Below are 72,089 nucleotides of genomic sequence, written 5' to 3'. Positions count from 1 at the left end.
GGATAGTGGGTTGATGTCACAATACATAGTAAAAAAAAAGCAGTGGCTGGGAATGCAGGAGCCACTTTGTGGTGAATCTGGATAATGGGAGGACGTCACAATTCACAGTAAAAAAAAAGCATGGATTGGGAATGCAGCAGCCACTTTGTGGTGAATCTGGATAGTGGGGGGACATCACAATTCACAGTAAAAAAAAAAAGCAAGGATTGGGAATGCAGCAGCCACTTTGTGGTGAATCTGGATAGTGGGGGGACATCACAATTCACAGTAAAAAAAAAAGCAGGGATTGGGAATGCAGCAGCCACTTTGTGGTGAATCTGGATAGTGGGGGGACATCACAATTCACAGTAAAAAGGCATGGGCTGGGAATGCAGCAGGCACTCTGTGGTAAATGTGGTTAGTGGAAGTATGTCACAATTCACAGTAAAAAAAAGCCGAGACTGGGAATGCTTTGGAGCTGTTTTGATTGACAGCGAATCAATTTGAAGTTATTTGAATTTCCTGGGAAAATTTGGAGAATTGGGCGAATTCTAATTTCTGAAGCCTCGCTCCTCTCCAGTGCTCAGACAATTATCCCATAGAATTCCTAAAAAGGTCATAAGTCATGCGGCAGACAAGACGGGATGGGTAAAGAATAGGTATTACGCAGTTGCTCGCCCCGATGTCTGTAAAGAGAGGGATAAATAACACACACCTAGACTAGTAATACTCGCTAATGAGCAACTCAGGGCAATTTGTATGAAGAGCTTCGGAGATCTGGTTACGACGCTGTGATGACACAACAATCCGGTATGTCAGGCCTCGCGCTCGCTGCAAAGACACCGCGCTGCCGCCACTCACTCAATTACAATATGAATCATTCCATTCATGAAGCACTTAGTGTTTATAGAGAACCCAGATGAAGCCGTGTAAATCAGTGCACTGTACGCCCTGCTCCTCCGTCCCAGGACCGCTCCGCTCTGTAAAGATGAGGCATCATCGCCGCCCCAGACCAGAGACCTATATTTTCCATACAGCCTGCAGCCAGACAGCTCAGTAGCCTCTTCCCGGCTTTTATCTAGTCTGTCTGTGCCACATTAATCCATATGTAATTCTATGTATTGTTCCTCCCGGTCTACAATAGGACTTTTATCCCTCCCGAAATTAGTCAACGTCATCCCAGACACATTCTTATTAAAGGGGCTTTTCGGTTTAAGGGAGTTAAAAAAAAATTCCATATACCCTGTGGAATATGGAAATTTTGAGTTAATAGGGGAGTCATCTGTTCAGTATCCTTAACCCTCTGGGGGATCTGTCCTCCTGCATTACCTAGATTAGCCACAGGTGTAGTACTACTTCTCCACTGCGGAGGTGCTGCAAGTAAATTGATCATTTATTGCCAGATTGAAGCTGATTAAAAGGGGTCCCAGCCATTGTCCGCTGGGACCCCTTTTTTTTAAATAACATTTTTTTTTTAAATAACATGATATTCAGATTCTCACCATTATTGAAATCTCTGCGGTCTGGCTGTGAAATATTCCAGTCTGAAAACTTGTGCAAAGCTTATATATTGTAGAGATATATTGTAGAAATAAGTCTCCTACATTGAATTGTCAATCAGAGTCAAATAGTAATTTGGATCGGTCACTAGATTTCACAAAACAAATTGCATACATTATTAAACTTATATCTTAGACCTGATTAGATTGGTGTACTTACTGTGAAAATTAATTTCTGAATGGCTGTATAATATTGATGAGAATTTTATGAGTCCAGCTGGACCTGGACTCATAAAGTGCTCTTTTTGATATCAGGCAGGAAAGCTGGGTGTTCTAGGTTTACAATTTACAACAGCTGAAGAATCACAAGTTGGAGGCCACTGTTATCGAAGGGGGGTTATTATGACAACCCCAGTAGCAGCGGCCTCCAACCTATGGTTCTCCAGCTGTTGTAAAACCACAGCACTCAGCATGTCAGCGTATGGTGGTCGGAGCATGCTGAAAGTTGTAGTTTGCAGCACCTGAAGTACCGCATGTTACAGACCAATATGCTATATGTAAGAACTTCCATAAATCCACTACTTTTACATTTATGATCTATCCTTAGGTTATCCATAGGATAGGTCATCAATGTCTGATCGTCTCGAGTCCAACACCCGGCACCCCCGCCGGTCAGTTGATATCAGTGTCACCGGCGCCGGCCGGAAGTACCCACTTGCTGAGCTGCTCCGTCTACTTGTAGTGGGCAAGGCTTGGTACTGAACATTCACCTACTATACAAGTCAATAGGAGGCGGATGTGTAGTACCCTGCAGAGGTCGCAACAGCAGAGTGTCGGACCCTGGCTGATTAGACATTGATGACCTATCCTAAGGATGGGTCATCAATGTAAAAGTAGTGGACAGCCTTTTTAACTTTAAAATCTCTATTCATGCTAGTAGTGACCCATAATATTTTAACAAATACTTTCTAAATATTAAACTGCTTTTGGTACACAAACCAGTCTAATGTGCCCAGGAACTGGAACTGTCCATATTCTCCTTCTCTCTAATTTGCCATGCACGCTTTCTAAGTGGTTTATATCTCTTTATCTGCATTCTTCCAGCATTATATGTGCTAGAAATTCCTTTCCCTCACTTCCCACCTCCACTTGATGTAGAGAGACAAAACCACACCTCAACTTCCGGTAGAGATAAATATCCATCCTACTTCCGGTAGAGAGATAAAGAACTGCCCCCACTTCCTGTAAAGGCAAAGATCCATCAACACTTCCTGTAGGGACAAAAATGTGTCCCCACTTCCTGTAGGAAAACAAAGATCCACCTCTACTTTCTGTAGAGAGACAACGACCCACCTCCACGTCCTGTAGATAGACAAAGACTCGACCCTGATGGGATGGTGGATGTGCAGTAGGAATTTAAAGGGGTGCCTCACCAATGTCCTTACACAAAAATAACACAGCTATAACATTATAGCAGCACTAGGATAGCAGCACATCACTTGGTCTTGCTTTTTTTTTACTGACTATAATAACCTCTTGTACATTATAAACCCATCGGTAGACATATTATTATGACTCCCTTGTGTCCTCATCGTGTATCCTTCTCAATGACACGTCATCACTGTATACTGCTGTGTAATATTGTCATTAGCTAGGAGCAGACAGCATTTTGTACACTCCACTCTTTGGCATGCCGTGTAAAATAATAATCTCGGGAAAAGCCATTCTGCCTTCATCCCAAGACAAAGACCTCATTATCTGGTGAATGAATGAACATGTAGACACTCATCTCAGGTCTGGGGCGTTAGAATGAGGAAAGTCTCCTCTAATGGTAACACACAATCCTCGTAATTACACGCACTTCTTTTTATGACTTCTTTCTTGTTGTTGTTTAATTAATCCAATAATTAGCATAAAGCGCACGGGTTGCATTTTCATGGCGCTTGTGTAACACCGGAAACTATTCAGACTGGACTGTGATCATCGTCTTGATCATAGGGAAAAGCTACAACAATAGTTGCAAATAGGCCAAGAGCTAAAAAGTTCTTTTAAAAATGTGTAGCCATATAGATTTCTAGTACTGACACCTTAGGCTTCATTCACACATCAGAATTTTTTATCAATATTTCTATGCTAAAACCAGGAGTGTCTCCAAAACACAGAACAGGTATAAATCTTTCAATTTTATTTTTCCTATGTGAATTTCACTCCTGGTTTTGGCTTACAAACACTGATGCAAAATACTGACCAAATACTGATGTGTGAATAAGCCTTAAAGAGGAGAAGCTAAGTACCCAATGTACCCAAAATGTAATTTATCCAAAATAACATTTTCAGCCTGTAAAATCCCTCCAAAGTGCCTTCTGTGTGACTAGGTTTCCACTTCCTGATGTGCAATTTATCCTTAGCAGCCATGACAGCAAGACAGATTACAAGAAGTAGGGGCGAGTCTTTATCTCTGTACAGGAAGTAGGGGCGAGTCTTTATCTCTGTACAGGAAGTAGGGGCGAGTCTTTATCTCTGTACAGGAAGTAGGGGCGAGTCTTTATCTCTGTACAGGAAGTAGGGGCGAGTCTTTATCTCTGTACAGGAAGTAGGGGCGAGTCTTTATCTCTGTACAGGAAGTAGGGGCAAGTCTTTATCTCTGTATGGGAAGTAGGGGCAAGTCTTTATCTCTGTACAGGAAGTAGGGGCGAGTCTTTATCTCTGTACAGGAAGAAGGGGCGAGTCTTTATCTCTGTACAGGAAGTAGGGGCGAGTCTTTATCTCTGTATGGGAAGTAGGGGCGAGTCTTTATCTCTGTACAGGAAGTAGGGGTGAGTCTTTATCTCTGTACAGGAAGTAGGGGCGAGTCTTTATCTCTGTACAGGAAGAAGGGGCGAGTCTTTATCTCTGTACAGGAAGTAGGGTTGAGTCTTTATCTCTGTACAGGAAGAAGGGGCGAGTCTTTATCTCTGTACAGGAAGTAGGGTCGAGTCTTTATCTCTGTATGGGAAGTAGGGGCGAGTCTTTATCTCTGTACAGGAAGAAGGGGCGAGTCTTTATCTCTGTACAGGAAGTAGGGGCGAGTCTTTATCTCTGTATGGGAAGTAGGGGCGAGTCTTTATCTCTGTACAGGAAGAAGGGGCGAGTCTTTATCTCTGTACAGGAAGTAGGGGCGAGTCTTTATCTCTGTATGGGAAGTAGGGGCGAGTCTTTATCTCTGTACAGGAAGTAGGGGCGAGTCTTTATCTCTGTACAGGAAGTAGGGGCGAGTCTTTATCTCTGTACAGGAAGAAGGGGCGAGTCTTTATCTCTGTACAGGAAGTAGGGTTGAGTCGTTATCTCTGTACAGGAAGAAGGGGCGAGTCTTTATCTCTGTACAGGAAGTAGGGTCGAGTCTTTATCTCTGTATGGGAAGTAGGGGCGAGTCTTTATCTCTGTACAGGAAGAAGGGGCGAGTCTTTATCTCTGTACAGGAAGTAGGGGCGAGTCTTTATCTCTGTATGGGAAGTAGGGGCGAGTCTTTATCTCTGTACAGGAAGAAGGGGCGAGTCTTTATCTCTGTACAGGAAGTAGGGGCGAGTCTTTATCTCTGTACAGGAAGTAGGGGCAAGTCTTTATCTCTGTACAGGAAGTAGGGGCAAGTCTTTATCTCTGTACAGGAAGTAGGGGCAAGTCTTTATCTCTGTACAGGAAGTAGGGGCGAGTCTTTATCTCTGTACAGGAAGTAGGGGCGAGTCTTTATCTCTGTATGGGAAGTAGGGGCGAGTCTTTATCTCTGTACAGGAAGTAGGGGCAAGTCTTTATCTCTGTACAGGAAGTAGGGGCGAGTCTTTATCTCTGTACAGGAAGTAGGGGCAAGTCTTTATCTCTGTACGGGAAGTAGGGGCGAGTCTTTATCTCTGTACAGGAAGAAGGGGCGAGTCTTTATCTCTGTACAGGAAGTAGGGGCGAGTCTTTATCTCTGTATGGGAAGTAGGGGCAAGTCTTTATCTCTGTACAGGAAGTAGGGGCGAGTCTTTATCTCTGTACAGGAAGTAGGGGCGAGTCTTTATCTCTGTACAGGAAGAAGGGGCGAGTCTTTATCTCTGTACAGGAAGTAGGGGCAAGTCTTTATCTCTGTACGGGAAGTAGGGGCGAGTCTTTATCTCTGTACAGGAAGAAGGGGAGAGTCTTTATCTCTGTACAGGAAGTAGGGGAGAGTCTTTATCTCTGTACAGGAAGTAGGGGCAAGTCTTTATCTCTGTACAGGAAGTAGGGGCAAGTCTTTATCTCTGTACAGGAAGTAGGGGCAAGTCTTTATCTCTGTACAGGAAGTAGGGGCGAGTCTTTATCTCTGTACAGGAAGTAGGGGCGAGTCTTTATCTCTGTACAGGAAGTAGGGGTGAGTCTTTATCTCTGTATGGGAAGTAGGGGCGAGTCTTTATCTCTGTACAGGAATTAGGGGCGAGTCTTTATCTCTGTACAGGAATTAGGGGCAAGTCTTTATCTCTGTACAGTAAGTAGGGGCGAGTCTTTATCTCTGTACAGGAAGTAGGGGCAAGTCTTTATCTCTGTACAGGAAGTAGGGGCGAGTCTTTATCTCTGTATGGGAAGTAGGGGCGAGTCTTTATCTCTGTACAGGAATTAGGGGCAAGTCTTTATCTCTGTACAGGAAGTAGGGGCGAGTCTTTATCTCTGTACAGGAAGTAGGGGCAAGTCTTTATCTCTGTACAGGAAGTAGGGGCGAGTCTTTATCTCTGTACAGGAAGTAGGGGTGAGTCTTTATCTCTGTATGGGAAGTAGGGGCGAGTCTTTATCTCTGTACAGGAATTAGGGGCAAGTCTTTATCTCTGTACAGGAAGTAGGGGCGAGTCTTTATCTCTGTACAGGAAGTAGGGGCAAGTCTTTATCTCTGTACAGGAAGTAGGGGCGAGTCTTTATCTCTGTACAGGAAGTAGGGGCGAGTCTTTATCTCTGTACAGGAAGTAGGGGCGAGTCTTTATCACTGTACAGGAAGTAGGGGCGAGTCTTTATCTCTGTACAGGAAGTAGGGGCAAGTCTTTATCTCTGTACAGGAAGTAGGGGCGAGTGTTTATCTCTGTACGGGAAGTAGGGGTGAGTCTTTATCTCTGTACAGGAAGTAGGGGTGAGTCTTTATCTCTGTACAGGAAGTAGGGGCGAGTTTTTATCTCTGTACAGGAAGTAGGGGCAAGTCTTTATCTCTGTACAGGAAGTAGGGGTGAGTCTTTATCTCTGTACAGGAAGTAGGGGCAAGTCTTTATCTCTGTACAGGAAATATGGGCAAGCCTTCATCTCTGTACAGGAAATAGGGGCAAGTCTTCATCTCTGTACAGGAAGTAGGGTCAAGTCTTTATCTCTGTACAGGAAGTAGGGGCGAGTCTTTATCTCTGTACGGGAAGTAGGGGCGAGTCTTTATCTCTGTACAGGAAGTAGGGGCAAGTCTTTATCTCTGTACTGGAAGTAGGGGCAAGTCTTTATCTCTATACAGGAAGTAGGGGCGAGTCTTTATCTCTGTACAGGAAGTAGGAATGAGTCTTTATCTCTGTACAGGAAGTAGGAATGAGTCTTTATCTCTGTACAGGAAGTAGGGGCAAGTCTTTATCTCTGTACAGGAAGTAGGGGCGAGTCTTTATCTCTGTACAGGAAGTAGGGGCGAGTCTTTATCTCTGTACGGGAAGTAGGGGCGAGTCTTTATCTCTGTATGGGAAGTAGGGGCAAGTCTTTATCTCTGTACAGGAAGTAGGGGCAAGTCTTTATCTCTGTACAGGAAGTAGGGGCGAGTCTTTATCTCTGTACAGGAAGTAGGGTCGAGTCTTTATCTCTGTACAGGAAGTAGGGTTGAGTCTTTATCCCTATACAGGAAGTAGGGGCGAGTCTTTATCTCTGTACATGAAGTAGGGGCGAGTCTTTATCTCTGTACAGGAATTAGGGGCAAGTCTTTATCTCTGTACAGGAAGTAGGGGCAAGTCTTTATCTCTGTACAGGAAGTAGGGGCGAGTCTTTATCTCTGTACGGGAAGTAGGGGTGAGTCTTTATCTCTGTACAGGAAGTAGGGGCGAGTCTTTATCTCTGTACAGGAAGTAGGGGCGAGTCTTTATCTCTGTACAGGAAGTAGGGTCGAGTCTTTATCCCTGTATAGGAAGTTGGGGCAAGTCTTTATCTCTGTACGGGAAGTAGGGGTGAGTCTTTATCTCTGTACAGGAAATAGGGGCAAGCCTTCATCTCTGTACAGGAAATAGGGGCAAGTCTTCATCTCTGTACAGGAAGTAGGGTCAAGTCTTTATCTCTGTACAGGAAGTAGGGGCGAGTCTTTATCTCTACGGGAAGTAGGGGCGAGTCTTTATCTCTGTATGGGAAGTAGGGGCAAGTCTTTATCTCTGTACAGGAAGTAGGGGCAAGTGTTTATCTCTGTACTGGAAGTAGGGGCAAGTCTTTATCTCTGTACAGGAAGTAGGGGCGAGTCTTTATCTCTGTACAGGAAGTAGGAATTAGTCTTTATCTCTGTACAGGAAGTAGGAATGAGTCTTTATCTCTGTACAGGAAGTAGGGGCAAGTCTTTATCTCTGTACAGGAAGTAGGGGCGAGTCTTTATCTCTGTACAGGAAGTAGGGGCGAGTCTTTATCTCTGTACAGGAAGTAGGGGCGAGTCTTTATCTCTGTACAGGAAGTAGGGGCGAGTCTTTATCTCTGTATGGGAAGTAGGGGCAAGTCTTTATCTCTGTACAGGAAGTAGGGGCGAGTCGTTATCTCTGTACAGGAAGTAGGGTCGAGTCTTTATCTCTGTACAGGAAGTAGGGTTGAGTCTTTATCCCTGTACAGGAAGTAGGGTCAAGTCTTTATCTCTGTACAGGAAGTAGGGGCGAGTCTTTATCTCTGTATGGGAAGTAGGGGCGAGTCTTTATCTCTGTACAGGAAGTAGGGGCGAGTCTTTATCTCTGTACAGGGAGTAGGGGCAAGTCTTTATCTCTGTACAGGAAGTAGGGGCGAGTCTTTATCTCTGTATGGGAAGTAGGGGTGAGTCTTTATCTCTGTACAGGAAGTAGGGGCGAGTCTTTATCTCTGTACAGGAAGTAGGGGCGAGTCTTTATCTCTGTACAGGAAGTAGGGTCGAGTCTTTATCCCTGTATAGGAAGTTGGGGCAAGTCTTTATCTCTGTACGGGAAGTAGGGGTGAGTCTTTATCTCTGTACAGGAAGTAGGGACAAGTCTTTATCTCTGTATGGGAAGTAGGGGCGAGTCTTTATCTCTGTACAGGAAGTAGGGGCGAGTCTTTATCTCTGTACAGGAAGGGCGAGTCTTTATCTCTGTACAGGAAGTAGGGGCAAGTCTTTATCTCTGTACTGGAAGTAGGGGCAAGTCTTTATCTCTGTACAGGAAGTAGGGTAGAGTCTTTATCTTTGTACAGGAAGTAGGGGTGAGTCTTTATCTCTGTACAGGAAGTAGGGGCGAGTCTTTATCTCTGTACAGGAAGTAGGGTCGAGTCTTTATCTCTGTACAGGAAGTAGGGGCAAGACTTTATCTCTGTACGGGAAGTAGGGGCGAGTCTTTATCTCTGTACAGGAAGTAGGGGCGAGTCTTTATCTCTGTACAGGAAGTAGGGGCGAGTCTTTATCTCTGTACAGGAAGTAGGGGCAAGTCTTTATCTCTGTACAGGAAGTTGGGGCATATCTTTATCTCTGCTTAGGAAGTGGGTTGGGTCTTTATCTCTGTACAGGAAGTAGGGGCGAGTCTTTATCTCTGTACAGGAAGTATGGGTGAGTCTTTATCTCTGTACAGGAAGTAGGGGTGAGTATTTATCTCTGTACAGGAAGTAGCGGTGAGTCTTTAACTCAGTACAGGAAGTAGGGGCAAGTCTTTATCTCTGTACAGGACGTAGGGGCAAGTCTTTATCTCTGTACAGGAAGTAGGGACAAGTCTTTATCTCTGTACAGGAAGTAGGGGCGAGTCTTTATCTCTGTATAGGAAGTAGGAATGAGTCTTTATCTCTGTACAGGAAGTAAGGGTGAGTCTTTATCTCTGTACAGGAAGTAGGAGCAAGTCTTTATCTCTGTACAGGAAGTAGGGGCAAGTCTTTATCTCTGTACAGGAAGTAGGGGTGAGTCTTTATCTCTGTATAGGAAGTAGGGGTGAGTCTTTATCTCTGTACAGGAAGTAGGGGCAAGTCTTTATCTCTCATTGCAATATCTAGGCTGCAGCCCAGTGCATCACGTGTCTCTGACTTCACACAGGTCCTGTGCTGACGAGGATAGTGTGAAGTTCAGGCACCTAGTTCAGTGTGTTTTCCCACCCAGCCTACCATTAGTGCGACTGCTACCACCGGCCGGGGTTGCATCGCTAACAGGATTACTGCAGTTCTTAAGCAAGAAGCATTTAATCAGCAACCCACCGGAGGAGTGTTATTATTTACAGATGGACTTTTGGGATCTCCAAACACAGAATCAGCTTTCACTTGTGAGACTGAGCCCGCCCTCCCCCTCTGTGGCTGTTAACCCCTACTGCTTTACAAGGTAATCTTGGTTTCTTGCACTACAATTGGCATTAAGCATCCAAAGGGATATATATATATATGACTTTTTTAGTGTTACTTATTGTTGTTCTCTGTCCAAACCTGGTTCTTTTATTGTGCTCTGGACTTTGATTTTTTTTCTCTTCAAATCCATTTGAGTAAGACAATAGATATCAGTGACTCTAAGCACAGTAGCTATTCATTTATCTATAAAGTCTTTATCTCTGTCCAGGAAGTTGGGGCATATCTTTATCTCTGCACAGGAAGTGTGGTGGGTCTTTATCTCAGTACAGGAAGTAGGGGCAAGTCTTTATTTCTGTACAGGAAGTAGGGGCGAGTCTTTATCTCTGTACAGGAAGTAGGGGCACATCTTTATCTCTGTACAAGAAGTGGGGTGGCTCTTTATCCCTGTACAGTAAGTGGGGTGGGTCTTTATCTGTCTACAGGAAGTGGGGTGGGTCTTTATCTCTGTACAGGAAGTGGGGTTGGTCTTTATCTCTGTACAGGAAGTCGGGTTGGTCTTTATCTCTGTACAGGAAGTGGGGTTGGTCTTTATCTCTGTACAGGAAGTGGGGTTGGTCTTTATCTGGCTACAGGACATTTTGGCAGGTCTTTATCTCTCTACAGGAAATGGGGTGGGTCTTTATATCTGTAAAGGAAGTGGGTGGGTCTTAATCTGTCTACAGGAAGTGGGGCGGGTCTTCATCTTTCTATAGGCACTGAAGTTGGGCCTTCAGATCTCTACAGAAAATATGTGTAGTGTTTTGTCTCTGAACAGGAAGAGTGGGTAAATCTTGGTCTTTGTACAGGAAATATAGGCTGGGTTTGTCTCCATACAAGAAGTCGGGTGGGTTTTTATCTCTCCACAGGAAGTGGGTGTGGATCTTTGCCTTTCCACAGGAAATGTAGGTAGGGTTTTATCTCTCTACTGGAAGTCGAGATGGGTTTTTATCTCTCTACAGGAAGTGAGGGTGGGTTTCTGTCTTTTTACAGGAAGTGAGGGTGAGTTTTTTGTCTTTCTACAGGAAATGGGGTAGTCTTTATGTCTCTACAGGATGTGGGGGTGGATCTTTGTCTCTCTACAGGAAACGTAGGCTGGGTTTTGTCTGTACAGGAAGTTTGGATGGGTCTTTTTCTCTACTGAAAGTAGGGGTGGGTTTTTGTCTCTACAGGAAGTCGTGGATGATCTTAGTATCTACTGGAAATAGGTGCAGGTCTGTCTTTCAACAGGAATTGGGTCAGTCTTTATCTCTCTGCAGGAAGAGGAAACACGTCTTCACCTTTCTACTGGACTTGAAGGTACATTTCTAAGATTGGATGGTAAGTTACAGAATATGAATATCAAAAGCACTTGTTACTTGTTATTGAGTGTGTTTCTAATCTGTCTGGTAGTATCAGCACTGATTGGACGTTGTCAAATTGTTTATGACACCTCCCCGTATTTGATAACGCCCAGTTGTCAATTTATTCATACACTTCTAGGAGGAATCACAGACGAAAGGTATAGATAACACAATGCAGAAGTAATATATTATGGAGAATGCAAGTATTTAGTAAAACAGACATGTCGGGAGATCAGACAGGTCCTCTTTAAAGGAAATGTCTCACTCAAGAAATTACCGTAGCTATTTTCATCAGATGACGCCATAGCTGAAAATTAACTAAATGCATGAACTCTGCAGGTTTGCAGAGCAGCTCTCCGTTCTGTCCAGTAGCAAATGACCCCAAATTGAGGATCCCCCTTCTTGATGTCCATATGCCATCATACTGTATATGGACAGTAGTTGTCGTCCTAACTCAACCCCTGTAACAACTTTTAATAGTATAAACTATACATTGGTGTGGATGCTCTAGATTCTTCTCCCTTATGCACGTGCTTGCTCAGTTTGGCAGAATGTGCATGGATTTTCAATGGGGACAGAGAAGTAAACCACTGATGGCTGCTTATCTTCTCCAATAACAAAAGGGTTGGGCATATTGAAATCCCACATGCCCGATCATGTCGCTGACAGTCAGGACATGCCCATGCACATTTAATGGTCGGCTAACCCTGCCGCAGTTGGCTTCACCCAAAGTGTATTGGGCATTTTAGTACCTACACAATGAGAGGGATAGGAGAGTATACTCACTGTCATAGGCAGCTAAAAATCGGGGCATTAGTGACAAAGAAATTTGTCCCATGAGAACTAATATGGCTGACATTGCTCTCAGCAACTATGGTTTTAATGGTTTTCCAAAATAATTGGATGCATTTAGCTTTCACTAGTTGTAAAAATATAATTTTAAAGGGGCCGCCCTTGATAATGGCCGACCTGCTGACTTGTAAGAACATAATGTATTAGACAAAACAATAATCTGCTGCAGCAGACGTGAGCCGCCGGGATCATTTTTAATTTCTTTGTTTTATTTCTTGGGGATTAAAGATCGTATTTCATCTCAGTATTTTAGCAAACTCTTGTAAACTCTCAGTTCGATGAAGGTCATTATCTCCTGTTTGTTGCTGTTTTCATGGACTGTTTGCTTCAGTGCAGATTTCCACCTGTATTTTTACAGTGATTTTCCAAGAAACCTAATTGCACAGTAATTTATCACGACCATAGAGGTTAATTGCATTTTTTTTTTCATTCACCCAAATTGTTGAATGGGAGTGACCTGAAACAAGTCTGTGTAGCCTAAAGGGGCAGTCTGTTGTATAGCAGATATAACCCTCTTTTGATTAGCTACAAATACAAAAATCGTAGCTATCAAAAATGCTAAGTAAGTCTAAGTGCATACTGTGTTCTTGCGCTTAAATGCTAGCATAGGATGTCATTTGCACAGGGAAGTGCAGAAAAGTTTTCCTATAGAGAAGGCAAAAAAAAAAAGATATGGCGAGTAGTATACATTTTTCTGCAAGGGCGCACTGTGCTAGACGGATACTTAGATTGTGGCCAATGTCAGGGATGTCCATCCTGAGTGTCCAACAGTGGACAAAAGTGCAATGTGCACAGAGCCTTATCTAATCTACAGCTCCCGGCAAAAAAAAAATACTAAGAAGAGGAATAAAGACAGATATTGGATTGGAATACTTATTAAAGGGGTGGTAAAAAAGGTAATATTGATTTTATTCCAAAATAACTATCTATTTATGGTAACAATCTAATCTGCCTGATAAGAAGTGATGAGTCAGTAAGAGAGTGCACTGTCAGTGTATATTATAAGGGAGAATGTGGTGATCAGGGACAAGCCCAACCCATGAAAGTTATGCCTCTTTCGGGGGTGGGGTTGGCCTCTGCACTTGTTGCTCTCCAGGTTCTCTCCTTGCAATGTGCCCTGACAGTGCTCTCTCTTGCCGGCTCGTCACTTCTCATCAGAGCTAGAGAGGGAGCGCACTGTCACTGTGCTCAGAAAAGAATATTGTACAGTGACAAGATCTTACTAAGCATACATCAGAATTGACAACTGATGCATGCCCAGTACAGCAAGGACTGGCCCAGCCCAGGAAACCAGTCATTAGTCTCTAATAATGCTTCATTTCAGGATGGGGCAGTGACTGTGACAATGACTACAGCTTCTGCCCCCTGATGACGACTTGTTTAAGTATCCCATCATGCACTGGGAATTCTCAAATGAAGCATCAAACATGTAGTAGGGAACGAAAAAAATAAAGCAGTTACATTAGAGAGGGAAGGATAGGGACTTTTTAATTAAAGTGTATTACAAAGAGATTAGATTATTACAATGAATAGAGATTTAGTATTAAAATCATTGTTGGTTTTGGACCACCCCTTTAAGCTTTCACTCAGGACCCTCTTCTGTCTATAAAGAGCAACTTAAACTTTGGAGGACCCATCATGTATTGGTTTTAACAGTTATGATGTAATTCCTCATTTCCCCTGTGGAGGTGCTGCAGGGAAATTAAACAACTGTCGCAAAAATCCGCCACTGATTACAGTTGATCACTAGAGGAGGGGGACAGCCTGATATCAACTTTTATCATGGGACCCTTGTACCAAATGAAGGATTTCCAAATTCTGAAACTTTTGTAAGAACTTCAGTATAGTTACAAATGTTTAGTAGGAGTATGTAACGCAGATTATAATCTCATTGTTTCTTTACATTTTATTGGCCTTGTGCCCACAGGAAGAGTTAACTGAATCATACACGATTTTAGAATAAATCCCTTAGGCCATAGATCGCTGCTTGAGTTGAGGTCGTCCTCCTGTGTCTATGGGACAACACCTTCTATGTTTGGGAAAAGTCCAAGTGCTCCAGGCGTCATACTTGTATGTAGATTCCTGGAGACTGATACGGTAACAATACAGCGTGTTCTGTCTATCTGTAAGATCTGCCCTGTGTAATGCATTCATAGAATCATAGAATCGTAGAGTTGGAAGGGACCTCCAGGGCCATCTGGTCCAACCCCCTGCTCAAAGCAGGATTCGCTAAATCATCCCAGACAGATGTCTGTCCAGCCTCTGTTTGAAGACTTCCATTGGAGGAGAACTCACCACCTCTCATGGCAGCCTGTTCCACTCATTGATCACTCTGTCAAAAACTTTTTTCTAATATCTAATCTGTCTCCTCCCATTCAGTTTCATCCATTGCTTAGTCTTTCCTTGTGCAAATGAGAATAAAGATGATCCTTCTGCAATGTGACAGCCCTTGAGATATTTGTAGACAGCTATTAAGTCTCCTCTCAGTCTTCTTTTTTGCAAGCTAAACATTCCCAAATCCTGTAACCATTCCTCATAGGACATGGTTTGCAGACCGGTCACCATTCTGGTTGCTCTTTTCTGAACTTGCTCCAGTTTGTTGATGTCTTTTTTAATATGTGGTGCCCAAAACTGGACATAGTATTCCAGATGAGGTCTGACCAAAGAGGAGTAGAGGGCAATTTTGACTTCACGTGATCTAGACTGTATGCTTCTGTTAATACATCCTAGAATTGCATTTGCCTTTTTTGCTGCTGCATAACACTGTTGACTCATATACAGTCTGTGATCTATTAGTATACCCAAGTCTTTTTCACATGTGCTGTTGCTTAGCCCTATTCCTCCCATTCTGTATATGCTTTTTTTCATTTTTATTGCCCAGATATTCCCAGTTGCTGCCCACTGCTCCAGTTTATTTATATCTTTTTGAATCTTCTCTCTCTCTTCTCTAGTATTAGGTATCCCTCCTAGCTTTGTGTCTTCAGCAAATTTAATCAGTTTACCCTCAATTCCTTCATCTAAATCGTTGATAAAGATGTTGAACAATACAGGGCCCAGGACAGAGCCCTGTGGTACCCCACTTGAGACATTCTTCCAACTGGATGTGCAGCCATTTACGACCACTCTTTGGGTCCAATCACTAAGCCAGTTATGAATCCACCTAACAGTTGCCTTGTCCATTCCATACTTAGTCATTTTTTCAATAAGGATTGTGTAAGATACTTTGTCAAATGCTTTGCTGAAGTCAAGATATACTATATCTACAGCATTTCCCTGATCCACCCAATCAGTGATTCTGTCATAGAAGGAAATTAAGTTAGTCTGACATGACTTATTAGTTACAAACCCATGCTGACTCTGTTTAATCACTTCATTCTTATCCAGGTACTAACATACATGTTTAATAATTTGTTCAAAGATCTTTCCTGGTATAGAAGTCAGACTCACCGGCCTATAGTTGCCTGGGTTCACCTTCTTCCCCTTTTTGAAGATAGGAACAACATTTGCTCTTCTCCTGTCTTCTGGGACTTCTCCTGTTCTCCACAAATTTTCAAAGATTATGGAGAGCGTTTCAAAAATTTCTTCTGCTATCTCCTTCAATACTCTGGGGTGTAATTCATCTGGACCTGGAGACTTGAATTCATTTAGGTTAGCTAAGTGTTTCCTCACTATATTTCTGTTTATTGATATCCTGGCTTCTTCTATTCCCTTAATAGGACAGTGAAGAACAGTTGATGTTACATTTCCTTTCTGAGAGAAAACAGATAGGAATTTAAAAGTTCGGCCTTCTCAAAATCCTGTCTTTCCATTTCATCATTTTCATCCTGTAAAAATCCTATAGCATCTTTGACTTTTCTTTTACTTTTGACATATCCCCCAAATCCTTTATTATTGCTTTTGACGTCTCTTGCAAGCCTCAATTCATTGTCAGCTTTAGAAAATCTGATTTGTGCCCTGCAAGTTCTGCAGACAGCATTATATTCTTCTTTAGATATGCCTCCCTCTTTCCATTTTATAAACATTTTTTTCTTCCTCTTTAGCATGTGCTTAAGTTCTGTGTTCATCCATCCTGGTTTCCTTAAATGCTTCCTATTCTTCCCTCTTTTTGGAATTGTTAACAATTGTGCTTTGATAATTTCATTTTTCAAGATTTCCCATCCTTCCTGGACATTTTTGTTCTTAAGGATATCCAGCCATTGGATCCCTCCAATTCTCTTTCTGAATCCCTTAAAATCTGCCTTTCTGAAATCTAACCTTGACGTCTGAGTCTTCACAGGTCTTCCTCCTCTAGTTATCCAAAATTCTAAAATAGCATGGTCGCTACCTCCTAGGGTCCCAGCCACTTTTACCTCCTCAGCCATTTCCTCCCTGTTTATAAGGATTAGATCCAAGGTAGCAGTTCCCCTTGTTTTCTCCCCTACCTTTTGGAAGATAAAGTTGTCAGCAAGAGAGGATAAGAATTTCCTTGACCTGTTAGTTTTGCCTGAGAGAGATTCCCAACAAATGTCTGGATAGTTGAAATCTCCCATGCAGTGGTCCCAATTCTTATGCTCTGTAACTTGCCATCCACTCTTTCACTCTTTTTCAGTGGGTGGTTTCTCTTCATCAGCATTCTGCCAGCACTATAGGAGCACTACACTAATCAAATTTGCAGATGATGCAAAGGTAGGAGGGATAGTTAACTAGAGAAGACAGAGAAAGGATTCAGAAGGATCTAGATAAGCTTAAACAATGGGCAGCGACTAATAGAATGATATTTAACAGGGAGAAATACAAGATTCTATGTCTGGGCAAGAAAAACGAAAATTCCATCCTCAGAATGGGAAGAATAGAACTAAGCAAGAGCATGTGTGAAAGACTTGGGTATACTAATAAATCACAGACTGCACATGAGTCAACAGTGTGATGCAGCAGCAAAAAAGGCAAACACATTTCTGGGATGTATTAAGAGAAGCATAGAGTCTAGATCACCCGAAGTAATTATCCCCCTCTACTCCTCCTTGGTCAGGCCTCATCAGGAATACTGTGTCCAGTTCTGGGCACTACATTTTAAAAAGGACATTGAAAAATGGGAGCAAGTTCAGAGAAGAGCTACCAGGATGGTGGGTGGACTGCAAAGTATGTTCTATGGGGAACGGTTAAAGGATCTGTTTAGCTTGAAAAAAAAAGAAGGCTAAGAGGAGACTTAATAGCTGTCTACAAATATCTGAAGGGATGTCACAGTGTACAGTCATGGCCAAAAGTTTTGAGAATGACACAAATATTATATTTTCACATGATCTGCTGCCCTCTGGTTTTTATGTGTGTTTGTCAGATGTTTTTATCACATAAAGAAATATAATTGCAATCATATTATGAGTAGCAAAAGGTTATATTGACAGTTAGAATGAGTTAATGCAGCAAGTTAATATTTGCAGTGTTGACACTTCTTCTTCAGGACCTCAGCAATTCTCCCTGGCATGCTCTCAATCAACTTCTGGATCAAATCCTGACTGATAGCAGTCCATTTTTGCAAAATGAATGCTTTTATTTTGTCTGAATTTGAAGGTTTTTGTTTGTCCACCCGTCTCTTGATGATTGACCACAAGTTCTCAATGGGATTAAGATCTGGGGAGTTTTCAGGCCATGGTCCCAAAATCTCTATGTTTTGTTCCCTGAGCCATTTAGTTATCACCTTTGCTTTATGGCAAGGTGCTCCATCATGTTGAAAAAGGCATTGTTGATCGCCAAACTGCTCTTGGACGGTTGGGAGAAGTTGCTCTTGGAGGACATTCTGGTACCATTCTTTATTCATGGCTGTGTTTTTAGGCAAGACTGAGAGAGAGCCCATTCCCTTGGCTGAGAAGCAACCCCACACATGAATGGTTTCAGGATGCTTGACAGTTGGCATGAGACAAGACTGGTGGTAGCGCTCACCTGGTCTTCTCCGAATAAGCCGTTTTCCAGATGTCCCAAACAATCGAAAAGGGGATTCATCAGAGAAAATGACTTTACCCCAGTCCTCAGCAGTCCACTCCCTGTACCTCTTGCAGATTATCAGTCTGTCCATGATGTTTTTCCTGGAGAGAAGTGGCTTCTTTGCTGCCCTCCTTGAGACTAGGCCTTGCTCCAAGAGCCTCCGCCTCACAGTGCGTGCAGATGCACTCACACCTGCCTGCTGCCATTCCTGAGCAAGCTCTGCACTGCTGGTAGCCCGATCCCGCAGCTGAAACACTTTTAAGAGACGGTCCTGGCGCTTGCTGGTCTTTCTTGGGCGCCCTGGAGCCTTTTTGGCAACAAGGGAACCTCTCTCCTTGAAGTTCTTGATGATGCGATAGATTGTTGACTGAGGTGCAATCTTTCTAGCTGCGATACTCTTCCCTGTTAGGCCATTTTTGTGCAGTGCAATGATGACTGCACGTGTTTCTTTAGAGATAACCATGGTTAACAGAAGGGAAACAATGATGTCAAGCACCAGCCTCCTTTTAAAGTGTCCAGTGGTGTCATTCTTACTTAATCATGACAGATTGATCTCCAGCCCTGTCCTCATCAACACCCACACCTGTGTTAATGGAGCAATCACTGAAACCATGTTAGCTGGTCCTTTTAAGGCAGGGCTGCAATGATGTTGAAATGTGTTTTGGGGGATAAAGTTCATTTTCTAGGCAAATATTGACTTTGCAAGTAATTGCTGTTAAGCTGATCACTCTTTATAACATTCTGGAGTATATGCAAATTGCCATTAGAAAAAATGAAGCAGTAGACTTTGTAAAAATTAATATTTGTGTCATTCTCAAAACTTTTGGCCATGACTGTAGAGGGATCAACATTATTCTCATTTGCACATGGAAACACAAGAAGCAATGGGATGAAACTCAAGGGGAGAAGAAGATACAGATTAAATATTAGAAAAAAAACTTTTTGACAATGAGGGTGATCAATGAGTGGAGCAGGCTGCCACGAGAGGTGGTGAGTTCTCCATCAATGGAAGTCTTCATACAGGGGCTGGACAGACATCTGTCTGAGATGGTATAGTGAATCCTGCATTGAGCAGGGGGTTGGACACGATGACCCCGGAGGGGTCTCACTTCCAAGCATGCAATACTCCAACCTTTGTCCGATGGCTTTCGTGACCTGAACTGAACATTCACCTCCAAGTTTAAGATATTGATGACCAATACATAACATCGCCTATTCAGTTCAATAGGAGCTGAGCTGCAGTATCAGCACAGTGTACCGAGATGGACTACCCTGACTCCTTAGGATATGTGCACACGCTGCGGATTCCGCTGGGTTCCGCAGCGGTTTTGGCCGCTGCGGACCTGCAGCAGTTTTAGCTGCGGTGTACAGTACCATTCAAATGAATGGTAAACAAAAACTGCTGTGGATTTCCTGCGGTTTTGAAACCGCAGAAAGAATTGACATGTCAATTCTTTCTGCGGAATCCGCAGCGGGTTCCTATCTCCACCATTGTGGAGATGGTGAATCCGCAGGACCAAACCGCAGGCTAAACCGCAGATAATCTGCGTTTTTTGCAAAATCTGTGCAGATTAATCCGCAGCGGATTCCGCAGCGTCTGCACACACCCTTACATTGTTTTTGTCCAGCCACCTTCAGAGCTGAAAGTAACTGATTATTGAGGGTGCCAGGTGTCGGATCCCCCCAATCTGATATTCTGCAGATCGGTCATCAATATTTTAATTCTAGAAAACCCTTTTATAACAATTATATTCTTTGTGATGCATAAAGGATGTCAAATTTAAAATAAAATGTTTTCCAGGATTAATAATTCCAGAAACTTTTTTTGATGTTACTATTTATTTAACAAAGGAAACATCCTCCTAAAAATGCAAATTCGACCCCAGCCTCAAACCCGCTCCAAATATTTCTCCCTCCTTCATCTCTCGGCACAAATGTTTGTATTTGTTAAACAGTAATGAAAAAAGAAAAGTTTTTGCCGCACATCTCTGTCCTTGCAATAAGATACTTTTGATAAAGTAACACAAGAACTGGATCTGATCCACCTCCCTCCTTTACACTGGCGTATTAAGAAAACTAGCGATAATAATAATAATACGCCGGCCCATTATCCAGCCGAGAAGATGGAAACAAAGACATTGCAAACATTCCAGGTTTAAAGAGTGGAGCAGGAATTTACAGAAAGGTCCTCGGCTCTTGGCTTTACAAGGCGCAGACTGAAGTGACTTGGCTTATTCTTGTGTTGTCTCTACACGCTGTTTGTGTAGCCTAAAGAGCCTCAATTACACTTACGACATAATACTCAGCTACTCTCCCTGGATGTTCTGCCCAAGTCTAAACTTGTTGATGGAGCGCAGTTTACGGTGATGATACAATGACTGTTCCAGCGGTAGATTAATGACTTATTTAGGACACAACGCACACGTCTGCACTAGACACACAAATCTGCTTCCCATCCTTGCTCTCCAAAGCGGAAAGTCCTCACTTCCACCATGACCGGAAAGCCTTGTCTTGATCAGGGTGCAAATATTAAAGTTATTTGGTGTTGGTGTTGTAAGAAGTTTCTGCGAAACTTTTCTAGAGCTGCACCAGTTGTGTAATGGCGCAGTCAGACGGCCGTATAAATCGGCGTGAGATTGGAACGTCGTGCACGGACTGACCGGTGGCCCTACCTTATAAACCCAACTGCTGAATAGGAACCCCCCCATAAAACAGATTAATTTAGATTACATTTTGCCTTAAACTTCATTCAGACATCTGATGTTTCCACGTGCAAAGATTTTTTGATCAAAGTTTGATCCCAGTGTATTCAGTTTTACTTATACGTGGAGAAAAAAACCCCGTTTCTTCACCTTCTCCATTCTGACAGTCCGTGAATGTCATCCAAGTGCGGTACAATTTTTTCAATGACTCACATACCGTATTTGCATTGCCGGTTTTGCATGCTTCTGTGATTTTCCACGGACCGCACGGTCCCCAGAAAATCACGGACATGTGAATGACCCAACAGACTATCACAGGTGCGAGAGCTATCAATGAAAACCACAGATATCCCTTGTACAAGAAAATTGGACATCTGAATGAGCGCTTAATGTTTTTTTTTCCTAGGAGAGAAGGGGATAGGCATCTTTTCTATTTTCTTGAATGTAGGGGCATGGTGGGTTGAAATACAAGGGCAGACACTGAGAGCTTAGGGCCCCTGTGCAAGAATGTGTTTGGGCTGGGCCCTTCACCTTTTATGGCCACCAAACTATATATATATATATATATATATATATATATACACACTATATTACATAGTCTCCTCTCATTTTGAATAACAAAAATAACGAGAATAGGCTATCTAAGGGATGGTGCTATATATAACAAGACATAATACTTTGTGATAATGGGACAGCACTGTACAGAACAATAGAGGATTCTACATAATAAGGGACCGCCCCATACATAACTAGAGAGGATGATATGTAACAAGGGACGCCCCTGCCAATAATAACGTCCTACATACTGTACTCCTTTCTGGGATAATGTCTCCCATCCTGGTCCTCTTCTTGGTATAATGTCCCCAATCCTGGTCCCCTTCCTGGTATAATGTGCTCTAGCTCTATCCTGGGCCCCATCCTGGAATAATGTGCCCCATCCTGGTCCCCTTCCAGGTATATATATGTCCCCGCAACCTAGCATATATGCCCCCCATCCTGGGAAAATGTGCCCCATCCAGGTATATATATCCCCCATCCTGGTATATATGTCCTCCATCCTTGTACACATGTCTCCCATCCAGTTATATATGTGCCCCATCCAGGTATATATGTGCCCCATCCTCGTGTATATAGCTCCCATCCTCGTATATATGCACCCCATCCTGGTATAACTGTGCCCCATTCTTGTATATATGTGCCTCATCCAGGTATATATTCCCCCATCCTCATATATATGTACACCTTCCTACTATATTGTGCCCCATCCTGGAATAATGTGCCACATCCAGGTATATATACAGCTCTGGCAAAAATTAAGAGACCACTGCAACATTTTCAGTTTGTCTGATTTTTCTCTTTATATTTTTGAGTAAATTGCTATTTTATTCTATAAACTTCTGACAACGTCTCCGAATTTCCAAGCAATAAATTTTGTATTTATTTTCAGAAATTGAGTAATGGTCAAAACAACAAAAAAAATGCAGTGCTTGCAGACCTCAAATAATGCTAAGAAAACAAGTTCATAATCATTTAGAAACAACAATACTAATGTTTTACCTCAGGAAGAGTTCAGAAATCAATATTTTGTGGAATAACCATGATTGTTAATCACAGCTTTCATGTGTCTTGGCTGCTTTCCACCAGTCTCTCACACTGCTTCTGGGTGACCTTATGCCACTCCTGGTACAAAAATGTAAGCAGTTCTTTGTTTGATGGTTTATGACTATCCATCTTCCTCTTGATTATATTCCAGAGGTTTTCAATGGGCTTCATGTCTGGAGACTGGGCTGGCCATGACAGGGATTTGATGTGGTGCTCCTTCATCCACACATTGATTGACCTAGCTGTGTGGCATGGCGCATTGTCCTGCTGGAAACACCAGTCCTCAGAGTTGGGGAACATTGCCTGAGCAGAAGGAATCAACTATAATAATAATATAATAAATTTTATTTCTATAGCACCGACATATTCCGCAGCACTTTTTTCCAACTGTTTTTCCAGGATAACCTTGTATGCAGCTTGATTCATACGTCCTTCGCAAAGATCAAATTTCACAGTGGGCGCAAGACAGTGTGGGTTGTACGCCTCTCCAGGTCTCCGTCTAACCACGTGTTGGGCAAAGCTGAAAATTAGACTCATCAGAGAAGTTTACCTTACTCCAGTCCTCTATGGTCCAATCCTTATGGTCTTTGGCAAACTTCAGCCTGGCTCTCCTTTGCTTCTCATTGATGATAGGCTTTTTTCTAGCTTTACATGACTTGAGCCCTGCCTCTAGGAGCCTGTTACAAACTGTTCTTGCCGTGTACTTCACCCCAGCTGCCATTTGCCATTCCTTTTGTAGGTCACTTGATGTCATCCTGCGGTTGCTGAGTGACATTCGAATAAGAGGACGGTCATCCCGGTCAGCGGAGAGTCATTTTTGCCCTCTTCCAGTCTGTAGCTTTGCTGTCCCCAATATCTGCTGCTTGACCTTGTTGTAATGGACTGCTGTCTTAGAAATTTTAAGGATGGTGGCAACATGACATTCACTGTATCCATCAGCTAGTAAAGCCAGAATTGAGCCCTTCTTTTCCTCACTCAAGACTTTTCTTTTCAACTCCTTTGGCATGGTTAAAAGTTATTTTTCAGTCCTATTACTTTTGGGATATTACTAGCACTTGTTTTGCCATCCAGCTTGTCCTATTCCAAGAGGATTGTGAACACCACAGCAGGGTATTTTATACTTTCCTTCGTTAAATAAGATTTGGTTCAGATGATCACCTAATCAGAAGCACATTAAGTAGAATGAGGTGTACTCTGGTTGGAATTCAACTGACACTGGAATGGAATGGCTGTCAGACATGGAGAGAAGCTGATTTTTATAAAACTGTGCAGTGGTCTCTTAATTTTGCCAGAGCTGTATATACCTGGATGGGGTACATTATACCAGGATGGGGAACATATATACGAAGATGGGCACATTATACCATAATGGGGACAAATATACCTGGATGGAGCACATATATATCTGGATGGGGTACATTATACCAGGATTGTTGACATATACAGTATGTGCCCCATCCATTTATATATGTAGCCCATCCAGGTATGTATGTGACTCATCCAGGTATAATGTGCCCCATCCTCATATACAGTGGGGAAAAAAAGTATTTAGTCAGTCAGCAATAGTGCAAGTTCCACCACTTAAAAAGATGAGAGGCGTCTGTAATTTACATCATAGGTAGACCTCAACTATGGGAGACAAACTGAGAAAAAAAAATCCAGAAAATCACATTGTCTGTTTTTTTTTCATTTTATTTGCATATTATGGTGGAAAATAAGTATTTGGTCAGAAACAAGCAATCAAGATTTCTGGCTCTCACAGACCTGTAACTTCTTCTTTAAGAGTCTCCTCTTTCCTCCACTCATTACCTGTAGTAATGGCACCTGTTTAAACTTGTTATCAGTATAAAAAGACACCTGTGCACACCCTCAAACAGTCTGACTCCAAACTCCACTATGGTGAAGACCAAAGAGCTGTCAAAGGACACCAGAAACAAAATTGTAGCCCTGCACCAGGCTGGGAAGACTGAATCTGCAATAGCCAACCAGCTTGGAGTGAAGAAATCAACTGTGGGAGCAATAATTAGAAAATGGAAGACATACAAGACCACTGATAATCTCCCTCGATCTGATGCTCCACGCAAAATCCCACCCCGTGGGGTCAGAATGATCACAAGAACGGTGAGCAAAAATCCCAGAACCACGCGGGGGGACCTAGTGAATGAACTGCAGAGAGCTGGGACCAATGTAACAAGGCCTACCATAAGTAACACACTACGCCACCATGGACTCAGATCCTGCAGTGCCAGACGTGTCCCATTGCTTAAGCCTGTACATGTCCGGGCCCGTCTGAAGTTTGCTAGAGAGCATTTGGATGATCCAGAGGAGTTTTGGGAGAATGTCCTATGGTCTGATGAAACCAAACTGGAACTGTTTGGTAGAAACACAACTTGTCGTGTTTGGAGGAAAAAGAATACTGAGTTGCATCCATCAAACACCATACCTACTGTAAAGCATGGTGGTGGAAACATCATGCTTTGGGGCTGTTTCTCTGCAAAGGGGCCAGGACGACTGATCCGGGTACATGAAAGAATGAATGGGGCCATGTATCGTGAGATTTTGAGTGCAAACCTCCTTCCATCAGCAAGGGCATTGAAGATGAAACGTGGCTGGGTCTTTCAACATGACAATGATCCAAAGCACACCGCCAGGGCAACGAAGGAGTGGCTTCGTAAGAAGCATTTCAAGGTCCTGGAGTGGCCTAGCCAGTCTCCAGATCTCAACCCTATAGAAAACCTTTGGAGGGAGTTGAAAGTCCGTGTTGCCAAGCGAAAAGCCAAAAACATCACTGCTCTAGAGGAGATCTGCATGGAGGAATGGGCCAACATACCAACAACAGTGTGTGGCAACCTTGTGAAGACTTACAGAAAACGTTTGACCTCTGTTATTGCCAACAAAGGATATATCACAAAGTATTGAGATGAAATTTTGTTTCTGACCAAATACTTATTTTCCACCATAATATGCAAATAAAATGAAAAAAAAACAGACAATGTGATTTTCTGAATTTTTTTTTCTCAGTTTGTCTCCCATAGTTGAGGTCTACCTATGATGTAAATTACAGACGCCTCTCATCTTTTTAAGTGGTGGAACTTGCACTATTGCTGACTGACTAAATACTTTTTTTCCCCACTGTATATGTCCCTCATCCTGGTATAATGTCCCCCATCCAGGTATATATGTCGCTCATCCTCATATACAGTATATGTACCCCATCCTGGTATAATGTCCCCAATCCAGGTATATATGTCGCTCATCCTCATATACAGTATATGTCCCCCATCCAGGTATATATGTCCCTCATCCTCATATACAGTATATGTACCCCATCCTGGTATAATGTGCCCCATCCAGGTATATATGATCCTCATATACAGTATATGTCCCCCATCCAGGTATATATGTCCCTCATCCTCAGATACAGTATATGTACCCCATCCTGGTATAATGTCCCCCATCCAGGTATATATGATCCTCATATACAGTATATGTCCCCCATCCAGGTATATATGTCCCTCATCCTCATATACAGTATATGTACCCCATCCAGGTATATATGTCCCTCATCCTCATATACAGTATATGTACCCCATCCTGGTATAATGTGCCCCATCCAGGTATATATGATCCTCATATACAGTATATGTCCCCCATCCAGGTATATATGTCCCTCATCCTCATATACAGTATATGTACCCCATCCTGGTATAATGTGCCCCATCCAGGTATATATGATCCTCATATACAGTATATGTCCCCCATCCAGGTATATATGTCCCTCATCCTCAGATACAGTATATGTACCCCATCCTGGTATAATGTCCCCCATCCAGGTATATATGATCCTCATATACAGTATATGTCCCCCATCCAGGTATATATGTCCCTCATCCTCAGATACAGTATATGTACCCCATCCTGGTATAATGTCCCCATCCAGGTATATATGATCCTCATATACAGTATATGTCCCCCATCCAGGTATATATGTCCCTCATCCTCATATACAGTATATGTACCCCATCCTGGTATAATGTCCCCCATCCAGGTATATATGATCCTCATATACAGTATATCCCCCCATCCTCATATACAGTATATGTACCCCATCCTGGTATAATGTGCCCCATCCAGGTATATATGATCCTCATATACAGTATATGTCCCTCATCCTCATATACAGTATATGTCCCCCATCCTCATATACAGTATATGTACCCCATCCTGGTATAATGTCCCCCATCCAGGTATATATGATCCTCATATACAGTATATGTCCCTCATCCTCATATACAGTATATGTACCCCATCCTGGTATAATGTGCCCCATCCAGGTATATATGATCCTCATATACAGTATATGTCCCCCATCCAGGTATATATGTCCCTCATCCTCATATACAGTATATGTACCCCATCCTGGTATAATGTCCCCCATCCAGGTATATATGATCCTCATATACAGTATATGTCCCTCATCCTCATATACAGTATATGTACCCCATCCTGGTATAATGTGCCCCATCCAGGTATATATGATCCTCATATACAGTATATGTCCCCCATCCAGGTATATATGTCCCTCATCCTCATATGCAGTAGATGTACCCCATCCTGGTACATGTGTCCTATTTTTGTATGTATGTCAGACATTTTGCTTTGCTCTAATACATTTTTTGAAAAATGATACTACTCACCGTACCCCACACTTCCACGCCGCAGGGGCTCCTATTCTATAGCTGGTGCGGGAGGCGGCAGATGACTTCGGCGTCTCTGGATGCACATCCAGCTAAAGTAGTCGCTGTTGGTGGCGAGCCCCCTCCAGCTCAGGGCCATGTCGCAGCTACTTCGGTGATATGTCCGCCCATAAAAATCTATTCACACTATGTTCGCTGCGTACATCAAAGCATGTCCCGATGTAAACCCCAATGTTTCATGAATTGCCTATAGGTTCCTACATTCCTTTTATGCGCAATAGGTCAGCAGACTGCACCACACAAGAAGTTGTACCATTGTATACCAGCCGGGCAGAAGCCAAATGGACACTCTTTTTGCCTTTGTTGGGTGAATAGGGGCAGGGATATCTTTTACATAGGTACTGAGAACTTCCCGGCACATACAATCACATAGGAGAAGATAAGTTGTATAGGAGGCGACCAGCTGATCCCTGTGCTGCTTCATTTTAAAAAGAATCTCCCAAAATGGGAGCATCAGATGGGGCATTTTGGAAATGCTTCTATTTTTTTAAGGGCTCGTACACACGACCGATTATATCAGGCGAGTGCTATCCGTGTTTTCACAGATTGAACTCGTACCCGTGTTATTCTATGGCGATGTGCAAATTTTTTTGTTCACTTGGTTTGGGGAAAAAAAATCGGTAACATGCCCAATTTCTGATGTACAGAAAGCGGTCATATGACTCTACCCTAAGGCTGAGTACACAAAGAGTTTTTCTCGGAGTTTTTGGACCAGAAACTGATCGAAAAGTGTCTAAATCCTCCTTCAAATATCAAAATTTCTCAAAAAGTTTTGGCTTAGCTTCTGCACCAAACCCCCATGTGCACATTACCTAAAGGTGTGTTCATGCGAAGTCTTTCTACTATGATTTTATAGCCGAAAGTGAACATAATCTCCAAGGATTTTAGGAGTTTTGAAGAGGATTTTGGAGTTTTTGTTCCAAAAACTCCTCTAAAAACTTGTGCAGGATACGAGTAGGTGGAGGGTTTGTTTAAGGGGATCAAAAACAGTAGGTTTTCAAGTGGAAACTGATTCGGGAAACACATTTGTTTGAGGAGTTTTTTGTTTCCTCAAACATTTAATAAACCGTTTTGGAATATTTTTTTTTTACTAGACGGTGCTATGTTTGGAGCGGATTTCATCAGAGTCAGACGCAGCTTTTTCTTTCCCACCAGAGGTTTTAAAATGTGGAAAAAAAACCCACAAAATTTGAACAGCAAAGTGGATTAAGAATGAAATAAATAGGAAGAGTCTTTGAAGCATTTTTTGCCAATTTTTGTGGCTTTTTTTGAGCAGATGCGCTAGAAAAAACCTCTAAAAGTTCCTTCTGCACTAATCTAGGGCTGTCAGATAAGCCAGAATATTTCATAATCCAGTTGGGTTCATACTAGATTAAAATAATATTGTTGATACAAATATATATAATGATATGACGTGTCGCCTGCCTCGGTAGGTAATCTCTCTCATTTTTATACTACCTCTCCAGCCCTAAAGAATGAAATTCTTCAAGGATTTTTGAAACCCAATCTTCTTGCCTGAAGTCGTCTTTGATTACCCTTTGGCTAATCCCACCGTCACCCCTGGAACTGCCGCCTATGAAAAGAGGCCACTGTGCTGTAATGGTGTAACCCGCGCCAGCTGCCGCGTCTCTTCTGCTTTGTGCTGGATTCATTTAAGGGCCTGCGGTAAAAAGGAAACCGCTGGAAAGTCAGGAATGCTAGGAAGCATAATCTCATGGTTTAAGGAAGGGTCTCAGGTTTAATATTTAGGTTGGACCCTGACTTCACAGGAAACACCCATCTTATAATGTGTCGCTACTGTATATTGTACTGTTATAACGGGTGAGGAGGCAACAATCATTATAAAGGGGTGTTCTGTTACCATACCTCCTGATCTAGAGGTTGGGAGCTGCCTGGGAGTTCAGGGGTATGCCCCACCTTCAACTGTATAAGTCCTCAGGACACAGATACAGGTAAATACATCGGTGGAGCAGGGAGCCATCAAATCCCTTCTCCACTGCTCAGTTTGAGTAGAGACTCAAGGACCTTTCAGTCATGTGACATTCCCATGGCAGCAGAGACCAGCTCATCGGAGAAGCAGGTCACACAGACAAGTGGGATGCCTGTGTGTGGCAGGAACAACTGTGGGGGCATCATCCTGTGTGTGGCAGGGTCTACTGTGGGGGTATCATACTGTGTGTGGCAGGATCTACTGTGGGGGCATTATACTGTGTGTGGCAGGGTCTACTGTGGGGTATCATATTGTGTGTGGCAGGATCTACTGTGGGGGCAAAATACTGTGTGTGGCAGGATCTACTGTGGGGGCATTATACTGTGTGTGGCAGGAACAACTGTGGGGGCATTATACTGTGTGTGGCAGGATCTACTGTGGGGGCATTATACTGTGTGTGGCAGGGTCTACTGTGGGGTATCATATTGTGTGTGGCAGGATCTACTGTGGGGGCATTATACTGTGTGTGGCAGGAACAACTGTGGGGGGGTATCATACTGTGTGTGGCAGGGTCTACTGTGGGGGCAAAATACTGTGTGTGGCAGGATCTACTGTGGGGGCATTATACTGTGTGTGGCAGGAACAACTGTGGGGGCATCATACTCTGTGTGACAGGGTCTACTGTGGGGTATCATATTGTGTGTGGCAGGATCTACTGTGGGGGTATCATACTGTGTGTGGCAGGATCTACTGTGGGGGCATTATACTGTGTGTGGCAGGAACAACTGTGGGGGGGTATCATACTGTGTGTGGCAGGGTCTACTGTGGGGGCAAAATACTGTGTGTGGCAGGATCTACTGTGGGGGCTTTATACTGTGTGTGGCAGGAACAACTGTGGGGGCATCATACTCTGTGTGTGACAGGGTCTACTGTGGGGTATCATATTGTGTGTGGCAGGATCTACTGTGGGGGCATTATACTGTGTGTGGCAGGATCTACTGTGGGGGCATTATACTGTGTGTGGCAGGAACAACTGTGGGGGCATTATACTGTGTGTGGCAGGAACAACTGTGGGGGCATCATACTCTGTGTGTGACAGGGTCTACTGTGGGGTATCATATTGTGTGTGGCAGGATCTACTGTGGGGGTATCATACTGTGTGTGGCAGGATCTACTTTGGGGGCATTATACTGTGTGTGGCAGGAACAACTGTGGGGGTATCATCTTGTGTGTGGCAGGGTCTACTGTGGGGGCATCATACTGTGTGTGGCAGGATCTACTGTGGGGGCAAAATACTGTGTGTGGCAGGATCTACTGTGGGGGTATCATCTTGTGTGTGGCAGTATCTACTGTGGGGGCATCATACTGTGTGTAGCAGGATCTACTGTGGGGGTATCATCTTGTGTGTGGCAGTATCTACTGTGGGGGCATCATACTGTGTGTAGCAGGATCTACTGTGGGGGTATCATACTGTGTGTGGCAGGATCTACTGTGGGGGCATCATACTCTGTGTGGCAGGATCTACTGTGTGGTATCATGTTGTGTGTGGCAGGATCTACTGTGGGGGCATCATACTGTGTGTGGCAGGATCTATTGGGGGGGACGACAAAAACGAAAGTGCAAAAAAAAAACAAAAAAACCCAAAAACCGGCCAGGAACTAAATGGGTTGAAGTATCACCTTTCCAGTTGCAGTTTTTCCACCTGGTTCAGATACTGGTGTTTTTTATGGTGTCATCCAAGAATCCTACATTCCGGTTTCATTAACTTTTTATCTAATTTTGGCCAAAGATATTATGAAAAGTTTCTTCCCAAGTCTTCTCCTGCCTTGAACTGGTCATTCCAGGTGCCAACCAGCAGAGCTGCCCATAGAGTAAAGCCTAGGTGATGATGACAAACACTTGTCTGAGTAGGGTTAGCGCTAGCCAAGCCCAGAACTACAACACCCATCATGATAGTTGCGTCTGTCGTCAGCCTAAATCTTTCTTTTTTTTTTTAACATCCAAGTATTCAATGTAATATGTTTCCCTCGCTAGACAGCAGCCAGAATCCAGGAGACGTGCCAGCTGGGCCACGTTTAGGATGCAGTGTGTATTTAGGCGGCAGCGGAACATACAGTTTGAGGGTCTCATGGTCGCCGGTCACATTTTTCTGCCATAATTCTTTGCGTCGAGCATTACGCCAACCCTCAAATATTCCGAGGAAAAGAGCATGCCAGCGTAAATATTCCACTCCGCGACCATCTTCTTCTCCGTCCCGCTACGTGTCGCCTGATATATGGAGTGCGGACTGTCATCGTTACAGCGCAAATTATCATCCAACAGTTTTAAAAGAAAAAGAAAGTACATCAGGCGTAGAAGCAAGGTCTGTACGTCTGCAGCGCGGACAAGGCGGAGACTCTGCAGCTAGGAATCGGCAACCTTCTGTATGCAAATGAAAACCAAACTGAAAAGGCTGCCCCCTAGTGGCCTGAAGAAAATGAAAAAAAATGTTTGAAAAATAAGATTTATCTTCAAAGACTAATAAGCATTAGTTAAACCTTTCCGGACACGGCGATTTTTCCTTTTTGTACAGGATTAGAAAAAAATATGGCTGTATTTTTTTTCCAGAAATAGTGCCACCAGAAGATTGATCTGGTATTGCAGCTCCATTAAAGCGAATGTGGTTGCCATTTTTAGAAGAAAGCAACTATATAATTTTTTTTCAAACCCTTAGTAGGGCATAGCAGGTTGCCAAGAGTGGCGTTGCACAGAGAAAAAGCCAAGGAGACCTCAGATCCTTAATTTTCATGATTTGCAGGGGTCCCAGAGGTCAGAACTCCATATTTTACTGATATTAGCTTGGATAAAACAGAAAAAAAGTCGATGCAAGTTCATAGCATACTTTCCCTCTAAGAGACCTTGAGTTTGGAGTTTAAAGGGGTGTAGTAATAATAATATTAGGAAATCTCTCCAATTAGAAATGTATAGTTTTTCTGATTTTCTATATCGCTAACCCCATGTGCAGGGCATTGCATTAGCATAGGTATCCATGGTTCCGACTAGAGTCGAGCGACTTTGGTCGGATCGGGTTTCGTGAAACCCGAATGAAACAAAATAAGTTTCAGATGAAACTCGTCCGACTAGAGCAAAAAAGTCGGAGTTTCGTCCGACTTTTATTTCCCATTGACTTGCATTGGGGTCGGGTTTCGGACGAAACTCCGACTTTGTTTTGCTCTAGTCGGACGAGTTTCATCTGAAACTTATTTTGTTTCATTCGGGTTTCACGAAACCCGATCCGACCAAAGTCGCTCAACTCTAGTTCCGACCATTCATATAGTGGCAGTTAGTTGTTTGTGGTTGTAACCTTGGATACGTAAGCTACTGCAAAGCCCCCTTACATGGGGTAAGCGACAAAGCAAATCAGAAGAACTATACTACATTTCTATTTGGATTTATTTGCAAATATTAATTTATTATTATTAGTAGTACACCTACTACATATTGGGATAGAATCTCGGGAGATGGGAATACCCCTTTAAATGAAGAGCAGAAAATGTTTCTAAAACATATGTAATTGCAAAAAATAAATTAAGAATCTAAAAAAAAAAATTCCATAAGTATTTCCCAGCAGAACTCCCGGCTGTGAACCCTCCACCTACACTACAGAGTATCGACGTGATTTTCTAAACGTCCTTTTTTTATCTCAGATTGTGATCTTTTTACAGATTCCGTCTCAGAATTCTAAGAATGGAACGCGAGGGTTTCTATTGTGTCTCAGCGCGGCGGCGTCATGGCAACATGTCACATTAAAAAATTGTTTAGTGACACCCTGAGTGCATGAGGGTTACGGGGATTAAAGCAAACTTTTTTTTTTTTTTTATAAGTTAGAGCTGCACCGCATCACAATCACCAGTGGGAAGAACGTCATTTTTCTATGGATTACAGGCAACTCCCACATCTCCTTGAAGCTTTATAGAGTAACATGATGGCGTAATGGCATCTTCATTGCCTCAGCAATGTCTGCAAATATTAAACTTTTTTTTAAAAAAAGCTCAATGAAACAACCCTCTCAGGTCAATAAAAAGCAGGTCTTTAGCAACGTCGCAATATAGAATAAGGAGGAGAGGAAGGAAGGGGCAGGAGGGATACGAAGCTGCAGTTCTTTTGCCCCTTTGCTGTGAGTGGCAGAGAATAGCAGGATCGGGGAGGTGTGGGGAAACTGGTTAATCAGAGCTAACCGACCTCTCCAGTATATTGATAGAAATGATCGAAAGACCCGAAATCTACATTACGCATCATATTTCTGGCTGCTGTACACCTAGTGCAGCTCTACAGCCAGAGATGTACATAGAAGTTATGGGTAGTCAGGACCAGGCAAGGTCGCTCAACTCATGAGGCCGCTAGCTGCTGCATGGTCTGCGTCCACTGGTGGTTCCCCATTGTCTGGGTAATTTTTTTTTTTTTTTTCCCCCCAATGGCAATGTTATACACAAGCCCCCATCATGTTATGTTACCTTTGGTTTATCAGTGCCACCTACGTAAAGGAGTTCTCTACCTTTTAACTCCCTAATTGTTCGAAGGGTCCCTTGACGAGCTACCTATGTGTCCCCGTGCTTGGACCACCATCGATCGGGTGCGTGGAAAAATCAGGCAGTACGTTTTCGGTTTCCCTGCAGCACACCCAGAGGATAAATGTAGCATTACACAATGTCTAGGCAAATCAATGGTTTGTGTAACACAGAACAGTCCTCCAGAGTGCGAGACACTCTCCAAACACTCTCCACTCAGGAGATGGGAATCCTGTCCAAAAAAAAAAACAACCTACATAGAAGTCCCTAATAGGGTGTATAAAATGAGATTTCTAATCCAGACAATCTCATTAAATTTTTTACTGGTCAAAGGATAGTAACATCTATTCCATTTCCTAACTGGGACAGTCCGGCTACTAGAACCACGTAATAGAAACGAATCTGTAAAAGTTAAAGGGTAACTCCACCCAAATTTCTCCCTAAAAGGAGAATTTCGTATGATTTGGCCACTACGGTATACTCACATGGCATTTGGCTCATGAAAATGCCTTAAAAAAAGGACCCATCACATCCTCCGCCTCTCCATTCTCAAGATATGGCCTTTTTCCCCCTATGTGTCCATCTAGTTCTTTATTAGACAAGTGGGCATGGTCTTCAAAAGTGGAGGACCACCCCTGCTTAGCTAACAAGACTAGATTTCTATAAAGGGAAGAGGGGGCCATATCTCAGGAACGGAGAGGTGCAGAAACATAAGAAAAGCATCGCCGGATTCAGGAGAACGGTGGCATTTATACCGGGTAAAAAAAAACAAACAAACAAAAAAAAACAGACATATTTAGGGCAAGTGACACTCTTTAAAGGGGTTTTCCACTAACTAGAACATTACATACTTAATAAATGGGGACCTCGGCATTTTGATGGTATATTTTTCAAAATTAGTGTGGAGTGGACTGAGTAGAAAGCCCTTTAATAACCATATCTTAAAGGGGATGGAAACCATTCTGCTTTTTCAAACTCTTTCCCTTAGACTAAGCCATCATAACATGATCTCTAAAGGTTGATCCCGTACAACAAAAAGGCTGCAGTGCACTTTTTTTTTTTTTTTTTCATCCAGGCACAGTGCCAACCATACGAGTGGCTCAGCCTCGCTCAAACGACAATATCACACCTTTTAATAAATTTTTTTTTTTTTTTTTAAAAAGAGACAAAAGTCAAGAATGATTGTTTTTTTTTTTAATTTGGCATTTGTTATTTGCATTTATATTAAGCAAAGTGCATCTTTTTAATTTTTCTCGTTTATACACATTGCACAATACATAAATAATGATGCTTATAAAACGTCTTTCTATTTACAAGTAATAATATATTTATATATAACATAAAATACATTTTCTTTAATAAATCTCAGGATTTTTTCCGTTTTTTTCTTAAAAGGAGTCCCATTTTTTTTTTCCTGTTTTTTTTTTTTTTTTTTTCCAAAGCACTACACTGCTTTACAGATCCAGAGTGCCTACTCTTGTTCATCTAAACTTCGGGTTTTTAGAAAAATAGCTTATGTTAATTAATCGTGCTCATTGAGCCATAACTAATGACAACGCATCATACGTCACGTACGACACATAGAAGAAATGAACGTCCTCTGTGCATAACTTGTACCTTAGAAGGAGGAAAATAGAAAATACTGTACGATACAGAAACCTATTCTGCAGAATTCCTAACCTATGTGTCAAAAACAAGTGGAGGATAGACTGTGCGGCGAGCATAGTGCCCAGCGGATAGGCGCGCGCTCACTAGGGGCGCCATTACCATACGCAGACATGGCAATTTCTTATAGCCGGTAACTAAAGGCCCATTGACATATAGGGAATATCGATAAAAACTCATGCACATGGCCATAATATGGCAATATGTCACCTGTGGGTCACGCTGCACCCCCATAGGTCTGATATCTTCCGTAATGCTCTACATTGAACACTGTATTATAGAGATAATTTTCCCTCCACAATATAGTGCCATTTTGCCAAAGCTTTTGTTTAAAAATTGGCTGTGCAAAAACTCCAAGAAGAAGCCACCCAAAAGTAAAGAAGGTGTCAAACTTTTTCCAGATATATATATATATTTATTTTGGAAGGGAACCATTAATCTCAAAATTGCTGCGTGTAAATGGGCCTTTATGGTTATTAAAAAGGGGTTGTTAAAAAAAGATGCCGTTTGTAGCAAGGCGCCACCCTTGCCCCACAGGTTGTGTATGGTATTGCAAATCTGGCTGAGCAGTAATACCGCAGACAACTTAAGCATAAAGGTCTAGTACGGTAAAAGGTCTATTCACACTTTTTGCTGAGTTTTTAAGAAGGAATTGGGAGAGGTTCCACATGACGCTTTTTCAGGTGGTTTCCAAAGCAGAAAACCGGTTAGAAGAGTGACCAAAAGAGTGTCCATGGAAAAAATGACATTTACTGTACCCATGTTGAGGCTTTTGATACTACTTTTAACCACTTCAGGATGCTGAAACCTTGGGGCGGTGAAAGATAGAAGGGCGAAACATGATCATTCTTCTGGAGTTTTCCGCTCGTAACAATACAAGTCAAATTTTTTTTTTCTTAAAGGGAATCTGTCACCTTTTTTTTGGCCTTGCAGCTGCCGGCATAGACATCGGGGGCTTATCTACAGCATTCTGTAATGCTGCAGATAAGCCTCCGATGTAACCAGAAAGAGAAGAAAAACACATTTCAGGACGGGAGAAGATGATGTCATCGCATGAAGAAGGGAGGCACCGGACGGGACGGCGACACCCATCGGACCAGACCGCCCCCTGGTGAGTATAATCTAACGCAGGGTTCCCCAACTCCGGTCCTCAAGGCCCACCAACAGGTCATGTTTTCAGGATTTCCTTAGTATTGCCCAGGTGATAATTGTATCACCTGTACAACACAAGGGAAATCCGGAAAACATGACCTGTTGGTGGGCCTTGAGGACCGGAGTTGGGGAACCCTGATCTAACTTGTTTTTCTTCTCTTTCAGGTTACATCAGGGGCTTATCTACAGCATTACAGAATGCTGTAGATAAGCCCCCGATGTCTATGCCGGCAGCTGCAAGGCAAAAAAGGGTGACAGATTCCCTTTAAAAAACGCTAGTAGCATCTTTTGTTATTCCATGGAGTGAAAAAATAGTAAAAAAAATAAATAATTAAAAGCAACAGTAAAAATACTTCACAAAAAACCATGGGAAAATCATTCCCCAAACAAAATGCTGGCACGAAAAAAAAAAAAAAGTCCATAAAACGATCAGGAGATGACCGAAATAAAACGACACAAAAGAAGCATCGAGAAAAAGAAAAAACTCCAGAATTTCCAGGAACGTCAACTTGTCCTGAGTGTAAAAGACATCATGTGCACATTCCCAATTTCTGCTCCAAAAACTCAGCAATGAAGACTCCGAATCAGGCACGATTTTCCAATTCTTGGACAGCCCCCTTTTAATGTTTGTTTCGCACCACTCTGCCGCACAAACTACTCACTTCTTATACCCTAAATCATAAATTAAATCATTGACCATCGAGAGCCTCTCAGAACGGCTGAAAGGATTGGAAAAAAAACCCAAAAAACTTCTATATGTATAGAACCGGTTTTAGATATACATATATATGAGAAAAGTGAAGGTGATAAATATGACCATGGCTTTAGGAGAAAGAGCGGCAGCTTTTATCCTGCATCGGCTTATTTAAAACAACAAACCTAATGCACTGCCGGAAAAGAACAAAAAAAAAAAAAAAAAAATGTTGATGACGTCATACGCGGGGGAGGGTTTGCCGGGAGGTTGGCAGTTTTTTTTTGGTTTGGTCTTTATCAAATTAAAGCATAGTCACTTCACCTCAGACTGCAGCACATACCGGACTCTTCACACTGACCATCTGGAATCGGCAACCAAAGATAACCATCTCACATCGTGAAGGGCCCTCCTACAAGAAAACCCTCCAACTCAAGCCCAAGGCAGCTCCTTCAAGGTTAACATTGTTCCCTGGCTCCATAATTTGGCCAAAAGAAAGCTAATCTAGGGGTTACCCCAGTAGAAGCCACCAAGAGCTTGAGTTAGGAAGTCCAAGCACAGTTTGGAGGTTGGGACCATCCCAAGAACTTCTTGAGATCATCCAAAAAGTCGACGTAGGACAAAGCGGTGGTTCTCCAGGTGTCATCAGGTTCTGTTCTGGTATGTCCTCCAAGATGTCTAGAGAATCCTTAACTGATGGTAACATTACGACTATTCAACATTCCGTACCCTGACATCAGGAAGGAGAAAAATGGTGAGGTGGGGGGGGGGGGTCAACGTTACATAAAAAATAAATACTGAATACTCCCCCCTTGCATTAATAAAATATTTTTCTATGGAGGAGTTCCCATCCATCACACTCCTGCCCCTCTTACTCTCATTCACACATGTAAAAGAAAAGAAAAATGTAGGACCCCCCCAAACCGAAAAAAAAAAAAAAAAAAAAATCTTGACATAAGCTATTTCTCAAAACAAATAAAAAACAAACGTGAAAAACAAACATTTTGCACAAAGAAGCAAGCACTCGGAAGGAAATATTAGCAGCATGTAGTCTGAGAGTCCTAAAGTCCACTGGTTCCAAGTCATCGGTTATTAAATATCACCTCCAACCAGCAGGGGCAGCTGCTGATGAACTGTCTCGTGTAGCACTGTCCCCAGCCTTTCACGAAGCTTATCTGTACAGTAAATCCAGTCCACGGCTGTTGCATGAACTCGTGGTCATTAGGCCTTTGCAAACTGTAAGCTTTCTCATAGTCAAAAGCTTTGATGGAGAATCCGGGGAACACTTTATGGACCAGCAACGTCCTAGAGTCAGGGTTGTCCAGTGTGGCCGACTTGATGAAGATCGGATAACTGCTGCGATTATAAACCCAAACGCCATCCACCTCCTTGGTCAGCTGGATCCCATACCCAATCTTGCTGCGTACTTTTTGCACCAGCTGACTTTTGTTGTCCGAGTTTAGTTGTCCAATGCAGAAGCCATTCCCTTGAGGTAGGTCATAAAAGATATCCAGGGAAGGTTCTTGGACAGAATATAATCGACCCACCCGTGTCTTTTCTTCCCAGTATGCAACCACGCACCAATGGGACAGGTCCCCAGACTCCTGGAGAAGTTGGGAATCTGTGAATAAAAAAAAAAAAATGTATTAGAAAAATAGATATAATAATAATAAAATATAAATATACATTATAAATATAGTAATGTACACAAAATATTAAATAAAAATATATTACATTATAAAATAGGATATAAAAAAAAAATAATAATCACAATGACACCTGGAGGCTGCAGTGATACATACTATAGGCATTAAAATAAAACATTATTAGAATTTTTGTTATTACATTTAAACAATATATCAGCAGAAGGGTAGGGGAAAAAAAAATAATATTGTGCTTTAATTAATTATTATTATTTTTTTTTTTTAAAAAAAAAGCACAGCTAATTAGAGTCATGGTTTTCGGTGCTCGGGGTGGGGACTGGAAGTTGAGCAATGAAGTATTAATTGTATTTTTTTTTTGTACTTAGAAATACAACCTCCATGCATCTCTGCTTGGAAAGGAGTTTGCTTAGCTCTATTCAGAGCCAAACAAAAGAAAAACCACAGTAGCAAAAAGGACAATAAATATGTAAGAAAACAAAAGAATAAAAAGGAGTTGAAATAGCCCTAAAAAAAATCTACTTAAAAAACAAAAATAAAAAATGGACTAAAGGCAAATTGGCATCTTTTTTCCCTTCTTTCTTTAAGAATTCTTGCACACAGCACTGATGATATTGAGGCGGGGGAGGAGAGAGCTGAATAGGGGATGGAGGTTTAGAAAAATTCCATATCAAATAAGCAGAAGGAATTCAGACAAGCTTAGGTGTGTGTACGCAGCCGCGGCCTCTGTATCGCCCCCTTCATTGTGCCTCACAATACTTTCTTCAAATATCTCTATCCAATTGAAACCTGGCACCAAAAAAGGCAGAAGCAAAGAAAAAAAAAAAAAAAAAAAAAAAAAAAAAAAAGAAGTGGGAGGGATGTAGGGAGAGGGCTAGGAAACCTATCAAATTACCTTTCACCTAACCTTTTGAAACTACAGTGCTTTCTTACAGAAAGCCAGGAAAAGAAGAAAAGTTATGAAAAGCAAAAAAAAAAAAAAAAAAGTTATAAGTGATCAGAACACAAATTAACAAAAAAACAACACACGTAGTAGAATAACAAAGAAACACTAAGCAGAATCAAGAGCTGAAAGTTTAAAAAGTTCACAAGTTTTCCTTTTTTTGTGTGCGTGAAGGGGCTAGAGGGAAAAAAAAAAAAAAAGGAGGCGGAGGGGGAGCGAGTAAGTTACTTAACCCTTATTGTGGAGTGTAGGGGACTAAAAATATACAAAGATTCCAAAGTATATACGGTATAGAAAAAACAACAAACAAAAACGCTGTTTGTAAACTTAATGAAAATGAATAGTAAGGAAAAAAAAAAAAAAAAAAAAAAAAGGGCAGGAAATATCTGTAAATGGAAGGGCTGTAGCCAGCCTGTTGCGTGAAAGAAAATCCTTAAGACTGCATTTTTTTTCTCCCTTTCATCTCAAGGGCCCTGCCAGTACACCCTGCAATTTTCAGACAGACGTCAGTAAAGAGAGGAGTTTTCAGATTATTGTAATTGCCTAGCCAAAATAAATTGCAGGCTTGGCGAGTGTAACCTACTCTCGTATTAACCTTTTCCTGGCCTTAAAGTTAAAAGACAAGTTATTGGTGCCCCCTTTTTAAGGTTTCTGGAAGTAAAAAAAAAATAAAAAATCCCCCCCAACAAACAAATATCACACACTAAGGCTACATTCACATGTCCAGTATTTTACATCAGTATTTGTAAGCCAAAACCAGGAGTGGGTGATAAATGCGTGTTTCTATTCTACTTTTCCTCTGATTGTGAAAGTATTTTACATCAGGAGTGGAACGAATACTGAAGGTGGTCTTAAAAGTTTTAATCCTATGCCCCCCCCCTTTAGGTCCATCTTAAATTTAAAAAAAAAAAACACCTGTACACTTAATACTATTGTCTGCTAGCTCAGCTGACCTGTGGTCACTTTTTCAGCAGGGGCAGCAGACGCCCCCTACCGTCTTGACTAATTTATACTGCAACCATCCATTCGCATTTGACAAGAGGAGGCCATAAACAGGACCATGAGAAGATCTCTTTGGCCAGCCCCCTCCCCCCCACCATAAAAAAAAAAAAAAAAAATCCAGAAAGGCAACACCCAATAAAGATATTAGTCCATGTGATCATTTACTACTAGAACTTATAATACAGAGTTTGAGAACTTTCTAACTTTTTTTTTTTTTTAGAACGTCCACCAAAAGAAAAGTTAACTTTTTTCTTCATTTTTAATTTTAAACTTTTTTTTTTTTTTTTTTTTTAAACTTATTTTCACATCCTTTCTCTACTCCCCAACATGAAAGGAGGCCTTCCAGGAAAGGAGGAGGTGTAGCGGCGGCGGTGCTAGGGGGATAGAGCTAGACTAGTCTGTGTGTGTTTGTGTATGCATTAGTGAATACCACATAACAAGCCGCTCATTGCCACATACAAAGGCTTATTTAATTGGCAGCGCGTAGAAAACGAGCTACCCCTGGGCTGGCAATGAACGGGGCCAGTGATAGGAACAGAGGGCCCACTTTATGAATGAATTTTTTTTTACCAGCTTCCTCAATGACAACGAGTTCTAAGGACAATTTTTTTTTTTTTTTTTTTGCAGGTAATTGCCAAACTTTTTTTTTTTTTTTTTTATTTAATGGTTCCAAGCCAAGGTACACTATAAATATGTCTACTCAGTTCCGTTTTAAGGGACAGGCGGTGCTGACTGGGTGTCTAGTCACTGCGATTGGGAACAATGACTTCCCTGTGATTGGCCTCTGGAAAGAAAAAAGAAATTGCCTTCTTCAGGGAGCACATGGTTAGAATTTATGCTTGTATATTTGTTTTTTTTTTTTGTTTTTTTTGGGGGGGGAGGTTTTCACAGGAGGTAAGGGGTTAAGTAATACTCCACAGCGCCGCCATCTGGTAGGACCAAGACTTTTGCTTTTCTTTTTTTTTAATCAAGCGAGAGGCATGAGAGCTCCAAGTGAACCCATAGGGTCACCGAGGTTGGCTCAGTAGTCAATATTCATTAGGAGACAACCCGAGACTAAACAAAACAGTTCTTTCCGCCTCTCAGACAAGGCAGGAGACAAAAAAAAAAAGTCTGCCCAACTCCAGGGTAACAAAGGAACCAGCCGATTTTTTTTTTTGTCGGTGTCTGCCCATGTCCCAGGACTAGGAGTCTCATCAGCCATGCAAATTATAGTGTATTTTTTTTTCTAGGTTGAAGTTGAGCCTCTTAAGAGCAAAATGCCTTGGAGGAAGGGTGGGATCTATTAGGAAGCCAAAACCCATCCACATTGTATTTACAGTATTCGTATGAGATGCCGAGTGATTTTAACCCTTTGGACTGACCTCCTCTACCGCAGAAGAACAATTGCCAGAGTTTTAGAAAAGTTTTACAAAACTTTTTTTTTTTTTTAAAAAGCTTTCCTTATATTTCATCACTTAAAAGAGAATCTGTCCTCCCCTCCTGACAAATCTGGTTTAGTAAATAATTGTAACCCCCCCCCCCCCACATCATGAAATAATTCTAGAGAAATCTCCATTGTGTCTTTCCAAGTTATCTCCTCCTGCAAACCTATGAATAAATGGCTTGTAAAACTTCTTGTCAAAAGTGGCGTTTTCCTACATCATCACCGATTGGACAAGGCAAGGACCTTGGAAAGGACCGGTTATATACTGTAGTGTCCGTTTATTCATACATTGCCAGGAGGAACACCAGAGGGATGACGCCATCCCATCCTAATTGTAAAAACGTGCACTTTGGCACTTTACTTTGGGTTAAAATTTGCAGCCGTTCTTGAGATATTAACATTTTTCTTATTTTTCCCAGTTCGTTGCCTTGGAGACCAACCACCATTGGTGTCTAGTTTGTAAACACTCTAGTGAAGCTGGCCGGGAGTAGGAGTTAACATTGCACTAAAGCGATCCCGGCCAGCTTCAGTGGAGTGCTTCCAGGCTCAAAAAGGAGAAAAGAGCTTGTAAATGCACTGAGTATGCGCTCGGCCACCGCTGTTGGTCAGTAGCGGTGGTCGGGCTCCTAAGCTAAACAAAAAAGTGAATATCTCTAGAATGGCTGAGAATTGTAAGAAACAATAAATTGCAAAAGTGCTGTTTTTTTTCAAGTACTATCTATCTATGGAGGCGGGAATAACCCCCTTAAGCATCAGATGTACCTGTGTCACCTTACATGAGGTATCTCAAGCACCGGACAATGCTACTTAGTGGATCAGGCCTAACGACGTCTCCAAAACTTCCCAAGTTCCAGCCGCTCGCTCATCTTCAGTCTCCGAATAACAAACAGCCCTGTCATTGTACAGGACACCATAGACAAAGGCGCCATGACTTATGCAAAATAGCACCAAGTCGTACACAATAGATGTAACACACCATGTATCAACAAAGGAAAAACAAGCAAAAGGAGCCTCAGAATAGAAACCAAGAAAAAAGAAAACCACAACCAAAATGTCAAGGAAAAACATCACAAAAATACATGTATATGGTAAGAGTCCGCCATTAGGACTGAAGGCCGCCCGGCACGGAAGATGGCTACGATAAACTAAGAAGGCTCCCACTTTTTAGTCCTCCCCATATTACTGCTAAAGAAAACCTGGATCTTGCCCAACGAGAACCTATTTAACGTAAGGTTCAGTCTGTGGTCAAAATCCTTGATACGGAAGAGAGACGCTGCCGAACCTCAAAGCCGAACAGGCAGGAAAATGTATATGATCAAGCGAGCGCAGTTTCATGTTTGAAGACAATTTCAGCCTATAAAACAACCTCAAAGTACAAATTGTCTGCAGGGAAAAAAAAAATATGTACAGTGCCTACAAGTAGTATTCAACCCCCTGCAGATTTAGCAGGTTTGATAAGATGCAAATAAGTTAGAGCTTTCAAACTTCACACAAGAGCAGGATTTATTAACAGATGCATAAATCTTACAAACCAAAAAGTTATGTTGCTCAGTTAAATTTTAATAAATTTTAAACATAAAAGTGTGGGTCAATTATTATTCAACCCCTAGGTTTAATATTTTGTGGAATAACCCTTGTTTGCAATTATAGCTAATAATCGTCTTTTATAAGACCTGATCAGGCCGGCACAGGTCTCTGGAGTTATCTGGGCCCACTCCTCCATGCAGATCTTCTCCAAGTTATCTAGGTTCTTTGGGTGTCTCATGTGGACTTTAATCTTGAGCTCCTTCCACAAGTTTTCAATTGGGTTAAGGTCAGGAGACTGACTAGGCCACTCCAACACCTTGATTTTTTGCCTCTTGAACCAGGCCTTGGTTTTCTTGGCTGTGTGCTTTGGGTCGTTGTCTTGTTGGAAGATGAAATGACGACCCATCTTAAGATCCTTGATGGAGGAGCGGAGGTTCTTGGCCAAAATCTCCAGGTAGGCCATGCTATCCATCTTCCCATGGATGCGGACCAGATGGCCAGGCCCCTTGGCTGAGAAACAGCCCCACAGCATGATGCTGCCACCACCATGCTTGACTGTAGGGATGGTATTCTTGGGGTCGTATGCAGTGCCATCCAGTCTCCAAACGTCAAGTGTGTGGTTGGCACCAAAGATCTCGATCTTGGTCTCATCAGACCAGAGAACCTTGAACCAGTCTGTCTCAGAGTCCTCCAAGTGATCATGAGCAAACTGTAGACGAGCCTTGACATGACGCCTTGAAAGTAAAGGTACCTTACGGGCTCGTCTGTAACGGAGACCATTGCGGTGGAGTACGTTACTTATGGTATTGACTGAAACCAATGTCCCCACTGCCATGAGATCTTCCCGGAGCTCCTTCCTTGTTGTCCTTGGGTTAGCCTTGACTCTTCGGACAAGCCTGGCCTCGGCACGGGAGGAAACTTTCAAAGGCTGTCCAGGCCGTGGAAGGCTAACAGTAGTTCCATAAGCCTTCCACTTCCGGATGATGCTCCCAACAGTGGAGACAGGTAGGCCCAACTCCTTGGAAAGGGTTTTGTACCCCTTGCCAGCCTTGTGACCCTCCACGATCTTGTCTCTGATGGCCTTGGAATGCTCCTTTGTCTTTCCCATGTTGACCATGTATGAGTGCTGTTCACAAGTTTGGGGAGGGTCTTAAATAGTCAGAAAAGGCTGGAAAAAGAGATAATTAATCCAAACATGTGAAGCTCATTGTTCTTTGTGCCTGAAATACTTCTTAATACTTTAGGGGAACCAAACAGAATTCTGGTGGTGAGGGGTTGAATAATAAATGACCCTCTGAATAAACTTTTCACAATTTAGAAAAAAATTAAACAAAGAAATAACATTCTTTTTTGCTGCAGTGCATTTCACACTTCCAGGCTGATCTACAGTCCAAATGTCACAATGCCAAGTTAATTCCGAATGTGTAAACCTGCTAAATCTGCAGGGGGTTGAATACTACTTGTAGGCACTGTATATAATAACCTCAGTCAGGCAGGAAACTCCTAACAAGACATGGAGACGTCTTTTATTAAAGTCTGGAAAAAATAAAAAAAAAAAAGTGGTGAAATGTTTTCTAATATTATATTACCATAAAAATACGTGGACTTGTTCACCTCCTATTCCCAATGTGTTTACATGGGTTATCAGGCGCCGATTTAATAACAGGACGCAGCGATAGGGTAATCTGCTCATCCAATAACTGCGCGGTCTACGAAGGAAGTTTATTTCAGGGTACACAAAGTTTAGAAAAACCTCTAAAAATTATTGCAAGCCCGGGCCACGCGCTCAGAGGGGCCCGCTACGTGTATGGCCATGCACAGGTCTCAATCTGCCATTTCCCCCAAAGACTTCGAAGATGAATCTGCGCACGCGACGTTAACGTCACTATTTTATTGAAGCCCATCAAGAGATCAATCTGTGCAAGCGTCGGCCGCGGGGAAGGACAGCGCCGGCGCGGAATTTAAATAAGGAAGAGGAGATAGACAGCAGAGCTGAAGACCCTACTCACAGGCCCGCCCCGATGCACGGAGACCACAACTCCTAATGAGGACTTTATAACAACCAGACTGCGGATTTCTTCACTGAAAGTATGTATTCTATCAATATACCAGCGCCATTATGGCCGTGCCTTTAGTTTAATAATGACAGGTTCACTTTAATGCAGTGGCCATTATACAGCTCAGGGGTCATTGTGAGGGCCGTCCAACAGTTTCGGGCTATTACACTACCTGGAAGCTAATGTAGGGGCCATTAGACAGTTTGAGGGCTTCTGTAGGGGTTGTTATACTGTGTCTCGGGGGAGCTGTGGCAATATACTGTATATAGGGGGGCACTCAGTATTGTCGTCAAAGGGGCAAAATTTGGACACTGATTTCTACGGCATTTTCACAGGGCATTATTACTATGTAAGGGGCACAGTGGTGGCAGTACTATGTGGGGCAGTAAGAGGAGCGCTGTTATTGTGCCAAACAGCAGGTGCAGTGATAGGGACACATACGGCAGAGTCTCAGTATTGGGGTATCAGCAGGTTGGGAATAGTCCCATTGGGGACAGTGCTGGAAAGACGTCAAATGTGTTCTTGTTGTAACCTCTCCAGATGAGCCCTGGCTGGAGAAGTTGTCATGTCGGTCTGGGCCAGATGGAAAAGATGGGAAAACGGAACGATTCCATAAGAAAAAATGTCAGCGGTAAGTCACCATCAATAACTGTGCTGTAATCTCCTATATGATCTGCAGGACTGGTATCTACCACTACTTGGTCACCATATGGCGGTAATATCAGCACGCCACCATAGTTGTAATCGGTATTACCAATATGGGGCCCAGTCATGTTGTGCCCCCCCCCCCCCCCCCAAGTTGGACCCTTAAGGGGGCTTTACACATAGCGATATCGCTAGCAATATCGCTAAAGCGTCACCGATTTTGTGACGCAGCAGCAATATCGCCATGTGTGATACCTCCGACCGGATCCCCCGCTGGCTATCGCTGATCGCGCAAGATCGTCCACGTCCATTTCTCGTCGGCCGCTTCCTGCTGGCGCCGACGAGCGACGCGTGGACGCGGGCGGACGTCAGGATCGCCGCGTCTGACAGGTAAGTAGCGACCCCCGACCCCTGCTGCATCACTGGTGAGATCTGCCCGTTTGGCAGCTCACTAGCGACAATTTAGCGATGTACCAGCGATCCTGACCAGGTCATATCGCTGTCGGGATCGCTGGTGCATCGTTAAACGTAAAAGGGGGCTTTACCTGCACCTCTGGTTTACAATCAAGGTGATCGCTGCGAGATAAATAATATCCAACCCATATAGTCTACATAAACCGAAAAAAATTAACCTCTTCCTTTCCAGACAGTTTGCAGCATTTATTACATTCCACTCAATAAATTCCACTGCTGAATGGGATAAAGAAAGAGGAGGAGGGGAAAAAAAAAAAAAAAAAAAAAAAACAAAAAAAACAAAAACAGTCCCTCCTTACCTCCCCCCTATTGTACAACCGTTCCCTTTCCATCCCTTGCAGTGCAATACCAGGCGGTCACAGACTACTTAGCTAGAAGGGAATGGAAAAAAAAAAAAAAAAAAGCTTTACCACCAGCCAGGTTGGAGACAGTGTGCAGACTTTAAAAGTTAATCATTACTTATGTCTGCCTTCATAATCTAATCAAGTCCCCTCAGCACATGCTACACTCACATCCACGCACAGTCACAGCAGCTGCGATAGGCGCCCGCGAGAGAGAAACATAAAAATGGAAAAAAAATAAATAAATAAATTCAAATTATTCAGTATTTTTTATTTTTGTCAATTTTTTTTTTTAATGCATTGTGCTTTAAAATCCAATCCGGATAGACATATTGTTAACTCTTTGTGTACACGCATCCTGCGTAGAGGGGCGGGGTATGACCTTCCAAGATTATAATAGTAATTTCCAGGAGACAGGACAGCCAGATCACACTGCAAGAAGCCAGACAAATGTCTAACGACCACAGACGTCAGCGGCCGGCGAGGTTAAAATGTAACTAGCTCTCTGGTTTAATGCTCTCCTGCACCCTCCTGTCTACTACATTAATATAACCCAGACAGGTTTTATTAACACTGACTGCCAGCTGGGATGAGACTTTTTTTTTTTCATTTATTATTATTATACCAGTCCTTTATTCGGGATTCTTGCTGCCTCAGCAGAGTTTATAATCCAATTTACCTATTACAGGTACATGCGAGGCAGTGCAGCGAAAAACACGTTTTGGGGGACGTACGAAAAAAAAGGTTTCTATACTTTACTCTATAGGTTCCTAGAGTAAATGGTAATTTTTTTGTAAATTTTTTTTTTACATATACACAACCCAAGTTTCTAACTCCCTTAAGGAGCTTTTCTTCCTCCTTTTACCAAAAAAAAAAAAAAAAAGATCTCAGAGTGAGTTAAAGAAAAGAGGGTTATGTAAAGGTAAAAAAAAAGTCAAATAAAAATGCATAAATAGCATTGCGTGACAAAACAATAAATAAAAATCTGAAAAAAATGTGTATATGTGTATGTATATATATATATCTCTCTATCTATCTATCTCAATAGTGATGAGCGAACGTACTTGGACAGGTTGCATGCTAACAGAGTGTCTTTGGCATGCTTAAGAATATGTTGGGGAGTCCCTGCGCCTGCATGTCTCGTGGCTGTTTGACAGCCGAAACACATGAAGGGATTGCCTAACAAACAGGAGTCCCTGCATGTGTTGCGGCTGTTGAGCATCGAAATGTCTCTAACTCCTCCCTCCTCTTCTTCTCCATAGAACGTAATAGGCACCAGCTGTCATCTATCTCAGTCATATGAAAATCTGTATTCAATGAAGACAAATGATTTTACCTCTGAATTGAGTGTAAAAAAAAACAAAACTCAGTCCAACAGGAAAAAAAGCAGATTTAATCTTCTAAGATATAGTATAAAGTTTCCTATTTTCATGTGTACTATTGATTTATGGTATAAAAATTAAAACGACGGTTACTCTTTAGCAGCGAAAAATGGTAGTGGGAACAAAGTGATAAAATGATTTAGAAATGGCAGGCCACGTGTAATGGCTTTCAGTGTAGCAGTGACGCTCGGAGCCCATTGTGACACATTCCGGCCTCATCATCTCCTTGCCGTAAGGTTACTGGGTTACTGAGGTCTATTCTTTCGTGAGCACGTGTTCCCCGGATGAACGCTATTATCTCATCAATACTCTCATCAGTGCTACCTAGGCCTCTGATGGAGGGGAGCGCTCGCATGCCAGACTAGGGGAAGGACATTTCTATAGCGAAAAGAAAAGCCCCGCCATATGTCTTACTGGTGGGCTTCATGGTGGGATTTTCTGTAGCCTGAAGGGCAAACACAGCATTATATATACAGTATATATCTGGGGATCTAGGACCGAAATGTTACAAAGAGGGAATGGCCCTGGGTAAAAGCAACGAAAAGTTTACAGCAGGGCAGCTATAGAAAGGCTAAAACTTGTATCACCTCCGAATTTACAAAATGACGCTTCTGTTTGCAGAAGGAGTTCGAAAGGGTAAAAGGCAACTGAAACCTTACAGGAAAAAAAAAAAAAATTCTCATTTTTATAACTTAAACCCAAGATAATGATGCTGGGTGGGGACCCGTGTGAGTCTACAGCCGCCAAAACCAAAATTAGATCACAGCCAATAACTTTCTTGGCCTGAAAAAGTTTGGGGAAGGAAACCAGAAAAACAAGAAAAAAAAAATAAATTGTAAAATGGCACAAAAATAAAATAGGGATTGGGGGTGGCGCTATGATATAGAGGGTGATATGATTAAATTGCAAGGCAATTTTTTTTTGGGGTTTTTAGTAACTTTCACTAAGGGAATTTTAAAAGCGCTTTTATTCACTTTCTTAAGAAGAGTTTTTGGCAGGGATGTCACACGAGGAATGATGCAGCTTCCTCCCCTCGCTTAATATTTCCTGTTAACTAGTAAGGTGAAAACTATTGCGGGCCCATGAAATGAGTCACTGGCAATATTTTGACTTCATCCTGGAATCGTTAATACAATAAAAGAAAAAAAAAAAAATTAAGAAACATCCAATATTTAGCTACTCAACACCCCAAAAACCGGGCAATCAGTTTAGTTGGCCAAACACCTCAAAAAAGGGGCAGTCCGTTTAGTTGACCTAACATCCCAAAAGAGGGGCAATCCGTTTAGTTGGCCAAACGCCTAAAAAAAAAAAAAGGGGGCAATCAGTTAAGTTGGCCTAACGCCTCAAAAAAAGGAGCAATCCGTTTGGCCAACTAAACACCTCAAAAAAAAGGGGAAATCAGTTTAGATGGCCAAACACCTCAAAAAAAGGGGCAATCCGTTTAGTTGGCCTAACGCCTCAGAAAAAGGGCAATCAGTTTAGTTGGCCAAACACCTCAAAAAAAAAAAAAAAAGGGGCCATCCGTTTGGCCAACAAAACAGCTCAAAAAAAGGGGGCAATCAGTTAAGTTGGCCTAACGCCTCAAAAAAAAGGGGCAATCTGTTTGGCCAACTAAACACCTCAAAAAAAGGGACAATCCGTTTAGATGGCCTAACGCCTCAAAAAAGGGGCAATCCGTTTAGTTGGCCTAACGCCTCAAAAAAAGGGGCAATCCGTTTAGTTGGCCTAACGCCTCAAAAAAAGGGGCAATCCGTTTAGTTGGCCTAACGCCTCAAAAAAAGGGGCAATCCGTTTAGTTGGCCTAACACCCCAAAAGAGGGGCAATCCGTTTAGTTGGCCTAACGCCTCAAAAAAAAAAGTGGCACTCGTTAAAAATCTGTTTGTGCCCCCGATTCTTGGACCGCCATGTCCGAGCTTTTAGACGGGTGCACGTGGGCGTTTGCCACCTGGAAATAGGACCTCTCGATGTGAAGAAGTCGTCTGTGCCCCAATGTGAATGTTCACTTAAGTTTTATTCATGTGTCACGACTAAATTGAGGCTGCGGATAAGAAGCCCAAATCTTTGGAGCTGAAAATAAACTGCGAGGAAGCTGCTCGGTGACAGTAGGCAGTCAGCCAGACTGCTGTGTGAGTTATTTAATCCTGCTTAAGAAAGATGGTTGTGTTGGCAGTGACCTCGGCGTGGCCTGTTACAGTACTCTCCTAGACAGCTCATTCTCGGGTCATCAAGAGAGGCACCAGTAGGAATTCAAATGTTCATTTTCTAAACTGTGCAGTCACGTAGCAGATAATGCAGGCAGCAGACTGATAGCACGAAGCGAGGGGACATTAAAAAGGCACCACCGCGACGTCGAGCGCCGAAGTGATCCGCCCAGACAGCTATGCCCGGAGCGGCACCGCACATTCCTATAGTCTTAAGAATGACAACATCCAAAAGGGCTGCAATAATGGAGCCAAGAAGTTTCCATGTGGCCAGAAAATCATAAAACATACAAAGAAGAAGAAAAAAAATAAAAAATAAAAAAAAAAAAGCATAAAAACCATCTACTAAAAAGAAAAAAAAAATTACAGTTTTTTTTAACTGAAAATTAAGGTTTAAAAAACACCCTTTAGTTTTACAGACTCCATGTTACCTGGCAAACCCTTAAAAAGTGAAAAAAACACACAAAAAAAGAAAATGCAAATAAAAAAAAAAAATTGTTGCCGTCATTTTTATTTAAAAAAAATAATAAAACAAGCTTTCAAAACAGCCCCCACAGCCTTGCAGAGCCCACCCTAGCTGCCTGGAGAAGCCTCTGCCAGGAAAGAGTCGGACACAAGAAGGCCAAAAGCTATAGGAGGCCCCTGCCAAGAGCCAGCCTCCCTCCTCTCCGCCGGCCTGGCCTCTAGCGGGGACGGTCAGATGGTGTGTACTTTACAGCCGTACTCCCAGTCTGGCAGGCGGCCTAGTCTCATCCCAAGCCTTTACTCTGTCGTCTTGCCATTAACCCCTGACGATAACCTCACTTTGTAGCGGCCAATTCAGCGTTTCGCTCTCCGCTCACGCAGTTCACATAATCCTCCAGTAACATGTTTTTCTACTGCCAAAGAAATTACAAGGAGAAGCTCAAGTTTCTGGTCTCTCCCTTTTTCCACCTTTAAAAAAAAAATAAAATAGAAAAAAAACGTATAGAAATCCAAAGAGTCAGAAATGCAACAATCGGTCCCAAAACTGAACATCCACTATAAGAATCAACCCCTAGAATACAAAGGCGGCCATTGTGGGGCCCCGTCCTACAGCCATCTTCAACCAAGTCTATAGAACCATAGCTTTTCTCTGAAACGCTGGGTGACAACCAATATGACCGCCGGTGGACCAGTCGTCACGGAGCTAAACTAGACGTGTCAGTGATGTATACAGCCCTACTGACGAGCAAACCAAAATATGACGTTCAAGAGTCTGGAAAAGTTGGGTGGCAGTAATGTCAGCCTTCTGTTATAGCATGCGGGCCCAAAGGCCTCCCCTATGTTATAGCATGCGGGCCCAAAGGCCTCCCCTATGTTATAGCATGCGGGCCCAAAGGCCTCCCCTATGTTATAGCATGCGGGCCCAAAGGCCTCCCCTATGTTATAGCATGCGGGCCCAAAGGCCTCCCCTATGTTATAGTATGCGGGCCCAAAGGCCTCCCCTATGTTATAGCATGCGGGCCCAAAGGCCTCCCCTATGTTATAGCATGCGGGCCCAAAGGCCTCCCCTATGTTATAGCATGCGGGCCCAAAGGCCTCCCCTATGTTATAGCATGCGGGCCCAAAGGCCTCCCCTATGTTATAGCATGCGGGCCCAAAGGCCTCCCCTATGTTATAGCATGCGGGCCCAAAGGCCTCCCCTATGTTATAGCATGCGGGCCCAAAGGCCTCCCCTATGTTATAGCATGCGGGCCCAAAGGCCTCCCCTATGTTATAGCATGCGGGCCCAAATGCCTCCCCTATGTTATAGCATGCGGGCCCAAAGGCCTCCCCTGTGTTATAGCATGCGGGCCCAAAGGCCTCCCCTGTGTTATAGCATGCGGGCACAAAGTCCTCCCCTATGTTATAGCATGCGGGCCCAAAGGCCTCCCCTATGTTATAGCACATGGACACAAAAATAATCTTATGTTATGTGGGTAGAAAGAACAAACCTACAAAATCGCATGTAGGTACAAATACCCATGTTATAGCATGTGGACCCAATGTACATACCCATGTGATAGCGTGTGAACACAAGGCACAGCCCTACGTTATAACATGTGGATACAAACACCTCTGTTGTAACACCCCTATGTAATAACGTGTAGATACACAGAACACCCCTATGTCATAGCACATGATAACCAGCCCTGTTATAACATCCCTATGTTAAAGCAGGTTTAGTTCCTACAACCTTTAAACACAAGTAAGTCATCACAGAGTTTGACCTCCGCTCGATTTAGGCCTCAGCACAGACACGATAGGAAAAAAAAAAAAAAAAAAAAAGACATTTTTAGTTCATTATTAACAGGATATGTGCCCAGGCAGCGCATTGTGGAGCCTCGGTGAGTGAGCGGCTGCTCCGCGACATGAAGAGTTACCAGAGGATCAAAGGCGCAGACAAACATTCCTGGCTTGTTTGCCATGTCATAATGAAGCTTAAGGCGAAAGACGCCAGGACCTTTGTAGAAGGGAAGAAGCAGAACCCACCGGCAGCAGCGTGCTCGCTGCAAGAGAATAGGCCCCAAGCTGGATTTAGAGAACCGACATATGTAGCAGAAATGAATTTATCACCTCGCTGCGTGAGGCATCACCTCGCTCCGTGAGGCATCACCTCAGGTTGTCACTGAGGTGCAAAGAAAAGTTCCCACATTACAACAAAAAAATCATATGGTCCAGGAATGGCTTCTAATATGGCGAGACATCATCATGGCTCTAGTATATATGTACTTTAATGCAGTATTTTGTGGGTACTATACGGTACATTACTGGAAACTGTATGGCGCCATTATGCTAGCATACTAAGGTTGTATTGTAAGGGTGTATAGGCAATGTATGGCTCTATGGTCGCATTAGGTGGGTGTTCTATAGTAGTATTATATAGCACAGTTATGTTAGTATTGTATAGCAGTGTATGGGTGCTGTATGGTGCCATTAGCTTGCACTATATGGCGCTTTTATTTAGGTACTCTACAGAAGTATTGTGCATGTAAAGTATTTAAAGTATGTAAAGCTTTTATTTAGGTACTCTACAGAAGTATTGTGCATGTATTCAGCATGATAGTGCACTATTAGGGCTCATACTCACATTCGAGAAACTCGGACGAGTCTCGCAAGGTTGATTCTCTGCGGTGGTATGGAGTAGGTTATATTACTTGGCACTGTATGGCAGTATTATGTAGCTAGTAAGGGGGAAGGGATGATGTAGACTACCAATATTCATCATGGTACTGCACTATTTGCTTCATTCTCTGCAGGGATATGGAGTAGGCAGTATTATGTAAATACTTTGGCCAGTATTGTATGGCGGTATTATTTATGTACAATGGAGTCTGGTCACAATAATGACAATAGAATTGAATTTCCCTTTTACAAAAAAAAAAAAAAAAATAAGTCGGTAAAGCCTAAATCTGAGGTAGCTCCTTAATCTACCCCTGTAGGTCGCAGAGTGCCCCTATGACAGGCGCCAACATAATAAAAAAGGGCAAAAACAAAATGCAGCCACTTATTCGGCAGTTTGGTGCCATATGAATATTTTGGGTTTTTTTCTTTGCGTTTGTTGGAGGAGGTTATTAAAAGGCGAGAAGACGACAGGGAAGGCTCTGATAAGAGACAAACCACAGGAGGGGTCATTAAAGATTGCCCCCAAGAGTCGTTTCTGTGCCAAGAGGAGATTCTTTAAAGGAAAAAAACGAAGGAAAAAAAAAAACGCAGCAGGAGGAGGGGGAGTTTTATATACAACATGAAAGGGCAGCAAAAGTGAATTAAAGGTCACCTCTGTGCTTTGCAGGAGGAACCAGCTCTTTTGTGAGAGGCCCGCCAGGGATTAGGTTTTTAGCATTTACATTTTTTCTTGCTTTGCCAAAGGAATCAAATCTCTGGCTCCAGTCTCCCAAGTCCCGACCTTCATCCCACCCCCCTGAACTGTGCCCCATTCATTAAGCCAGCTAACTGCAGCGAGGCCCAAGGCAAAAAAAAAGCAGGGGAGAGAAAGAAAAAAAAAAAGAAGCAGAGAGCAAGTCTCATTGGTTGTATCCAGAAACCTGCACAACAAAAGAGAGGAAGGGGCAACTCTACGGATCCCACCTTGAATGGTGCAGAGAGGAAGGGGCAACGCTTCGGATCCCACCATGGATGGTGCAGAAAGAGAAAGGGGCAATTTTACGAATCCCACCTTGGATGGTGCAGAAAGAGAAAGGGGCAACACTACGGATCCCACCATGGATGGTGCAGAAAGAGAAAGGGGCAACACTACGGATCCCACCATGGATGGTGCAGAAAGAGAAAGGGGCAATTCAACTAATCCCACCTTGGATGGTGCAGAGAGAGGAAGGGGCAACTCTACGGATCCCACCATGGATGGTGCAGAGAGGAAGGGGCAACGCTACAGATCCCACCATTGATGGTGCAGAAAGAGAAAGGGGCAATTTTACGAATCCCACCTTAGATGGTAGAGAGAGAGAGAAAGAGGCAACTCTATGGACCCCACCATGGATAGTGCAGAGAGAAAGGGACAATTCTACGAAGACCACCTTGGATGGTGCAGAGAGGAAGGGGCAATTCTATGAATCCCACCTTGGATGGTGCAGAGAGGAAGGGGCAATTCTACAAAGACCACCTTGGATGGTGCAGAGAGGAAGGGGCAATTCTATGAATCCCTCCTTGGATGGTGCAGAGAGGAAGGGACAATTCTACGAAGACCACCTTGGATGGTGCAGAGAGGAAGGGACAATTCTACGAAGACCTCCTTGGATGGTGCAGAGAGGAAGGGGCAATTCTATGAATCCCACCTTGGATGGTGCAGAGAGAAAGGGACAATTCTACGAAGACCACCTTGGATGGTGCAGAGAGAAAGGGACAATTCTACGAAGACCACCTTGGATGGTGCAGAGAGAAAGGGACAATTCTACGAAGACCACCTTGGATGGTGCAGAGAGAAAGGGACAATTCTACGAAGACCACCTTGGATGGTGCAGAGAGAAAGGGACAATTCTACGAAGACCACCTTGGATGGTGCAGAGAGAAAGGGACAATTCTACGAAGACCACCTTGGATGGTGCAGAGAGAAAGGGACAATTCTACGAAGACCTCCTTGGATGATGCAGAGAGAAAGGGACAATTCTACGAAGACCTCCTTGGATGGTGCAGATTTTATAGCAATTTTTTTTTAGCCAAAAGTGGAGTTGGAAGAAACAGGGAAATACAAATAGGAAGGATTTCTCCTTTCTATTTGGTTCCACCAAAAACTGCACAATATCTAGAAAGAAGAAGCAGCAAAGTGACTGGAACAATTCCATAACTTGGCAATCGCTTATTGGCAAAAACTCCATGTAAATAAGCCTTGTACCCAAACAGCCCATACAAAGCACCCAGCAGGTCATTGTACATGATTAGTGGCACAATGTAACAAGTCACATCAAGACCAACAAATAGAAAGAAGAGAGGAGACGACAGCTCCGCCATCCCCCCTCGACTCCTCTCTCCTGCAGAATTCGCCTCCTCTTGGGGTTCAACATTAAAGCAGAAGGCGAGCACGCAGAATAGGGCCGCTTGTAAATCAGGGCTAATGCAAAACAAATGCCGTTTCATGTGGTGGTGGCTGGGCTTTTTCATGGCTTGTGCGTAGTCAAGCTCCTTCCTTCCATGAATCAACACTTATCAGAACCTCATTACAAGAGCAAGCTTAAGTTACACACCAACTTTTTTTATTTTTTTTTTGAAGAGGGGGTTGTAGTGTACGAAAAAAAACACCATTATGGCTAATCATAATGGGCTAAAAGACACCCAGATAAATCCATATCACACTATGTAGGAAGATATTTGCCATCTGAAAAAGGATTGCCCACATTTGGGGGTCTTCATATACATGTATTCCGAGCTTAAAATAATTTTCGATATATTAGGTTCTATTAACCTTTTTCATCCTTTTTTCACCAGTTCAACTTAGATGTGGTCATAATTCAGATGACAGGAGCTCAGAAAAAAGAGTTACTAGAAAAAGGAGCTCACTGATAGGTTTCTCAGTTAACTCATTCTGCAGCCGGAAACAGACCTTGCAACACAAGAGGTCGTAGAAGGCAAACTTATGGCCCCCTTTATATTTGTATCTTGTATGTAACCCTTTCTTATGTACAGCACCATGGACTCAATGCTGATCTAACAAAAAAGAAAAAAATAAATGGGAAATTTTTAATGAAACCCAATTACAAAAATTATTCTTAACCCTAGATATAAGCATGTAAATAAAAAAAAAAATAAGTAATTTAAAAAGTGGACAACCCCTTAGCAACATGTGCAAAGACTGCAATAGAACAGCGCCCCTGGTGGTCAGGATTGGAAACGTTCTATACTATAAATATATCGAGCACTTAGAAAAATGAATTCCAATAACGTTACGATTAACCGTAATCATATTTCACGGTAGAAAAAATAAATAAATAAAACTTTACACGAGACCTTAACTGACCATGTGAATGAGTTACACAACAGCACAGTTAGTCACCAATTCGGCGTCTTTGTAAGAGTTTCTCAAGCTACACCCATAAAATCCATCCACGACTTCAAATTCCTCCTTAAACCCTTTGTTGGCGGTGGCGGCAGAGCCTCCCCACACACCAAGAACAGGAGAGGAGAAGACTCAAAAATAAAGAGGGGGGTAACAAGCAGGGCCATGAAATGTAACAGGATGAGCTGCACCGGTGCCCCCCACCTCCTCTTAAGGGGTCTTCATAGAGACACAGTCATTTCCTCCATCCCCAGCAGACTAGACTGTACAGATCCAGCGCCGGCACTGATCATTTTATTTAATACGAGATGAAAGACCCCCGGACCCCAAAGTCATCTGAGGAAGATTTCTAATAAGGGGCAGAAGGAAGAATTTTGCCCCTTTTAACTAAATGTCCGCATATCCAAGAATTTAGGGTTATTTGCAGCCCAAAAAGCAATCATTTAATAAAGCAATGCAGATAGGACATAATGAAATTGATCTGTGGCACTACAACTCCCAGAATGCCCTGATAGCATAAAAAAAAAGGAAAAGGAAGCAAAGACCCTTAATGCAAAGCAGCCTGATTACTTCCATATAAAACCATACTAGAAGCCTCCCCCTCCTTACGGTATTAACAAGGGGGTTTATTCCGATATATGACATCTGGAACTGAAAATATATAGACTGCTGGGGCCTCTCGGCAAAACCCTTAATGAAGACTTGAGAAGAATTTACTGGCGATTTCTGTTTTTGATTTTTTTTAATTCCCCCGTTATATACATGAGGGGTCTGCTCACATAACAGCCCAATTAAGAGCAGCCTGGTCCAGCTTTAATGGCCCTCGTTTCGAGAAGCGGAATGGCGCGTTTGCCTAGTAAATTTGCGAGCCCCTCGTTACTGTACCCACAAAATCTCATTTCGTGAGCGCAGCGAGGGGGCCCCCGCTTCCTCAGAGTCCAGGCATGCCATAGACATTATATATACAGAAAAGATGGAAATTATTCCACGCGGAACCCAAGAAAAGCCCAATATGCCACATACAATCCATCATAAAGAACAATATAGAGCATCAATGATAAAACCGGTCTCTCACCTGAAAGCCCCTCAGGGGCCAGGTAATTAGTTCCCCCTGTCTCAGTGGAGGAAGGCACACAGTCTGTAGGATCCGCTGAAACAGAAAGAACACAACTGGTTAATATCAAAGTGTTTCCTCCGACATTAGATAAAAGAACATGCAACCCTTACTGGATAAACTGCAAACCCCAGCATGTCTTCATATTCAGACCTTTAGTAATATGTAATCTACTAGGTACTGTTAAACTACTATCTCCAGTGGCAGTTCTAGAACAGCATTAGAAATAATTTAAAGGGTTAACCCCCATCATTCTAGAACGGATATCATCGGATAGAGCTCGCTGCAACAAGCATTTTTGCAATTTACCGCCTTTAAAAATCTTCAGCCGTTCTTGAGATATTAACACTAATGCTCGTTGCCTAGGAGGCCGACCACCGCTGCCATCTAGTTTGTAAGCTATGAGCTAAAGCTGGCCCGGGGGGGGGGGGGGGGTTTGAATAAGGCGCTAACAAAAGATCCAGCGCTTACAAGCTCAGAACAAAACTCGTAAGCGCTGCTAGACGGCAGAACGTGCGCAGAGGTGGTCGGTCTCCAAGACAACAAAAAAGAAAAACGTTAATATTTCAAGAACGGATGAAAATTTTAATAAGCAGTAAATGGCAAAACTGGGCTCGATCCAGAAATACCCATTGATGAAGATGGGGAGGGGGCGGGGAATAACCCTTTAAGACATGGCAAGAGTCAAGCCCTTCTATTTCCACAAGGTTAATAAAAACAAACAAAACCCGGCAGATACAGAGGATAGATAAAGTCCTGGAAGAATTTCTCTCTTCTTAAAGCATGAAACAGGGCAGCGGTTAATGAATCCTAGCACACAGGCCAAATATAAAGCAGATGTGGATCTCCCCAGCAAGGTCTCCTCCAATGAGTCAGAAATCTACAAGCCATTAACCCTCATACACTTTCAGACTCCCTACACTCATCATTGTCCCCAATCTCTTCTTTGTCCTGTCCTGATCTGGCTGTACATCACTTCAATGACACTCTTTGAAGCACCCTTGACCAAGTAGCTCCCCTCACCCTCAGAACCTCCAAACACAGAGTGAAACAGCCCTGGCTCACATCGCAAACCCGATTTCTCCAGCGATGCTCTAGGTGTGCTGAACGCTTATGGAGGAAAACACACACACCAGAAGACTTCATACACTTCAAATTTATGTTAAGGACATATAACTCTGCCCTTCACCTCGCCAAACAGACCTACTTCACCACCATGATCTCCTCACTATCCAACAACCCCAAGAAACTTTTTGACACCTTTCACTCCCTCCTCAGGCCAAAAGCACAAGCCCCTATCACAGACATTTGCGCTGATGACCTGGCCTCCCACTTTATAGAGAAAATAGACAATATCCGTCAGGAAATCCGCTCCCAATCACCAAGTTCAGTGACTCCCATCCCTCCCTGCATTTCCCCTGGCTCACTCTCCACATTTGCTCCCATCACAGAAGAAGAAGTCTCCAGGCTCCTCTCCTCTTCTCGTCCAACTACATGCACAACCGACCCCATTCCCTCACATCTCCTCCAGTCTCTCTCCCCAGTCGTCACAACTCACCTAACTACAATCTTTAATCTCTCCCTCTCCTCTGGCATTTTCCCCTCCTCCTTCAAACACTCTATCATTACTCCATTACTAAAGAAACCCACCCTTGACCCATCCTGCACAAACAACTACAGACCAGTCTCCAATCTCCCCTTCATCTCTAAACTCTTGGAGCGCCTGATATACTCACGCCTTACCCGTTACCTCTCCACTCACTCCCTCCTAGACCCTTCACAGTCCGGTTTCCGCCCCCTACATTCGACAGAAACTGCACTCATCAAAGTGACCAATGACCTTCTGACAGCAAAACGTAATGGTGACCATTCTCTGCTCATTCTTCTCGACCTTTCTGCAGCTTTCGACACTGTTGACCATCCTCTCCTACTCTCTAGGCTCCAGTCACTAGGCATTAAGGACACTGCTCTTTCCTGGTTCTCCTCCTATCTTTCCGACCGCTCCTTCAGTGTTCTGTTTTCTGGCTCCACTTCATCTCCTCTTCCTCTCACTGTTGGGGTACCTCAGGGCTCAGTCCTTGGCCCCCTTCTCTTCTCTCTCTATACAGCCCCAATTGGACAGACCATCAGCAGATTTGGCTTTCAGTACCATCTTTATGCTGATGACACACAACTGTACACATCATCCCCTGACCTTACCTCCGCTGTACTACAGAACGCCACTGACTGTCTGTCTGCAGTCTCCAACATCATGTCTGCTCTCTATCTGAAACTCAACCTCTCCAAAACTGAACTTCTTCTGCTCCCACCATCTACTAACCTCCCTAAATCTGACATTTCCCTCTCTGTGGGTGGCACCATAATAACACCCCGACAGCAGGTGCGCTGTCTGGGTGTTATGTTCGACTCCGATCTCTCCTTCACCTCCCATATACAATCTCTTGCCCGCTCATGCCGCTTACACCTAAAGAACATCTCTAGAATCCGCCCTTTTCTCACCATGGAAACAACAAAAACTCTCACTGTCGCCCTGATCCACTCCCGCCTAGACTACTGTAATGCTCTATTAATTGGCCTCCCTCTCACTCGACTCTCCCCTCTCCAGTCTATCCTTAATGCAGCAGCCAGGGTTGTCCATCTGGCTAATCGTTTCTCAGACGCGTCCGCTCTTCGCCGGTCGTTACACTGGCTGCCAATTCATTACAGGGTACAATTCAAAGTACTTGTTCTCACCCACAAAGCTCTCCACAGTGCGGCACCCCCTTACATCTCCTCCCTCATTTCTGTCTATCGGCCTAACCGACCGCTGCGCTCTGCAAATGACTTTCGACTAACCTCTGCCCTAATCCGTACCTCCCACTCCCGACTCCAAGACTTCTCCCGTGCTGCGCCAATCCTCTGGAATGCTCTACCCCAAAATATTAGGACCATCCACAATTTGCATAGTTTTAGGCGCTCGCTCAAAACACATTTGTTCAGAGCGGCCTATCACATTCAGTAATCAAAGTCATGTTTGTGTGTGTGTAGCCCATTCACTATCTCCATCTAACCCCCACCCCCTGAAGATGGCTGGACCGTCATTGTAAATACATCATTGTAAATACAAACCTGTGCTTTGTATCCCCCCCACCTCATTGTAGATTGTAAGCTCCACGAGCAGGGTCGTCTTATTTCGCTTTAATTATTGTATTGTTAACGTTGTTACTTATGACTGTTGTGTTTGAAACTGTTCAACTGTAAAGCGCTGCGGAACATGTTGGCGCTATATAAATAAAGATTATTATTATTATTATTATTATCTGATCCTGAGCTGCAAAAAAAGACCAGAAGTCCCAGGATGGGGGCAATCAAGGGGGGGTGTATGCGGTATACATTGGGGTCCTGACATCTTTAGATGGCGCTCAGATAATACCAATGAGGGACACTCGGACACGTTTCTGACGTTAACCGTGGCTGATGCGTACGTTGGATCCAGTGGCTGAGCATGCTGAGACCAGTAGTTCTTGCCTCCCGCGGACAAGCGGGACCAGAAGAGGCCACACAAGTCCATTCAAAGTTAAACTGGGGATAATCAGAAGCCATAACAGGAATATACAGTTTACCAGGATACACTTCATCAAACTTCAAACAATGGAGGAGACAGGAAGTGCGGCCACTCGTGAAATTGGCCATCGTTACTTTGTCAGCGACATAAGACTTTTTTTTTTTTTTGCAGAATGTCCTAAGGAATTATTTTCTTTCCTTTTTTTCTCATTCCACTCCTTCATAACCAGTTCAGCTCCCGTGAGCGGGCTTTTTGCAGGAGGATTATAAAATGGCACGATTGTGTGCCGTGCCAACCTCCAGCCCTGCTGCACGCTGCAGCCAGATACAAGGCGCAGCGTCCCGAACTCCCAACACGAAGCGCCGCCCCGGGTTATTGCCATGACAAAAAAAAAAAAAAAAAAAAAAAAGGGACATTCTCAGGAAGCTCCAAGGTTGCACCCTTCCACGTGGCTGCCATCTTCCCCATAGGCACAGAACAGTCACCTTTACAATTCCAGGATCCCAAAAGTAAGAGATGGTGACAGTGGTCCAAGAAAAGATTTTTTTTTTTTAATCCAAAATCCTTAGCAGTTTTTTCCATGCCTGGTGTCAAGATCAAGGGTCTCTTATGATGCCACCCAACGTCCTTCCTGTGGTGGCTTCAGTCGTCCCCAAGAGTTTCTCTATCAGGCTCCATTGCAGTGATGATGGACAGCTTTGGCTGGAGTATGATCATAACCATAGGGATTATAGATCCCACCGCGCGATGAATGAAAATCTGGCGACAGAAGAATTCACAAAATACATTGTTGCTGGATGTAATACATTAACAGCGTTCAGAATCCAGGCCCTAAGGGTTCACGCCACTGCCATGTCCAGCATCAATCATTCAGATGACGAGCAGACCGTCAGCGCTGCCCCCAGTCACGGCTGACACATTGTGCTGCCCGCCCCTCGACCACTAGGGGCACAAGTGGCATTTTTATGGAGCAAATAACCTGTACCACCACCAACAAGCATCTTAAGGCTGAAAGGACGCTTTATTGTAGTTTCTCAAAACCCGGGGGCTACTCCTATTAAAAAATTCCAGAAATGACCCCTGAAACAGTCACCTCCGACTGTACAAAGTCAGTTCCAATCTCTTATTTGGCCTCTGTGGGAGACAAAAAGGTCTTTAATGTGTTTTTTTTTTTATCATGGAAAGAACTTCCACTTTCTTCTGGTTAAAAACTGCTGATTATTTCACAGATTGTTCCATTACAGAATCCACGTCCCTGCTTCTCACCTAGTAACACCAGATAAACAGATGGAACACAATGCCCGAAAAAAAAAAAAAAAGAAATCCTCTGAATTAACAGCAAAGTGGAAATCCCATCCAAAATTGCCAAAATGGATCCTTCACCTCCAGTACAAAAAAAAAAAAACAAAAACACTACCAATAGAATGTGACAGTAGTAAAAACATGCTGGGAGTTGTAGTTGGGTCCATCGATAGAACGGTAATCGCTTCCTCCAAACTAATTCTGCGCAACCAGTTCATTGACTGATGTCTCACGCTGTGCCTGATGTCTCACGCTTTGCAGCAACACAGAAGGCAATAACTAAGTTGGTGCCAGCACTGGCATGAGGCTGGCACCCTAGGCAAAAAAGAGACATTACTTTCAACCAAATCTTAATTGATGGTAGATTCTTTGCACAGTCATTGACAAACAGAAGAAGCGCAATCCCAGAGTCACCACCTAATGTTCATCCACGACACATAAACGATAGGATCCAATCAAACATTAATAAATAAGCCCTGAGCAAATCAATATCCAAAGCCCAGCGGTTGGCACCTTGTCGCCATCTCCATATCTACCAGCATCCCACAATGTCAGTTTTATTTATCTAGTACAAGGTGAGCAGGGTGCCAGCCAGGTTCACGCAGGCGACTCGGCAGCGCCGGTGCCAGATGAAAATGGGCTTTTGTCCTGGCGGGCAGCCCATTCATTAAAAGCAACAGGCGCAGCCAGAGATTCAGTTTAACAGGTTCAGTACCAAGTAGACGCCATTCTCATCCGAACCCAAAAGGCTATTGTTGGGTAAAATAGGGTTTTTGCTATTAACGGAAAAAAAAACTTATATAAAAAGTGTAATAATAGTAACAGCAAAAAAAAAAGTAAAAAATAAAAAAAAGTAAAAAAAAAATATATTATAAAAAGTAAAAATAAAAAAGTAAAAAAATATATATATTTATAAAATAAAAATACTTAAATATAAAAAATATTTAGAAAATAAACTAGTACAAGTATCAGAAGTTGTTTTCTCCCAACTTACACATTAAGTGCGTCCAACCCATAATAATATCAAGCTGCTGCCTGGACATAGCATGGAAGCTGTCAGTGATCAGGAGAAGTCTGAATGGAAACTACACAGGACACAACTTCAAGTAAAAAAGCAAAAGTTACTCACCACAAGGCTTGAGAATCTCCATTGGGTATCTGGAGTAGGGAGGTGGGGGGGACTCTGGAAAGTAGAAAAAAAAAAGTATTGAGAAAATAAAGAAGGAGCCATGAGAAGGAAAAGACTGAGAGGAGATAGAGACTTGTGATAACAGGGACATTGTGTTTGTGTAAGCTCTGGGGGTTGGAGCTGGGGCAGCAGCAGCAGGCGGTGATTGCCTTGATTCTGGGAGGCTGATAAACATGAGACCGCCTGGCGCCAGGCTCGGTGCTATCTGCTCCTCTGGCTGCTGTCTGATCAGGGATCTCTAGTCCAACCCTGCAAGCCAGCAATGCCTGATAATCCCCAGCTCCTCACACAGAGGGGAGAGGAGACATTCTCCATGCCTGCTCCCAGCCCCCTCAGGGCACAGCACAGGGGGCATTTCTTGCTTTTCTTTCTTTTTTTGGACAGATCCTGGACCCTCAGTGTCAGGAGGACTCTCCTCTCTCTGCTTTACCTTCCCAGCCTGATACAATGTTGCACAAGTTCATGCAGTAAATAAACAAAGTAACAACTGCAGGATGTAAACAAATAAGCAGAAAAGCCATTAACCCTAGCTATGCCTAAAAGGGAAGGTGTGAGGAGAGAGAGGTACCATCTGTAATCATGCACAGGGCCTGGCAGAGATCAGGGGGCACCAGGAGGTTACCCTCCACATTCCTGGATGTCTAGGAAGCTTTTTACACTGCACCAGCCATAAATACCTCAGCCTCATAAACCCTGGAAGGCAGCGAGTGGGAGCTAGAGAGTTAACACTGGCCTGTAAAGCAGCATTACATTGTGTGATCAGAGCTCATAGACTCAGTGACTCCAGGGGGGAAAGAGAATAAACTCTGCACCCAACATCTGGGGAAGTGGTCACAGGTCTGGCCAACTTCCTAACACTGGCAGTGCCCACCATCTGCCCTAGAGCCCACCAGTAACCAGCATGCCAGGCTCAGGGAGCCATCCTTGGCCCAGACAGGAATACAGTCCTAAACCCAACAGAAGTGACAACAGGGTCAGACCCAGCAGAGGAGCAGACATCATGGTGATAATCCACAAGGACTGAGCTACCAGACTGACACACAGGAGTCAGGAGCAGTCTAGGGTGCAGGATAAGGGGGCTCTGTACAGGGTATAGGCTACAGAAAAAGACATGACACTATACAGAGGTCCTGCAGTCAATACATGAAAAGAGCAAATAGAGATGGGGGTTGTGTGCAATAGTGGGGTTCATTAGTAATTGGGGAGCAGAGGAAATTAAGCAATGCATATAGAAATTATATGGTCAGGTAACACTTGGAGTGAAGAAGGTAAAGCAACAAAGGGGTACAGACTAGGAAGAAGTGTTGGGGTACAGGATATGGGTATTATGGGGTTAATGGGAATGGGGTGCAGACTATAGAGAAGTGTTGGGGAGACAGGTAACAATACTGGGGGACTTGGTATGGAAACCGTGTCATGAAGATGGGTGCAGACAATCGGGAGAGGGGTTGGGGTGACAGGGAACAATGTCGGGGTATGTGAAGAAATCACAGATAATAGATGGGGCACATAGCTATAGGAGCATGTGATTTGGTGACAGAAAATGATGGGGTACATGAAGAGGTCAAAGGTAATGGGGTGCAGAATATATAAAGTAACAGTGGTACATGCAATAGGGACAAGTGTCGGGGTATATAAAGAGGTGACAATACATGGGGTGCAGACCTCTGGGCAGAGGTGTTGGGGTGACAGAATGGGTGCAGAGGTGAGGGGACAGGTAATGGATGGGTGCAGAGCTCTAGGCAGAGGTGTTGGGGTGACAGGATGGGTGCAGAGGAGAGGGGACAGGTAATGGATGGGTGCAGAGCTCTAGGCAGAGGTGTTGGGGTGACAGTGTGGGGTACAGGAGAGGGGACAGGTAATGGATGGGTGCAGAGGAGAGGGGACAGGTAATGGATGGGTGCAGAGCTGTGGGCAGAGGTGTTGGGGTGACAGTGTGAGGTGCAGAGGTGTTGGGGTGACAGTGTGGGGTACAGGAGAGGGGACAGGTAATGGATGGGTGCAGCGCTGTGGGCAGAGGTGTTGGGGTGACAGTGTGAGGTGCAGAGGTGATGGGGTGACAGTGTGGGGTGCAGGAGAGGGGACAGCACCCATGACAGCAGCCCCCCGGGACCCCGTACCTAGCTCGCACAGCCTGCTCAGGTGGTGCGGGTTGCAGCACACCAGCTCCGGGTTGTTCTTGCCATAGGACTCGCAGCAGCTGAGCCTCTTCACCTCGGCCGAGTGGCGGAGATCCGGCCACCTGAAGAGCCGGCAGAGCAGCAGCGGCAGGGAGAAGGGCTGCTGTCCCAGCCTGGAGTCCAGCTTGGCGGCGGGCAGCAGGAGGCAGGGGCTGCGGGCTCCCCCCTTGGACTCCACCGCCTGCAGCAGTCCCTCCAGCTGCCTCTCCTTCAGCCTCTTCAGCAGGGAGTGGGCGAGCGCCTTCAGTTCAGCCTCGGAGCCCCCCAGCTGCGCCTTGGACCCCTTGCCCGTCTTGCCCATGCAGCAGCCCCCGGCCCCATGCGCCCTGCTCTCCCCGTCTCCTTCCCCCGTCTCCCCGGGAGCAGCTCGGCTCCTCCAGAGTCGCCGGACGAGCACCGATCTTTTGGTCCTGAACATGCGGGACGAGAGCAAGGCTTCCCGGCTAAAAAACGTGCATGACGCCCGCAAATCATGAAGGATCCTGGATCCGAGGCCGGAGGACAGAGACAAGCAGCAGCCGCAGCAGCCCGGGGGGGACCGGGGATCCGAGCAGGAGCCAAGGCGCTCTGGAACATACGCCAGTCTTAGCGGGGGGCAGAGATCCTGCAGAGCGGAGGCAGATCCGTCACAGGGGGCGCCCACAGCATCGGTGCCCGCGGAGGAGCCCAGCACGCCCGGGCTGCGGCCACACAACCGGCGGGGGCGGCTCAGCCAGGGGTCCCGCGGCGTAGATCCAGGGACGCGATGTGACCGCAGGTCCGGGGACACAGCAGAAGCCCGGCGCGTCCTCCTCTGTAATCCACAAGAATCCAAGATCCGGCTGCTGCTCAGGAGGAGAGAGGAAAAATGCAGCAGAGACTCGTGTCCTCCTCCTCCTCAGGCTGCGGGGCCGGCCGGGCTGTGTGGTGGAGGTGTGGGGAGGGCGGAGGAGGAGGCTCGGGGAGGAGGAGGAGAGTCTGGGGACCCGTCACACTCACTGGATGGAGCCCACATCCTGCTGCTGTCACCGGCAGTCTCACCTGTCACTGGGGTGGCGCTGTCTCTTATTATTGCCCTCTGCAGGTGTCACTCTCCCCCGAGCTCTTCTTGTGCCGGTCTCTGTCCCCCCTCTGCCCAGTACTGCACTTATCGCTGTGTGCACACCTTGCGCTTTATCTCTTTTTCTTCCTCTGTATCTGAGGCTGCTGCTGCCCTCTGTCACCTGCTGTCAGGGAATGTGTCATGTCTTTATTTCTGAGCAGTCTCTCTGTACCGGGGCTGTCTCTTCCCTCTCCACTTTCCGGAGATGTCTCTGAATATACCAGGGCGCTCTCTCCTGCGTTGTCTCTCTGTTTCTGAGACTGTCTGCCAACCTCCCCACACTATTGGGCTGTCTCTCTGTCCTCTCATCTGAACAGGAAGATTTTTTACCACCTCTGTCATAAATTGTCCATTTTCGAGCTGTTCTGGTGTTTGAGGCTGTCACATCCCTCCCCTCTCTCTGAGGCTGTCACATCCCTCCCCTCTCTCTGAGGCTGTCTCTGCCCCCCCTCTCTCTGAGGCTGTCTCTGCCCCCCCTCTCTCTGAGGCTGTCTCTGCCCCCCCTCTCTGAGGCTGTCTCTGCCCCCTCCTCTCTCTCTGAGGCTGTCTCTGCCCCCTCCTCTCTCTCTGAGGCTGTCTCTTCCCTCCTCTCTCTCTGAGGCTGTCACATCCCCCCCTCTCTCTGAGGCTGTCTCTGCCCCCCTCTCTCTGAGGCTGTCTCTGCCCCCTCCTCTCTCTGAGGCTGTCTCTGCTCCCTCCTCTCTCTGAGGCTGTCTCTGCTCCCTCCTCTCTCTGAGGCTGTCTCTGCTCCCTCCTCTCTCTCTGAGGCTGTCACATCCCCCCCTCTCTCTGAGGCTGTCTCTGCCCCCCCTCTCTCTGAGGCTGTCTCTGCCCCCCCTCTCTCTGAGGCTGTCTCTGCCCCCCCTCTCTGAGGCTGTCTCTTCCCTCCTCTCTCTCTGAGGCTGTCACATCCCCCCCCCTCTCTGAGGCTGTCTCTGCCCCCCCTCTCTCTGAGGCTGTCTCTGCCCCCTCCTCTCTCTCTGAGGCTGTCTCTTCCCTCCTCTCTCTCTGAGGCTGTCACATCCCCCCCTCTCTCTGAGGCTGTCTCTGCCCCCTCCTCTCTCTCTGAGGCTGTCTCTTCCCTCCCCTCTCTCTGAGGCTGTCACATCCCTCCTCTCTCTGAGGCTGTCACATCCCTCCCCTCTCTCTGAGGCTGTCTCTGCCCCCCCTCTCTCTGAGGCTGTCTCTGCCCCCTCCTCTCTCTGAGGCTGTCTCTGCCCCCTCCTCTCTCTCTGAGGCTGTCTCTTCCCTCCTCTCTCTCTGAGGCTGTCTCTGCCCCCTCCTCTCTCTCTGAGGCTGTCTCTTCCCTCCCCTCTCTCTGAGGCTGTCACATCCCTCCTCTCTCTCTGAGGCTGTCACATCCCTCCCCTCTCTCTGAGGCTGTCTCTGCCCCCCCTCTCTCTGAGGCTGTCTCTGCCCCCCCTCTCTCTGAGGCTGTCTCTGCCCCCTCCTCTCTCTCTGAGGCTGTCACATCCCTCCTCTCTCTCTGAGGCTGTCTCTGCCCCCCCTCTCTCTGAGGCTGTCTCTGCCCCCCCCTCTCTGAGGCTGTCTCTTCCCTCCTCTCTCTCTGAGGCTGTCACATCCCCCCCCCTCTCTGAGGCTGTCTCTGCCCCCCCTCTCTCTGAGGCTGTCTCTGCCCCCTCCTCTCTCTCTGAGGCTGTCTCTTCCCTCCTCTCTCTCTGAGGCTGTCACATCCCCCCCTCTCTCTGAGGCTGTCTCTGCCCCCTCCTCTCTCTCTGAGGCTGTCTCTTCCCTCCCCTCTCTCTGAGGCTGTCACATCCCTCCTCTCTCTCTGAGGCTGTCACATCCCTCCCCTCTCTCTGAGGCTGTCTCTGCCCCCCCTCTCTCTGAGGCTGTCTCTGCCCCCTCCTCTCTCTGAGGCTGTCTCTGCCCCCTCCTCTCTCTCTGAGGCTGTCTCTTCCCTCCCCTCTCTCTGAGGCTGTCTCTGCCCCCTCCTCTCTCTCTGAGGCTGTCTCTTCCCTCCCCTCTCTCTGAGGCTGTCACATCCCTCCTCTCTCTCTGAGGCTGTCACATCCCTCCCCTCTCTCTGAGGCTGTCTCTGCCCCCCCTCTCTCTGAGGCTGTCTCTGTCCCCTCCTCTCTCTCTGAGGCTGTCACATCCCTCCTCTCTCTCTGAGGCTGTCTCTGCCCCCCTCTCTCTGAGGCTGTCATATCCCTCCTCTCTCTCTGAGGCTGTCTCTGCCCCCCTCTCTCTGAGGATGTCACATCCCTCCTCTCTCTCTGAGGCTGTCTCTGCCACCCCTCTCTCTGAGGCTGTCTCTTCCCCCCCCTCTCTGAGGCTGTCTCTGCCCCCCCCTCTCTGAGGCTGTCTCTGTCCCCTCCTCTCTCTCTGAGGCTGTCACATCCCTCCTCTCTCTCTGAGGCTGTCTCTGCCCCCCTCTCTCTGAGGCTGTCATATCCCTCCTCTCTCTCTGAGGCTGTCTCTGCCCCCCTCTCTCTGAGGCTGTCATATCCCTCCTCTCTCTCTGAGGCTGTCTCTGCCCCCCTCTCTCTGAGGCTGTCATATCCCTCCTCTCTCTCTGAGGCTGTCTCTGCCCCCCTCTCTCTGAGGCTGTCATATCCCTCCTCTCTCTCTGAGGCTGTCTCTGCCCCCCCCTCTCTGAGGCTGTCTCTGCCCCCCCCTCTCTGAGGCTGTCTCTGCCCCCTCCTCTCTCTCTGAGGCTGTCTCTGCCCCCTCCTCTCTCTCTGAGGCTGTCACATCCCTCCTCTCTCTCTGAGGCTGTCTCTGCCCCCCCTCTCTCTGCGGCTGTCTCTGCCCCCCCTCTCTCTGAGGCTGTCTCTGCCCCCCTCTCTCTGAGGCTGTCTCTGCCCCCCTCTCTCTGAGGCTGTCTCTGCCCCCCCTCTCTCTCTGAGGCTGTCTCTTCCCTCCTCTGTCTCTGAGGCTGTCTCTTCCCCCTCCCCTCTCTCTGGAGCTGTCTCTTCCCTCCCCTCTCTCTGTCTCCAGTGCTCAGTGGCTGGCTCCATCACGTGGGTGTCTAGACACTCTGTCGCTTTAAAAAAAAAAAAAGTGATTGTGTTGCACAAACAGCTCCAGTTACTAAAAGCTCCTTCATGTCACATATATAACAACAAGGGTGAAGAGTCCTGGACCTATAGGAGCAGCACAGGGGCAGGAGCTGCCCCCCCCCCCCGCCGGCAGCACAGGGGTTAATGCCCTACCCCTGGGATCACTGCCCTGGAAGCTGCTGACACTGGAGCCCCCCAGTTATTAACTATCAATGAGTTGTCAATGGGACGGAAGACTAAGGCTGTGTGCACACGCTGCGGATTGCTCTGCGGTTTTGCCCTGCGGTTTATCACCTCTACAATGGAGGAGATGGCAAACCGCAGCGGAATCCGCAGAAAGAATTGACATGTCCATTCTTTCTGCGGTTTAGAAACTGCAGGAAAACTGCGCGGAAAAATCTGCACCGTCTGCACTGGGGCTTTTAATATCCATAGGATATTATGCTACTGTACACCGCAGCAGAATCCGCAGCGTGTGCACACACCCTTACACTACGTGTCCAAATCACTGTCCGGCTACAGAAACGTAATTCCTATCTGTGACCCTTCTGTCCTCTGGGACAACAGATAGCAATAGCTTCCAAAAAAGGACACATCTCCGGCAAAGATTGAGAGACCACTGCAAAATGTTCAGTTTGTCTGATTTTTCTCTTTATATTTTTGAGTAAATTGCTCTTTTATTCTATAAACTACTGACATGTCTCCGAATTTCCAAGCAATACGTTTTGTATTTATTTTCAGAAAATGAGAAATGGTCAAAACAACAATAAAACCCAGAGCTTGCCGACCTCAAATAATGGTAAGAAACCAGTTCATAATCATTTAGAACCAACAATACTAATGTTTTACCTCAGGAAGAGTTCAGAAATCAATATTGTGTGGAATACCCATGATTGTTAGGATTCAGTGTTAGGTACCCGTAAACGTGGAGACCTTTGGCGCAGGTTACGGGCTCTCGTATTTTGGCCAAAATATCAGCTAATACTCCGCATTTTTTTAATGTTTTTTGCACTTTTTATTCAGGGTGCAGTTGGGCCCATTTGGTCTTGTAAACTGCGGTGTCTGTTCACATGGCATGCATTTTGATAGCGCTGAGCAACCTGCCTGAGCTAATTGAAGGGTGTCACTACTAGGCTGGCCTGGATGCTGTGCATGGCCATAGTGTGAACAGCGCCGCATACAAGTTTTTTATTGTGCATCAACATACCAGGCAGCCGCCCCCTCCATGTATTGGTAGGCTGCGAGCGGTTGTTTTATCGGTATTTTTGCACCTGTGTTGTCATCTTAATTATATGGGTCCACTGCATTTGTCTGGAGG

At 44.4% G+C, this 72,089-nt stretch overlaps 1 protein-coding gene across 1 annotated transcript; it reads right to left on the bottom strand.

Annotated features, from left to right (window-relative positions):
- Window positions 1-34,838: 34,838 nt before the first annotated feature.
- Window positions 34,839-68,056, bottom strand: SMAD7 (SMAD family member 7). Its single transcript, XM_073584748.1, has 4 exons — window positions 66,605-68,056; window positions 64,425-64,478; window positions 58,411-58,485; window positions 34,839-38,788 (listed from the first exon to the last, which is right to left on the bottom strand). The coding sequence occupies exons 1-4, from the start codon at window positions 67,080-67,082 to the stop codon at window positions 38,250-38,252; spliced, it is 1,146 nt and encodes a 381-aa protein (XP_073440849.1). The 5' UTR covers window positions 67,083-68,056; the 3' UTR covers window positions 34,839-38,249.
- Between the last annotated feature and the right edge of the window lie 4,033 nt (window positions 68,057-72,089).

Source organism: Dendrobates tinctorius, unplaced genomic scaffold, assembly GCF_039654945.1.
Source record: "Dendrobates tinctorius isolate UK_male_01 unplaced genomic scaffold, ASM3965494v1 ptg000085l, whole genome shotgun sequence".
In the NCBI taxonomy this organism is placed as follows: Eukaryota; Metazoa; Chordata; class Amphibia; order Anura; family Dendrobatidae; genus Dendrobates; species Dendrobates tinctorius.
The sequence above is the reverse complement of the archived record's forward strand: the minus strand, read 5'-3'. Positions and strand labels throughout refer to the sequence as shown.

Coding starts and splice junctions, on each gene's coding strand:
- SMAD7 (XM_073584748.1), bottom strand. CDS start 67,082: ATGTTCAGGACCAAAAGATCGGTGCTCGTCCGGCGACTCTGGAGGAGC. Junction 64,479..66,604: donor GAGCAGGCTGTGCGAGCTAG/GTACGGGGTCCC, acceptor TCTACTTTCCAG/AGTCCCCCCCACCTCCCTAC. Junction 58,486..64,424: donor GGAGATTCTCAAGCCTTGTG/GTGAGTAACTTT, acceptor TTTCTGTTTCAG/CGGATCCTACAGACTGTGTG.